The sequence below is a fragment of the Poecile atricapillus genome, chromosome 1 (assembly GCF_030490865.1).
Source record: "Poecile atricapillus isolate bPoeAtr1 chromosome 1, bPoeAtr1.hap1, whole genome shotgun sequence".
In the NCBI taxonomy this organism is placed as follows: Eukaryota; Metazoa; Chordata; class Aves; order Passeriformes; family Paridae; genus Poecile; species Poecile atricapillus.
In genome coordinates this window covers 91,093,044-91,160,931 of record NC_081249.1, presented here as the reverse complement: position 1 = coordinate 91,160,931, position 67,888 = coordinate 91,093,044, and the positions used below count along the sequence as shown (strand labels likewise).

At 46.4% G+C, this 67,888-nt stretch overlaps 1 protein-coding gene and 1 long non-coding RNA gene across 2 annotated transcripts; both read left to right on the top strand.

Annotated features, from left to right (window-relative positions):
• Positions 1-43: 43 nt before the first annotated feature.
• On the top strand, positions 44-3,108 carry LOC131588094 (uncharacterized). Its single transcript, XR_009279507.1, has 3 exons — positions 44-314; positions 1,032-1,206; positions 2,944-3,108. It is a non-coding gene; the product is annotated as an uncharacterized LOC131588094 (long non-coding RNA).
• Positions 3,109-14,810: 11,702 nt separating this feature from the next.
• Positions 14,811-41,958, top strand: ATP1A1 (ATPase Na+/K+ transporting subunit alpha 1). The gene is made up of 23 exons (XM_058829750.1): positions 14,811-15,055; positions 22,544-22,654; positions 23,866-23,925; positions 24,930-25,133; positions 25,485-25,598; positions 26,161-26,295; positions 26,452-26,569; positions 27,052-27,320; positions 28,335-28,533; positions 29,937-30,046; positions 31,474-31,608; positions 32,144-32,336; positions 32,802-32,977; positions 33,513-33,649; positions 34,937-35,087; positions 35,603-35,771; positions 36,375-36,529; positions 36,882-37,005; positions 37,785-37,930; positions 38,057-38,187; positions 38,761-38,862; positions 39,965-40,056; positions 40,501-41,958. Exons 1-23 carry the CDS (start codon positions 15,044-15,046, stop codon positions 40,527-40,529), a joined length of 3,072 nt encoding a protein of 1,023 aa, XP_058685733.1. The 5' UTR covers positions 14,811-15,043; the 3' UTR covers positions 40,530-41,958.
• Positions 41,959-67,888: the final 25,930 nt, after the last annotated feature.

Genomic DNA, 67,888 nt, shown 5'->3' with positions numbered 1-67,888 from the left:
CCGTAGCACAGCTGGAGAGACAGATGAGTGCAGAGACGTGGATTTCACAAGCCCTGTACAAGACTTGAGGCTCACACAGCTCTGGAGGATGGAGTTGAGCCCTGAGCACCTGGGGATGTGGCAGGCTGGCCAGAAGTTCTCTGAGGAAGGTGCTGATGCGAACACCTGCATGATGAATGAAGTACCAAGTGCCACAGCTCCTGGAGCAGCCACACAGTTGCGAGGTATCACATGCTCCTGGTGGATCCATGCCCTGTGCCAGCTCAGCCAGGAGTGGAAGGACACAGACCTCAGACAAGCAATATGCCTGGCAGGTATTGCTTTCTCCAAAGATCATCATCCCAGTCTGCTTGCCCGCACACCTTTTAAAACCACCAGGGGTGGCTTTTACCGCAGTGGTACAAAATGCAGCTGCACCAGTGCTGCTGTGTGCAGCCTGAGAGCCCTTTGCTTCCACAGGTCACCCTAGACACCCTGCAACCCTCCCTTTCTGTATGCAGCCTGAGGGCCCATCAATCCACCCCTCCTCTCTGCCTGGGCATGTCCTGTGCCTTCAGGCTGCAGTTAACGCCCTCCTCCCTGTCCCAAGAGATAAATGCACAGATGCACTGGAGCCAGGCAAAACCTCCAGGCATCTGAGATCCACACTGGCTGCTTGACAGGAGTGGCCTCCTCTGTGTATTACCTGGCACTCCAGATGTGTGAGTCTTCCCCCTGGACGCTAAACTTCAGAGGTCAAGCTGCTACCTGTGAGATTCAGCTCTTGCTGTCACTTCCTTGCACATCCCCTCTCAGGTTCTCAGTTACTATGACAGGTACACATAATATGGAAACTTATTTAATTTCCATTTATTTTTGTATTTATAATTATAAAATGTGAAAGGTCTGTTCTTCCATAATCTCTGATACAGCAGTACTGGCATCCTCTCAGTGGGATTTGCAACAGGATAGGCTGATGGACTGCACGTTTATTGGATCAATTTCAGCTTGCCTTCTTCATGGCTCTGCCACGGCTTCTCTCGTTACAACAGGTAGATGTGCTGAAACCCAGAGTAGTAAGGCACACCGTGACTTCTGCTGTCCTTGCTGGTGGGATAGGGAGAAGGAATGCCACCTGGAAAGGCTCCTCCACCTCTGCTCTCATAGAGAAGTCACACAGGCCTTGGTACTGAGACCTGCAACTCAATCTGTGGACATGACCTTTCGGTAAATCAAGCTGAGTGTCCCAAGCTTCTAATTCTTGTGCATTATTAATGTCTTGCTCAGGAATTAATGCGGGTCAGGCTCTGCTTATGGGCCCATGTGTGCATTTCAAGTGAAAGCTTATCCAGAGTTCAGAGATGGCAAAAGGCAGGATTTTGGCTCAGTCTTTTTTAAAAAAAGACTCTATGAAGTAATGACCCAGTGATAAGTATTCTCTTTGATTTTTTTCTATTCCCTCAACAGGAAAATTGTTCACTTAGGGCCACAGTGAGTTTTATGTAGGGGCCAGGATTCACACTTACGTTTGCACTATATATACTATATAAAGGCTTGGAGAGGTGAACAAGAATTTTAAGAGAAAGCAGCAAACTGGGCAGAGGGCTCAGAAAACATGACCTCCAATGAAGATGTGGTGGACTCCATTATGTTTTCCACTAGGCACAGCTGTAAAAGTTGTGATGCATTATTCTCCATGTCCACAGATGCAAGGCAGGCCTGACTTGATTTACAATAAAGGTGATTTATGGCAGGCATAGGGGCAATATTTTTAATTTTTTAAGGATTGCTAGTGTTCCAGTAAGTACTCACAGACAGTGCTGCTGGCCTAGCACCCATCGGTCTTTAAAAACCTGTCTCCACAGTTGGGGGAGGGTGAGGCATCAGAGCAACGGGGAGGCTTAGATCACCATGAGCTAATCGGTGAGGCAATTGGGCATGGCCCATGGCCTTTTTGGAAGAAGGCTTTTAGGAATGCATTCAATCAGCATCTCCTTCATCCAGCTGGGTGGGGCTGGGTGACATGAGCCAGAGATCTCAGGGCTAAACTGCAGGAGAAAATGTGCAGGGCACCTTGTATAGGAGTGCATGGTGCGGTGGGGAACTACAGTTTTCCACTTAGGATACAGCTGGAGTTTCCTAGGCTCCGTGATGAATCCTCATCAACTGGTACATGGTGTTTGAGACTGAAGTACGGCTAGAAGCAGGGCAATGCCTGTGGAGTTTACAGCTTGATCTCCTTCACAGTTCAGGCCTAAACCCTACCCTTTGGATCTTTCAGACTTTGGGTAGAAATCTAGTCTTGCAATCCAGCTGGTGTAAAGGTCTAGTAAGAGTGAGTAACATTGCAGCTACACAGTGCTAAGCACAAAATTAGGTGCAATACTTGGATTACCTTTTTTTTTATTACACTACAATGTTCCTTCAAGGCATTCCCTTTTATAAAGGCAAACCCAGTTCATACTCATTAACTCAGATGGACTGACAGCAAGGATCTTGGCTTTCCTGTCCCAACTACATCAGACAAACAAAAAATAATCCTGCATCAACAGAGACACAAGCACTGCATGCCAGCAGGAACCTGAGATGTAACCTGCATCCACTTGCATGGTTGTTTTCCATGCCTGCCTCCCCAGACCATTACATTTGCTAATGGAATTGAGTCTGCAAGACACATTTTGCAACCTACTGCCCTGTTTCTGAGCAGAGAAATGAGGCTCCACATGGCATAACAGGAGAGTGGAAATTTAGAGTTACCAGCACAAGATTGAATATCAGTCATGGCCAGGTCCCTCTGCAGTCCTGAAGACCTTCAGGTGAAGAAAAGGAGCTGACAACTTTTAACTGTATTCTAGCTTGCCACACCTGCCTCATGGCACCCTGCCTACTGGCACCCTCCCCATATCTCATCACACACCCTTCCTTGTCCTCTCTGATATTTTTTTTTTTCTTGCCATATTATAGGCTGATTTCAGGATTGCTAGATGTCCACAGAGCATGAAGGCACCTGTGTTTTGCTGTCAAGGACTCTGGAAGTGCTGTTAGAATCTAGCTGCCCCCCCCCCCACTGCTGCCTGTGTTAGCAATATTAACAAAAAGTTATTTCCAAAACTGAAGTGAAGAGCCAACTCCCTGATTGGAAGAGCAATAAAAAAATCTCACTCCTCTTTTACCCACGCAAATTTTTCTTTTCTTTTTTTTCCCCCCTCCTACTTCCCAGGGGGTTATGCCCTTTTATCACATGTCTGTTCTCTGTCTCCTGGGAGAGGTAAAAACCCCAACACGACAAATCCATCTTTCTTAGGGTGGAAGCTCTCCCAAAAGCCTCAGCACACTGGTGAAATCCTATACCTCAGAGAACCACCCACCTCACTCATGCTAAAACCATTTCTTGAAAGATCACATAAAACAATCCATTACGCAACTCTCAGAACATCAAATAACCCCCTTATTTATAGTATACACACTTGCAATAATAAACCTCCCTTTTGAACTGCATTGGTCAATATAGGTTTAAAAGGCTTTTCCTATTTCAGTCAACATCTCAATTTGTTGTTTAAGCATTCAGTGCTTTGGCTGGAGAGGAGCTAGTTGCGTGACTTCCTTTAGGACTAGGTGATTAGGTTTGCAAAAACTTCTCCAGTGTGGTTCTCTGGGAGGTGGTACTGCTCCAATATTTTTAATGCCAGCTTCTTGCTCTATACATTCAGCCTACGTCAGTTAGCCTATGCTTTGAGTCTGGAAGAATACCTGGAAAAAGTTGCCCCAAAAGTAAAGGAAGAGGATAAAGGCTATTTCTTCAAGCCACTAAGCAAGATTTAAAAAGTAGCTGTAGCTTCTTGTAAGATCTGAAAGGCCCTTTCTGCAATAGGTCCAGCCTATAAAGGCAAGCAGCAGAGCACCAACCACTTGCAAGCAATCCCCTCCATGCCCATCACAGCTCCTTTGGTCAGTCAGCAGAAATTATGTTTTCCTGTAGTGCCCTGGGCACTACATCAGCCCCCAGGCCATTCCCTCGGGCCCTGTCACTGGTCACCACAGAGAAAAGATTTAGTGCAGTGACCAAAACCAAACACAATATTCCATCCAGGTCAGCCCCCTGTTATTTCAGCTAGAGAAGAGCCAACCCCCTCTAGATCTTCCCCAGTCTTTTCCATCTCTTTATTGATGTTGACTTCCTCAGGGCAAGGAAATACTTTCTTTCACGGTTGGTACAACACTCAGCGAATGATTTGCATACTTTTATGGGCTGTGCGAGCCCTTGCCTGGAGATGCAGGAAAAGAGGATTGCATGGGTGTGACATGCATTAGCTCTTCAGAAGGTAGCTCGGGGAGGCTGTCTGGCGAGTTAGGCAATACCCTTGCCGAGGTTTGTGTGCATACTGTAAGGCTAATAAGCTTCAAAGAATGAAGGCAAAGCTGGCAGTGATTGTTACTGTTGTCTTCCTACTCATTGGGGCATAAATAAGAGACAGGAAGCTCCTTCTGTTTAGGTAGGAACTGGAAGCTTTCTCATCTGTCCATTGGGATAGGCTGGAGATTGCTCGAGCTGTTTTCTTCACCATCTCTTTGCAAAATATAGTTATTTATTTATTTATTTATTTATTTTCCTATGTATTTACATCAGTGATGTCTTAGTCTTAAAATTTTCAGGTGTAAGTGTTCCAGAAGAGCTATCCAAGCAAACCTCCCTTGTGGGAGTACTGCTTTTGCTGTCACAAGAGAGTTCTCTTGGTTTGGCTGATTTCGATAAGTGAAACAAAAATGATTATATATTGGCAAAAAGATGTTTAAGTGGATTCAACAGCATTGTACTAAGGTTCTTGCCATTATGGAAATTTCAACTTCTCTGCCAAAGGAAAAAAAAAGAAAAGATGAAGTAAAAAAAAAAAAAAAAAAAAAGCTGTTCTTTAACAATATTGTTATTCTGGCCCCCCAAAAAACCCTGTCACAGACATGCCTTATAATTAATTTTCCCAGATATTCACTGAACTCATGATTATCCTCTCCCACTAAACATTTCCAATTTAAGTGGAGACCAGGCTTGAAACAAGATAATGCATCCAGCAGTCCATCTGAACATTCATATATATATGAGAACAAGATCTGAACTCTGACACAGCCCTCAAACCAAAATAAATTCCTCAGGCTTTTTAGAAGTGAGAAAATTCATCTTTGAAAATGCTGGGTTTGGTCGGGGTTTTGGGTTGTTTGGGTTTTTTTGTTTTTTCTTTTATCTGCAAGAGAGGAATCTGCTGGATTTGAGCACTAGATCAGAAGATCTTGAGGCTTGAGGGTGGATCTCAATTACCCAGCCCAGGTCTATCACTAACCATAATGGGCTTTTTGCATTGTTTCTTGAGGACATGTCCATGCAGACAATAGCTATGTGCTGGCAAGCCGAGCTCTAAATGTATCTAAACACCACAAAATCATTAAAAAAACCACACCGGGGGATGGGGAACCGGGCTGCTGTACTGCGTGTACTTGGCAGATACCTGTGCACTGAGCAGAGCAGTGTCATGGGAGGAGCAAAGCACGTCCTCCTGGGACATGCTATTCCTCAGAGCTGCTCCCCCGCTCTGCCGTCTCCACTGTAATTGCCTCTTGGAGCGCTAGATGTTAACGCTACAGCCCCAGGGAATGCTGCTTTTTCGGCAGCCTGTGGGAAAGAACAAAGCGGACAAGAAGAGAGCGCCTGCAGCAAAGCACAGGGGTAGACATCTCGCACTTCATCAGGGGAAAACCCAAGCTCCAAGTCAGCAGATTGACCACAATTTCAGGTGCTGTTAACACAAAGTTAAGGTCCTGGTACACATATGTGTATCATGAAAGTAAAGCTGCATTTGCCCAGAAGCAGCCAGTGCCAGAAGGACATAGAAAAGAAGCATCAGTATTCTGGTGAAGAGTTGGTGATGTCCTGCTAAACAGAGGCTGGGCTTTCAGGTTTGCCTGGAACTCTGTGATCCTAATCAGAATATAGGCAGATCTTCCCCATGAACTTTCCAAAGAGCTGAGCCAAGACAAGTTTTTGTGCGATTCACTGCTCCTAACTTTAGTTTATTGAAAAGTTTAGGTCTTTGAACAGTGCAAAGTTAGTGGGGAAACATGGGGTCTTCCAGTGACACCTCACTCTAAGGATGCATACCAATAGAATCAGTTCTTTGGAGAGGTGCTCTCGAGTCAATTTGGAAATAGCACACATTCATCCCTGGCCCCTTTGTGCTGTGTTTCTCTCTCCTTCCTGTACTACGTAGATAATGACATGATGAGGCCTTTAGTATGGGATTACAACTGGAGAGTCAGTTTGCCAGCTGGGTAAATCCACGAGTGGCTAATGCAGTGCATCGGAGCAGCTGGAGAGCACAAGCCAGCTCCCAGAACGGTGTATCTCGTGCACTTCTTACTCATGGCAGATGGGCAGCATCCTGTCCTCAGCCTTGGGCAGCCACAGGAAAGGATGCATTATAATCCACATGATTTTCCCTGGCAATAATTTGTTCCCATGTGCGTGGTATGTGCCTCTATCAGCTGCCAGTTTGTACTTTGGCTAATTTGATCAAACACAGGACCAATTTTTCCTAATCTGGGTGTAATCCCTCAGACAGAACTATCACTGCCTCTGGTCTACATGCAGCTCTTATCTAGGGCAGCCAGAAGAGTGTGACAGCTGTATGATAGTCTGCCTGGTACAATGGGCAGCCCCAGGAGGAAAGGACTTGCCACCCTGCTCACCTCAGATGCATAGAAGGACTGCTGAGGTGCCTTGATGGTGCAGGGGAGTGCCTGGAGCAGCCTGAAAGTTACAGCATACCAGGATATGTCACTTGGAGTGGCCTTGGAGCCATCTCAGCACAGGGCTGTAAATCTCCTTGGCCTGCAAAGCACTCCAAGGCCAGAGAGGGTGGAGGAAGCAATGGAGCAGCATCCTCCCCAGAGCTTGCCCTTGGCACCTGGCTCTGCCCTGCCAACACAGAGTGTGTGACCTGCACACCCAGAGGAGATAGCACAGGTCCTTCTCTGGTTTTAGCCTGAGCCATCACTGCTCTGCAGAAACTTTTGGAAAGGCAGTGAGCTCCCTAGAACTCTGTTCTGCAGTGGGGCCGTGGCTGTGCTCAGCACATGGCCATGAAGGGGTGCTGGGTTGGCAATGCCCAGCCGTGCTCCCGGGAGTGTGTCATACACCAGTGCCCATGGCCCATTCTAACCCTCTCTTTGCAACACATGCTGAAGCTGATTAAAGTGTGAGAGCCTCTGTGTCCTCTGGTCTTTATGCAGAGTAAGCAGCAATAGAGACAACACTTGCTAGGACTTTGCTCTAATTTTTACAGATCTAGTGAACTTCATCCACAGTACAGGTGAAACTGCAGCTTTATGCAGGTTCTTTCTCAGATACTGCTAGTTGAGGCTACTTCTTAAGGTCTCTTCTTTGGATTCTGAACGTGTAGGCACAACATTTTTAAAATGACAGTTTTGTAAAAGACAGTGACCTTGTCAACTATGCCTGTCATCCGAGTTCTCTCACTCAGCAATTCTCTTCTTCTAATTAATTTTCTTATTTTTTTTCCATGGGGTAATATTACATTGTGTTGATAAGCAGCTCTTTTCTTTTGCCCCAGAACAGTGATGAGTGCAAACAGGGAGGTTTTAAATACCTTGAGGAGAAAGATTTTTTGCAAACAGGACTTGTTACAGAATTAAATTGTTACAGAATTAAAATTCTGTTGCAGATATGGAAGACTTGAAGCAAAAATCTATAGCTGGTCAGTGTTTTGCTTGCTCATGCCTATTTGAGTTGCTTTGGGCAGTAAGTACTGGGAATATAACACATCCTTGGGCTACAGCCCATCTTCACAGAACAATTTTGCTGCTGAATATGCACTTCTTAATAAGGGTAACTGCTCATCTCCAGACTGTAATGATACCAATGCACTCATGCCATGGACTGCAACCTAGTGTTCTGGCAGTTCTCTTGTTTTATTTACCCACCGCAAGAGCTGGAATGAATTGTATTTGTTGGTGAATCTTATTTTTGCTGGCTTTCCATCTCAGGCAGTGGAAGATTTTATGGAGCTATCTTGTCCATTTTAAAACCTTTTTTCAATCATCCTTTTCCCCAAGTTACACTGTCCTGAAATAGCCCTGTGTTTAAACATCAATCATGCAAATGTGTTTGGTGTTTCCCAGGGTTCAAAACTCCCTCTGCAAACACAGTGGGAGAACTACTGCGAGCCTGCACCTTCTAACCACCAACTTGGCTGGCTCTGGCTGGTGTAGGTGATATTCCTGCTCTTTCCTAGATTCTTGTGCATCTCAGTTAAGATGACAACCAATTTATCTGCACATAAATTCCAGGAGTAAGGAGTACTTCTGAGTGTCAGGGATTAGGAGCACACTCAGAATGTCCCAAACCCAGACTGGGGTGAGATTTGTGTGATTCACAGCCCCTTCTCCAGCTCTGTCACTTCTGCAGGACCCCAGGGGGATCCTACTTGAGGCCCTGCCTGTGTTCATCAGGAAGACAAGACCATTTCCTTAGTAATTCCAGGTGGGCAGGATGCTTTTCCTAATAGTGAAATATTTGGCCATTGTAAGCTATAGGAACTATAGCTGATTACAAGCAGACCTGAGGGCTCCTGTCTCCCACACTTGTGCTGGCAGTGCTGTTTGTGTGGATCTGGTGTAAGAGAAAATCTCCAAAGAAAAGGTTCCATGGGAAAAAAAAAAAATGGGGGAAGCTTTCTGCACGTTTGTTTCAGGTGGGACCGGTTCTCCAACCTGTCTCAGTGTTTGTCCATAGCACTTGAGCCCACATAGCTGCTGGGAGAGATGGGAAGTGCCAGGACAGCAAAAGGAAAGGCCAAGGGATTGTGGTGGTGAGACAAAGCTTTTGCCCTGTGAATGCTGATGGATGTTTTGGGGGCATCCAGGCAGTCTCAGACTCCTGATTACCCTCCCTCTTTCTTATTGAGGCATGTACCTGGGGGATACACCTTTCATCACTTTGGTTTCTTCTTTTCACATGGTGCTTTTTAGAAAATCACACTTCAGGCACTACTAAAATATCTGCTCTGTAGTATTTGCCTTATCACAATACTTGGTTTTGTTACTTTTGCAAAAATATTAATGGGGGCTGGATTCTTATAAAAGTGAACCTGCATAACGAGTGACTCTATTTCAGAGCCCAATACTATCAAACTTTTCTCTCTTATCCTGAGGCTGTACAGGAGAATTTCCCTGGCTCCAGGAAAGAAAACCTGCAACAAATCAGTGTTCAACAACCAGTGCCTTCCCAAAGCTCAAGCACTGCCATGACAGTTTGATAACCAGCTGAAAAATGTGTCTGGTGGAAGATATCCAGAGTGGGAGTCTGGGCCTTAAAAAACAGGGTCCTAATCCATAACAAATTATTGTGTGCAACACTTGTCCAGAGAGCCCACAGAGTGAGGTAAGGTTGCACCATGCTCTCTCTCCTTCCTTGAATAAAAAGTGCCTGCTCTAATGAGAAGCAAGTCCCTGATTCAGCAAAGCATTTAAGTGTTTTGATGAACTGGGGCCAAACTGAACATCTTGTGCAGAACTCAGTTGTCTAGTGAACAATATTGAATATTTTATTCATGGATGCAGACTTAAATGAAAATTAAAGACATGGCTATTTAAGGCCTTAGGTGCCCAAACTCATATTGTTCATTTTTTATTATCTTAAAGTAATCATTTGTACGGGAAAAGAAGCAGCCACCTCCAGAAAATCCATCCCTGTCATGCTGGGAAGAATATTCTCAGTTCTCCCCCAGCACCCTGACAATTTGATGGCTTATGCTGCTTGCTTAGAAACTTGTCACATCCAGGCTATTTCAGATCAACAAGTTCCAGCCATTATCCTCTCCTTTCCTACCAGGAACACCGAGCTTTAGTACCCTCACTGGCTGCATAAGGTGTGGGCAAGCGAGGCACAGCCTCCAGTAGACCAGATCAGGTATTAGAAGGGTCTTAATATTGTGCTATCGCCCTTACTTGGCCATCAGTCCCCGAGTCCCTGTCAGGCTGCTCTCCTCACCCCAACAGCTCAGGCTGTTCTGCTGAAAGGGTCTCTCCAACTCAGAGAACACCAGCCTTGGAAAATGAAGCAGCATGGCAGGTGAAAAACAAACCTCAGTCTGCGAAAGCTTTCACTGAGCAGTGTTTCACCTGAAATGCTGGATGCAGCAGCATGCTGTGGCTGAAGGCTGCACCACAGGCAGGGAGAGAGAGCAGAAACATCCTGACTTCAGGGTGCTTCTCCTTAGAAACATCATCTTTTTCTAATGAAAATTTTCAGTAGACCATTATCTATGCCTTTTGTATGTATGAAAATATTTCCATAGATAGTAAAATGCCAAAGAGAGCTGTTTCTAGTATGGCAACACGTACTTTATTTTTTTCTCCTTGTCCACCCTACAGCAACAATCTTCAACTCCCTTTTACTTATCAAGACACCCACTTGTCCTCTCAGTTAGGCAGAAAACAGTCAAAGTATGGATTAAAAATAAAAATTTGGCACTTTTCACCAGCTTGTCTATACTTAGATGCACCCACCTCCCTGCCATGGAATATAGGCAGATGCAAATGGGAAGAAAATTAAAAAAAAAAAAAGAAAAAAAAAAAAAAAAAAAAAGAAAAAAAAATAAGAGTACATGCAGACATTTTTGGCTAAACCTTATGCTCTCTTAGATTTATTCCCGTACAGCTACTAGTCCTCAAATGATTTCCAGAGCAGGCATAAGTTACATGGCACTCAGTTTATCTGCTCTGGAATGGCAAAGTGCACACACAGATACACACTGTGGTTCCAGGGAGTCTAGGGATTTCAAAGGTGCTTTATCTTCCAGATAACTCACTGGCAAAGAAGCATGAATTAATAACAGTGTTGGTAACTAAACTAAAATGACACGTTAGGAGTATAGGCGTCAAAAAAAGAAGCGTCATTTAATACATGTTACAGATTTGTTCAGAGCAAGATATTAATCCTTTATTCTGTTTTTTGATTGTGGATTCCTAAGCATTTTTCCTGGAAACCTTGAATTGTGTATTTGAATCTGCTGGCAATGGCTTTTTTTTCCTGTGCTCTCCCAGCATCACTCCCCTCCAAGTAGTCTTTGGGGATCTGTGAACCAGAAGTAAAATCCCATCTCCTAGCAGTCAGACAGGAACCACACTCCCCTACATCCCACACATTGATCTGATTCACTGCATGACTCTTGTAAGCCTCCATCCACCTCCTCTCTGGGAAAACACAAAAGATCCACAGTTTTTAAGTTCTCAGGCTGAGGCACTTTGAGCTTAGTACAGAGAAAGGCTGAGCGGCCAGAGTTCCCACTTACGGAAGTGCCAAGTGCTCAGGAATTTTGTACAGGCATAGCACTGAGGCACTTGAAATGACGGGAATGCTGTGTACTTGTGCCCTTTGCCTCTGCAGCCCGTGACACCATTGCTCTAAAGGAAGGTGAATCTATTTATATGCAGTGGTAGAGGCTGCAGCCCTCACTTTCACCAGGCCTTTGAGAAGCCTTTGTCATGTTTTTGCAACACTATTTGAATGACTTGGAAGGCTTCAGAAAAAATAGTAAATACTGTCAAAAATGCAAGATGTTGGAATCCCTCTGCCAGGGGGAGGGAAAAACGTGCCAGAAGCTTAGCCAAGCTTGACGGGGTATAGTGGATCTTGATCTTTGCTCACCCCATAGTTAGATATTGTTCCCCCCGCCCCCCTTTCAATGGAGTTACTGTCCTGTCTCTTAAAGCAATCTCATTAAAGGCAGGGGAGAAGACAGCAGAGGGTGTGAGACCTGTAATTACAGATGGAAGGTCAATAGAAATACCATTTCATATGCCTTGTCTTCTGTTTCCCCTCTCAAGGGGGATGGTCTTCAAAAAAGCATGAACCCCTTTTGACCACTTCTCTGAACCACACTGACAGAGAACTCATGGTGGAAATGTTACAGAAAGAAACGACAGATGAGAGATGGCATTCTTTCCTGTTCTGGGGACTATGTACTGCTGGGATCCTCGTTTTCCCTGCAAATGCAGCCCTAGGCTGCAGCAGCTGAGAAGGGGTAAAGATTTGCTTCTCTGTGTCAAGCTACATGTAGTCTATACTGGAAGCAGGAATATGTTTGAGGGCAAGCTGTCATATCTAGCAGCAGGAGCAAAGGGCTTTCAGACCCTTGGACTCTTAACTGGGAGCTGCTAAAGCTTTTCTGCATGCCAGCCTTCCCTCACTGTGACTGTTCTCCTGTTCTGAAAATGGCCATAATAAAACTCCCTGCTATAAAACAATCCCTGCTTCTCAAAGCAAAAAATGTGGCAGGAGGGCCCTGTGATGTCCACAGCAGCAAGCATTCTCATAATGCCCTGAACTGCTTAGTTAAGGCTCATTCTCCTTTCAATGCATCCCATGCTACCTACCCTTGGAATTCGACTGCTGTGCAGCAGCCCACAACCACACCACAGCTGCTGTCTGGGGGGAAAATGATGTATGGTTGCAGATCTGAAAAGTAACGATTCAAGATTTCTCCTGAGATGATCTGGAGTGGCACACACAAGCCAAAAAGCAGGAATTTTCAGGTGTCAAAGCCTGACTGGGATTTCACCTGCTGGCAGGAGTGAAGGTCCCTGTATGTTATCTCTGCTTCTCTCAGTCACCCTGCCAAGGTCTCAAAAGAGTTTGTAATTGCTTGTAGATACTGAAAACAGAGCTCTCCTGATTTTTCTTAAGCTAATCTCACTGATACCTATTATGGAAAGAGAACACAAGCATTTCCAATACAGAACATTACAATCCCTGCCTGGTTTGATGTAATAAAATTTCCTTTGATCTGTATGGATTTGTTCTCCATTTAAATCACTGACAGTGACACTGAGACACTAATCCAGGTTTACAGCAGCATGTAGCTGCATGCTACAGTTTCATATTATGCAGAAATGACAATGCATCAACCACCCCAAGGAAAAGATGGGTCAAACTGATAGTGTGCCAAAGCAACTACACTGCTTAGGTAGCACTTCAAGGGGGAATATAGTGCAGAAGTAGTCTGGAGGTCTTCTTTTAGTGTCCTATTGATGATGCTTCTTCACTGCCACATAGAAAGAAAGACAAGTTTAGTATGGTGTATTGCTGTTCAGGAGTAAAATGCTGTTAAGGAGTGAAAATGAAACTAATAGGTGATTTCAGGCACTGGAATTTTGACCCTAATACCTATCCCCTTCTCCCCACCCACAGGCAAGAGCCAAGCCTTTCCTGGGAAATTTCAGAAAATCTCAAGAGTAAGTAATGAAAGCTATCTGAGAGTTGTCCCAGGGTCAGGTTGGTGCAGCTTGAGAGGGAGACAGCTGTCCAGGTTATTTTCTAGGTAAACCAAAAGCTTTAGCCTCCCAGTCTGTCAACACTGTGCCAGATCTAATGACCATGAGAGGCTCCAAAATGGAGCTTATGCAGACAACTAAAAAGTGTCTCTGAAATGTTGGCCTGCTGTCTAAAGTTGCATCTGATCTTACTGCTGTTTTTTGCCTTCATGTTCCGTACGTTCTGTTGAGAAGCACTTCAGAACTGAGCAATCAAGATGCTTCTAAGTCCAGCTGGAGTTACGACGATGGAGCATCCCCCAGATCTGCAAACAGCAGATCCATCAGAAACCCTAAAAGCAGGTCTAGGGAGCAGTGACAGGGCCAAGCCCCACCACTGGTGTGATGTCTCTACACATGGTTGTTTAAACAAACACGATGGTTGCAGTGGCAGATCTCCCTCTAACAGACCGTGGTTCCATGGGCAGCTTGATGAGCTCTTTGTGCAGGATGTTTAAGGCTTGAATTCAGTTCTCTTATTCTGTGGAAGAGTTTCAAGCCATGCTAAGCAGAGAAATGCTGTACTGTGTTCCTCCTTCCTATGAAAGTTCACAGCTATTTTTGGTACCCTCAGCAGGTGGGTCCCAAAAACTCCTGAAACACTTTCTCATTTCCAAGTTTACACAGGGTTCCAGAGCTTCTACTAAGCTGTCGAGAATAAAAAAAGAGCATCAGCTCACTTTCTTTGCCAGAAATCTAGACAGAAGTAAAAGCAAAGTCAACAAACTTCTGCAAAAAAAAAAACAAAAACAAAAACACAAAAACCAAAGAAAGTGAACGAACATACAGTCGTAATTTCTACATCTGTGTTTCGAGAATTTGAAGCGTAAGGGAAGGATGACCATAGCCAAACTTGGTCCCCTAGCGAGGTTCCCCGAGCAGCAGAGGGCACAGAAAGCTGTCCCCTGACTCTCCACCGAGTCCTCAATCGCCAGAAGTAGTTTCCAGCAAGAGCACGCTCATCTCCCACGGAATGGAACGCGCTGCGGCTCCGGCAGGTTGGCAGCATGGCAGGAGCCATGCCCAGGAGAAAGCGTGTGGCTGGAAAAGGAGCACCGGGGGTCATGAGCCTGGCAGCGAGCGGCGGCAAAACCCGCGGGGAACCGGCACCTGCGGGCTCCGTGCGGCCACAGGGCCGAGCCCCGGCAGGGGCGGCGGGAAAGGCGCCCGGGGAGCCCCGGCCTGGCGGCGGCGCCGCAGACGAGACGGGCGCCGCGGAAGGGGCGCTCGCTCCGGCGAGGCGCGGCCGGGGGGAGCCCCAAGGTGAGCCCCCCGTCCCAAGATGCACCCGGGACGGCGGAAGGGCCCGGAGGCGCTGCTCCCTCCCTGCCCCGGCCGCAGCCGCTGCCCCCTCCCCCAAGCCCGCCCCCCGTTCACGCCCCTCGGCGCCGCGGGGCGTGGTGCCACAACGGGCTGGGCGTGGCGGGGAGCGAGGCTCTTTATGCGGCGGGAAGCCGGCGGCTGCCGGAGCTGCGCGCGGTTGCGGCATCAGAGAGGAACGACCCGGCCGGGGGCAGAGGGGGGCGAGGCGAAGATTCGAGGAGGAGGAGGAGGAGAAAGAGGAAGGCGAGCGCCGGCCGGGGTGCTCCTATTGTTCCGCACCTGCGCCGGCCGGGACACGTGGCGCCGCTGAGCCCCGCTCCTCGCCCCCCGCCACTTGACCCGCACGCAGTCGCCCGGCACCATGGGCAAGGGGGTGAGCGGCGGGGCCGGGCCGGGGCGGAAAGTGGGAAATTCAAGGAGCCGGACCGTGGCCGTTGCCCCTTTCCCTTCGACGGGGCTGCGCTTTGTGTGTGCCGGGCTGGGGCGGCCACGTCGGGTCGGTGCGAGGGCGGCCGCGGCCGTTGAGGAGCGGCGCCGGTGCCGCCGGCCCCAGCAACGTGCGAGGGCGGCCGCCGCCGCCGCCCGCGGGAAGGAAGAGCCGGGCCGAGGGCGTGGCGGAGCCCCGGGCGAGGAGTCGGCGTCCTAAAGCCCCCGGCTCCTCCTTGAGGCCGTGTCTCCCCGACGAGGGGCCTCCCGGGCGCCCGCAGCCCCCGGGGCCGGTGTTATCTGGTGGCCTTGCGGAGCTGCGGAGGGAGCGCGGCTGCTCCCCGGGCTCCTGAGAGTACTTTAGACTTTCCTGGAGACACGAGGGCCCGGCGTGGGGGAGCGGGAGAACGGGAGCCGTCAGCGGCATTAGGGCGGATTTGCCTGTTGGTAGCGCTGAGGGTGTGATGGGAGGTGGTGGCAGCAGGGAGGGGGACACCCCTGAGGTCTCCTGTTCATTGGGGTGATAAAGAACTCGCAGAGGGATGTGCAGCGGTTTCTGCCCTGTATGAGCGTTGTTTCTGCCTTATAGCCCATTATAGGGCTATAGGGAGGAGAAGTCCTTAATTCCGATTCACACTTATCTTTTAACTAAAGAAAAGTGAATGTGAAGGCTGTTGGAAGGAAACAGTAGTGGAAGGCTGCTGGGGGATATTGTGCGCAAGCATCCGTGTGTGGGGCAGAAACACCTCCTGGCTTGCTGATTTTAGGTCAGAAAACTAGAGACCAGATTCTGGGTTTTGTTGCTTGGATGTTTTTTTTTTTTCCCTTCGATTGCTTCCCTGTGTATTTTGTGTAGTTGGAGGTGTGTAGATTTGTGTTTACTTTTGGTTTAGACTCATTCCTGTAAAATTCCAAGATTTCTCTGCCTCCTGAGGAGAGGGTGACCGTGCAGCGGTGGTAGCGTGTTCCCTGCCAACAGGTGTTCTGTGCTTCCCAAGTGCTGTTCAAACATTGACTTGACTTTGCATTGTCCTCACCGGTGCAGTACAGCAGCAGCAATGTTGACATAACTGCATGAGTAGTAGGGAGAGCTGCAAGAACATGGCTGAATGGACAATTGCTTGGAAAAGGGGGATGAGGAGTGTGTAGGGTGGGCATTCAGCATTTGTTCTCTGTATGGGGTTTCTTTTTCTTTTCCTAAGGAAGTCCTTCTGTTGCTTGGCAGCCCAGCCTGTTGCATTTAAGTCCAGTAGGCAACAGGCAGTGTGAACAGTAAAAGTTCATCTAGGAGATAAAACACTGAGGAGAGATTTGGCAGTGTGGGCTTGTTTAAATCATCAGAGCAGCCTTTGAGCTGTGTGTGTATGTAGGACTGCAGCACACAAGGCTTTGGGGGCTTAGCCTGCCTTGGTGGGACTAATAGAAGGTACGAACATTTTCCAGTGTAGAAAGCTGTCTTCTTGCTCCACTTTAGATTTCACAGGTTGCATGGATAATAAAGCAATTAGCCTGAAACTGAAGCGCCGCCACAAGGGATAATTCAGCAGGGATAATACGGCTGCCTCATGCTTTCTGGTAGCAAGTCACAAGATCTGCTCGTTCAGCAGTGAGAATGCTTGCGTATAATTGGGGACCCCCTGAGAAACGGGCATGTGGGAGAGCGATGCAGTAGAAAAGGTGGAGTGTGGATGCAACACTGAGCAGCATGTGCCTGCCCTGAGTTAGGGTGCCCAAAAAGGAAACTTCTATCCCATGGGTGCATGGGATGGAAGAGGGGAAAAAAAGAGCCTAAGTGTGAGAAAACAAGTTTCTTCTCTCTGTGGCTGTGAGGAGAAGCTGAGTCTGTTTTACTTTAAATGGTAATGGGGCAAAGGGAGGGCTGTCAGCTGCTGCTATGCAGCCCAAAAAGCAGATTATCCATCTGTGGGGGGGGTTTGGGGAGGGTTGTAGTGGAGGAAAGCGCTCTGGATTTCATTCCTCTTCAGAGCTGACTGGAAGCTGTTTGTAGACAGCAGCACATTTCACTCCATCTCCCTCACTGTGCAGGCATAGCACGGAGTCGCTGGCATGTGCTTTGGGTCACTTCTAGAGGTCAGCTCTGCCTTAAAGGCCATGAGGAGGAGATGTCCTTGATTCATATCGTATCTTCTAACTAAAGAAAAGTGTGTGTGAAGGCCATTGAAAACAGTAGTGAAGACTGTTTGAAGCTGCATGCTGTGATCAAGCACCTGTGTGTGGAGCAGAAACACCTCTTGGCTAGCTTGGATTTCCATGAACCCCAGTTAAGGGTGTTTTTCCCGTCAGAAACTAGGAAGGTTTATTGCATAATGGAACCAGCTAAGGGGAAATCATGCAAGTCAAAGCAGTCCTTATCTGGTGCAATTAAAAAAATCTTGATGTATTACCTTCCCCCGCTTTTTTCTTCATTCTTTATTACTACGGCTATTTTATGACAGTTCGCTTTTTATTACTATGGCTGGAGGATAGTCCTTTTGCCCAAGAAAACCCTGGGCCTAGTCAATGCATGTTCCTGGAAAAAATGGGGGAGACAGGGGCCTCTGGCAACTGAGGTGAGCTGCACAATCCACTCAGATCCTGACCTGCTGAAAACTGCAGCTCATCCTTCACACAGACCTTTCTGAGGGGTAGCCTTCACCAGCTCATCTAGGGGAAAACAGGGTTCAGTTCGCTCATCTTGATGTGTTTGTCAACACTAGAGGTGTCTGGAGTTATGGTGACTACTTATTACAGGCCAAGAAGTGAGGAAGGTGACTCTTTGTAGTTGGCACAGCACCAAAAACCCCAGGATGGGCTGATCAGCTGTGCTGTGATGACATTTGGAAAGCCCTCACTGCTCCTGGGTCTTTGCACGACTGCAGAGCAGTAGATATGTTTATCCTAATACCCAGAGGGGGCTTAAGGTGTGTGGGTGGTCCTTGTTTTATCCTGATGATTAAAAGCCTGATTAGGTTTACATGTCTTCTCATGGGAGAAGAGCTTGTCCTTTCATAATTTGGGAAGCAGCAGTCTGTGCACAATTGGCAATTACTTGGTGTTGAGTAAGAACTGCCTTGTACTATTCTAGATGCTGAGAATCTGTTAATTTTGATGCAGCTTAAATTTCTGATTCAAGATAGGAGATTGAACACAGCTCTTGGGAGGGAGTAAGAGGGATCCAAAGAAACCATTCCATCTTTTGCTAGGATTACATAGGGTCATAGAACAGAGTTTCCAGTCCAATAGGCGGAGTTATTTTTATGACTCATCTGGTTAATATATTTACTGTCTCATAAGGCAGCAGGACAGTAACTTTTCTGTTTTCTCGGCACAATTGATTATAATGACATAAGCAGTAAACCAGACCAGGCCTCCAGAGACTGCATAATTTGTTTTGGCTCTTACTTGACATTTCTTGTTGGATTAGGTGATTTTAGAACAGGGTACTTCTGAGCTTGTCTGCTGATTTGTACCCCTCCTGTTTCCTGGTCAATCATAGCTTGTATTGAGAACATCAGCCATGAATGGCTCAATTAGTCCAGAGCGGAAAATCATCAGCTGTATCTGAAAGACAATAGGATTTTCTGGGGGTTGTATAAAACTTCTTATGCTGGTGTGTACAAATGTTGTGCTTAAGCCAGTGGAAAAAAAATAAATCTTGCATGGAAAAAAAAGAAGCTGCATTGTTTTTTTCTGAGGCAGTTTTGATGAGTCAGTTCTTGGGCTAAGTCAAGGAACAGGGGTGACATTTCTGATGAGACAGACCTTCCTTTGTGTTCAGGCCATGTGATTAAATCGTGATAAGATTTGGATGTGGAGTGCCACAGGCCTTCTTCTCTTTGTACAGCAGGAAAAGGGGGGAAGAGCAGGGAAATCCTACAGCACCGAGGTGGGATGAAAACCTCTTGCCCTGGCAGCCCAGCCAGCACAAGCCTTTGTTGAACAGATTGGGCTCATCTTGCAGGAAGGGAGGCAATGGCCCTGGAGGCACTGAACAGGGGCAGGACTTGGACTCTGATGTGTGTGTCAAGTTCAGATTTGAATGATGGAGCAGGAAGTTCAGATTCTACATTAAATGATCCTGTAACAAGAGCTGAAGCTGATTCTCCTGACTTTCCTACTTACCTTTTCAGTAAGGGTGGGATGTACTACTAAAGCAACCGAAAGGATTGTGTTTTTTAAGCCGAAGAATTGCTGAGCTCCTCTGTAAGATGGACTCCATTAAGATCCAAATACTTAGGTGCTTAAAGAAACAAGTAACTCTGTCCACTCTTTGTTCTGACTGCAGCTGATCACTGGGGTTTTTGGGTTTGTTTCTTTTTTGTTTTTTTTTTTAAAGCAACTCATGCTTGAACAAGGGCAATGAGCCTTTTCATGTTTGCCCACTTGTAGGATTGTTTCAGCTGCAGCTGAAAAAGCGTGAGCACTCCTGTATTCCTGGATTATTCACTGCCCCCAATGAGCTGAGTAACTATTTCTCACAGAAGCTTCAAAGAATCAGGAGGTTTTTATATCACCTGCAAGAGCTTACCAAACTGTTCTTGGGGAGAAGAGGTGAAGCTGAAGGTGATGGAGTGGTAGGCAGACAAGGTACTAGCTCCTTCACCTTCATTAGAAATCATTTCTCATCTCAAGCAGTAATCAGAGGGCATGTGTTTCGTGCAGGGCTGTGTTTGGACTTGTCTGCCATAGCTACAGCAGAAGTCAAAGTTGTTTCCTTCAGCCACTGAAGGAGAGAGATGCTTCATGGTGGCTTTTTTGTGAATTGCCCTGTGGCAAATTCCTGTGATGCTGGAATGTGAGGACCTTTACTGGTTTAAGTACTGTGGCTTTCACTTTTTTAAGAAGGGAAATGGGAGTTTAGGTGCAGGGAAGAGAATGTCAGGAATGCTGACAGTCTGTAGTTCTGTGTCCTTTTCCTGGATCAGTGGAGACAAATAGCTCGGCTCTGCTCCACTTATTAAAAACTGTTTCCATTACACAGCTCCGTAGTGGTGTGCAAAGCTTTCCTTTGCTGAGCAGGGGAAGGGGACACTTCTGTGCATGTGAAATGTGTGACTATGGCTGCAGTGTTGCACACAGGGCTTTCTCAGCACAGTAAAAACCCTTGTTTAGATGTGACTGACGGGTTCTTTCAGAAAAGTAATCATCTTTTTTGTGCGGTTTCACTTTTGGTTTCGGTTTTTACTTCTCTTGAAATAGTTAATAAAAATTTCCTGTGCTAGCTGCTCATCAGGACAGGTCTTGGATCCAAACAATAGTTCCTGTGTCCAGATAACTCTCAGGAATCCAGCTCTCAGGAGTCCAGTTCGTAGTTTGGGGTGCTCATGCAGAGAACAAGCAAGGCAATGCCTTTGAAACCTTTTCTTAATCTTGTTAAAGATTTGACTCTGGTGCCACTATGTGCTGATTCATCTTAAAGTTCTTCTCAGGGATCTTATTAGGTGAAAATCTCATCACATAAAACTTGGCAGAGTGTATGGATGTAACAGGTCCCACACAGAAGGGAGCAGAAGGTTGTCTTTCAAGTGATGTTTGTGTGCACTAAGTCATGATTTGTTTGTCCTTAAATGCTTGTTTTCCCCATTATGACTAGATCTAAATCTTCGCACAATTTCATGTACAATAAACGATAATAAAAATCTTACTGAATAAAGAGGCTTTAAGCAAATGATCTGCTTTGTGAAGTGTAAGCACAGAATGAATCTGCAAAAGTGAGCTGCTGCTTTGTATACCATTCTTGCTGCTCAAACTGCCATAAATTGAAAGCAGATTTGTGTTGCGTAAACTGGCCAACTAGTTTGCCAAACTGAGAATGAAAGTGTTGGAACTTAGCCCCCAGCATCGACCAGCCAGAGGTACCACCTCTTATTTATCTTCAGTTGATAGGCTGCTCCTCCTCACCAGAGGATGTGGAAGGCTGGGAGGGAGGAGGAGGAGTTAATGCCTTGAAGGAAACATACGTTTTCTCTCAGGAATTGGTTTCTTCTGCTCTTCATCACTTTTTTCAGCTTGAGCTGGGGCTTATCCATCAAGACTGCCTGAATAGTGTGTAGCTTGCTTTCCTCCTTGCTAGGCTTGCACAATGTCTGGCTCTAATCTGTGTATTGGGGATGATACTGAACAGACTTCTCTGTTCACTAGCTAGTTTTTATTATTTATTGTAGTGGCATAACTTTCATAGAGTCATGTAGGTTGGAAAAGACCATTAGAATAATTGAGTCCAACCGCTCACCCAGCATTGCCAAGTCCACCACTGCATCATCTCTCCAAGTGCCACATCTACACATCTTTTAAGTACTGCTGGGGATGATGACTCAACAAGTTTCTTGGGCATCCTGTTCCAGGGTTTGACAGCCCTTTCCTTGAAGAAATTTTTCCTAATAGCCAATCTAAACCTCTCCTGGCACAACTGGAAGTAATTTCTTTTGGGCTTGTCACTTCTTGGGAGAATAAACCAGCCCCCACCTGGCTATAGCCTCCTTTCAGGGAGTTGCAGAGAGCAACAAGGTCTCCCCTGAGCCTCCTTTTCTCCAGGCTAAACATCCCCAGCTCCCTCAGCTGCTCCTCATCAGACTTGTCCTACAGACCCTTGACCAGCTCTGTTGTCCTTCTCTGGACTTGCTCCAGCACCTCAATGTCCTTCTTGTAGTGAGTGGCCCAGAACTGGACGCAGGACTCAAGGTGTGGCCTCACCAGTGCCAAGCATAGGGGGACAGTCACTGCTGTGGTCCTGCTGGTGACACTATTTCTGACTCAGGCCAGGATGCTACTGGCCTTCTTGGCCACTTGGGCACATGTTGGCTCATGTACAGTCACTGTTGACCAGCACCCCCAGTTCCTTTTCCACCGGGCAGCTTTCCAGCCACTCTTCCCCCAGCTTGTAGCGCTGCATGGGGTTGTTGTGACCTAAGGGCAGGACTCAGCGCTTTGCCTTATTAAACCTTGTGTTGTTGGTCTCGGCCCGTCAATCCAGCCTGTCCAGATCTGTCTGCAGAGCCTTCCTGCCCTCCAGCAGATCAACCCTCCTGCCCAGCTCAGTCATTATCTGCAAACTGGCTGAGCGTGCACTCGATCCACTTGTCCAGATCATTGATAAAGATATCAAACAAGACTGGCCTCAGTACTGAGGCCTGGAGAATCCCACTGGTGGCCAGATGCCAGCTGGATGTAACTCTGTTCACCACCACTTTCTTGGTCCAGCCCTCTAGCTGTTTTTTTACCCAGCATACAGTGCACCTGTCCAAGCCACAAGCAGCCCATTTCTCCAAGAGAATGCTGTAGGAAACTGTGTCAAAGGCTTTAATAAAGTTTAGGTAGACAACTTTAATAAACTGTAATAATTTTGTCTGCCTGGCAGTCTTGTGTGTATAGTTCATGTCTACTGCTGTGGAATTTGACTAAGATGTTTCTAATAATGCTGTGTCTTCCCTTGCAGGCTGGAAGAGACAAGTATGAGCCCACCGCTACGTCAGAGCATGGCGGGAAGAAGGGGAAGAAGGGGAAGAAGGAGAGGGACATGGATGAGCTTAAAAAGGAAGTTGTGATGGTAAGAGTGTAAAGCACAGAAAGAGCAGCTTTAAAGAATGTTTGTTATGCCCAAAGGTCTGTGCCTAATCTGACTGAAAGAGAAATGAGCTGGTGTGCTGAGAGCATGGTGTGACAGAAGGCACTGATCTCCCTTCTCCTCTGTCCCCAAGCCAGACATGCTGTGTTTCAGCATCAAGATGAGTGCACAATAGACCCTGGCAACATCACTTCTCAGAAAGCCCTTGACACACAACTTAAGTCTGTGCTTTCCTGCATTACCCAGAGCACAGTATAGATGTATTTCCTCAGCCAGGCAAGCGCTCTCTGCATAGCAGCGTTACAGGCTTTATTGTGCTGTCATGTGAGTGGGACTGCTGTTTTCATTCCAGCTGAGGAGTTGATGCTGTACAGCTCCGTTTACTGCTGGCCTCTGCTCAGACTGACCTCAGTATTATTCCTTCTAATCATGTTTGAGGCTGTGGGGAGTGTCTCCCATCTCTGTCTGTGAAAGCTGGATGATGCTGTATCTGGCTGATCTAAGCATCATCTGGCTTAGATCTGCTGTCCTTGAAGGTGATGCAGATTTTGTTTCTGTTCTGTGGGTTTGAGACTGGGCTTCAACATTTTTGACTGCTCTGTTAGGCAGAGGAGATTCTAAAGACTGCTCAAAGATTACATTCTGTGTTCAGTAGTGATCTGTACTTCAAGCATCTGCTCTTCCAGTACAACTGTTTCAAATGAGGCACTGCTCTGAACCAACTCGATCCAACTGAAAAATAGCCTGGCTGTGGAAAGAAGCCTCTATGGGGAAAGAAACACTTCCCCCAAAGTAGTGCTTAATATAGCAGCACTACTTAAAAATGTGGGAAATCACAGGTTTAATCTTCTCTACATTCCTACCTACCTTCCAACTCCTTTTCTTTCCATTCCTCACTCAACCTCCCAAGAAAACCCACCCACTGAGGTCTCACAGAATCTGCTGGGGGTGTAAGGACTGCACTGAGAGAAAGTCAGACTTTCAGAAAAGCTTTCAAGTACCCAAATAGTCAAAAGAATGATAAAGATGAGATTGTGCTGAATTCCAGAGTCAGTTTGAGATTTTTCTTTGCAAAGAGGATGAATTAGTCCTGCTATCTCACCAATTGTTACAGATAAACCTGGGGTGGGGGTTGGAATTGCTGAGCTCTTTTCTCAAATTCTTTTCTCTCCCAACTATTTCTTGTCTTTCAGGATGACCACAAACTGAGCCTTGATGAACTTCATCGTAAATATGGAACAGACTTGAGTCGGGTAAGTAGGCGCTGTGTTCCTTCCCTCTTTGCCCTGATCTGAAAAGAAACAGCCTCAGCTCAGAGGATTTCACAAAGGGAGATCTCTGGGTGGTCTGATTTTGGTATGGGCTTTTTTTTGGTTTTTTATTTTGTGTGTGTATGTTTAATCTCCCTTCTTCCAGTTAAGTTTCTCAGGTTTTGGGAGAACTGTTGAATTCACAAGTACTTCTCTTTATTCTCAAGTTCAACTTGACTGCAATACTTTAGCGACTTTGCTTCTAACAAAGTCACTGTTATCTGCCTTTGAGTTGTTCAAGGTCAAGTTGATTCTTGGTGTTATTACACGCTTCTCTGGAAAAAAATGAAGACAAATGTTTATTATGTTGCAAATGTAGTCTAGAGAAGCTAGCACATGCCCAGAGACTTAATGATAGTAGCAGTTAAAATTTTGCCTTTTTTCAGTAAGAGGTGTGCAGATGTCCTAGGCTGCTTTAGAGTCCAGTGCAGAAGCACTGCAATGGTTTTACACTTTTGCTGTTATTTGCTTAATGCATTTCTTGCATGATTGCATATAGCATCAAGTCTGCTCTTGTTTAACAGTACAGAGATTTGCATTTTTGTGTCCATGACCTTGGCTTCTGAAAGCTGAACTTCCTGGAAGGTTGTTCCCACATGTCATCACCTTTATGGCCTCCAGCTTTCGCTTGTTCCATAATTTGATAAGGGTGGATGGCACTGTGCAGTTTCTCAGAGCTCAAAGTTTGTGGCCGTAGCCTTCTTGTCCTGCCCTTCCTTCTTCAGTGTTCACAGGCTCCTCAAGTAGCATTCAGCATCCTGTAGCTCCTGTGTTGGCATTCAGCTTTCACATCCTGCACTTGTGTTGTGGAGCCCTGGCAGCTTTGGACATCCCCATTACCTGTTAGCAGCTCTTTGTTGCTGCAGTAGAACCTGAACAAATTCTGACCTACCTTCTGCAGTTGGCCTTGCCACAATGCCTGAAAAAGGAACCTCTCTTGTTTGTAGGGTTTGACTTCTGCACGTGCAGCTGAGATCCTGGCTCGTGATGGCCCAAATGCCCTCACCCCCCCACCCACCACTCCTGAATGGATCAAGTTCTGTCGGCAGCTCTTTGGAGGATTCTCGCTCCTGCTGTGGATTGGTGCTATTCTGTGTTTTCTGGCTTACGGCATACAGAGTTTGATGGAGGAGGAGCCCAACAAGGATAATGTAAGTAAAAATGTCTGGTTTGCCTCCAAGGCAGGCCAAGCAGCCTGTTGGGCTCAAGGCAGATTAACTTCCTTTATGCATTCAGTCCAGAAGCTTTTCCCATAAGCACGGGAAATTCAGTGTGTGAGCTTAACGTGTTTTGGAGTGCTTCCACATAATGAAACAGGCAACTTCCTTTGTGTTGTGTTAACAACAACTAACTTGTGGACAGCCTTTGTGTTCAAAATGTACAGAGACTGCAAGTACCTTCATGCTTGTGGTGGGGCACTTAAATGCCAGGCAATTTATTTGGACAAACTGGAAGCCTTTGAGGCAGATTGTCCTCTGACTCGCTTTCTCTGCTCTTTGTAGCTGTACCTGGGTATTGTGTTGGCAGCTGTGGTTATCATTACTGGCTGTTTCTCTTATTACCAAGAAGCAAAAAGTTCCAAGATCATGGAGTCCTTCAAGAACTTGGTGCCTCAGGTATGGAATAAATAAGGCTTTCTTTAGAATAAATAAGACTCAAGATTTCCTTGCGGTCTGGCAAGTCACAGCTTGTTCAAAGGTATTAATGGTTTTAAACATCATCTCCAATTGCAAGGGCCTAGCTGTTATTGTGGGTTACTAGCTCTTAATTTTGAGGGCTCTGTGAGACTGCTCCAAGGAACTACACTAATAGGCCAAGGTAGTTCCTGAAAACCTGTGGATTCCAGCAGCTTGTTAACAATCATAGGACACCATCTCCATAGTCTGGGGAGTTCAGTAACTGGTGTGATGATAAGCACTAAAATTTTGATTCCTTCATGGACAATCTCCTAGATCATACCTAACTATCACATTGTCACCTTGGTAACAAGGAGCTTTAATATCAAGAAAAAAACCCAAACTTTATTTTCTTTAGTAACATATATATCAGATATAAACATCTTGGTACAAGTAGAAACCTTGTGGAAGCATAGAATAAGTATTTTAAGATTCTCAGATCTTTTGAGCCTTGTCTAAAGAATTGCTTTTTGACATAGATTGTTTCTTTACTATCTTTCAGCAAGCACTTGTAGTCAGAAATGGTGAGAAGATGAGCATAAATGCCGAAGGTGTTGTAGTTGGAGATCTAGTGGAGGTAAAAGGAGGAGACAGAATTCCAGCTGACCTTCGGATCATATCTGCACATGGTTGCAAGGTACAGTAGTGACAGGCTGTTGGGAAATTTCATTCTGAAGGAGGATGAATTAGTCTTCTATGCTGTGAATGGGGGCTGGAGTGGAGGAGAAGGATGGGGAAGTACCCAGCAGGCATCTGTCTACTTGTGTATGACAAAGTACTCTCTTTCATGTAGGTGGATAACTCCTCACTTACTGGTGAATCAGAGCCTCAAACCAGGTCTCCAGACTTCTCCCATGAGAACCCACTGGAGACCAGGAACATTGCCTTCTTTTCCACCAACTGTGTGGAAGGTACGTGTGTCTCCTACTTCCCTGCAGTACGAGCGACGATGCTGAGCTGTACAGATAAGCAGTGTGAATATGCCATGAGCCTACCTCTACCATGCACGAGCAGGGTGGAAGTTCCCGTGAAAGTCCTTGCCCATTCCAACTGCAGTACTGTAGAATGGGAAAAGACTCCACAGCACTACTGGGTATTTTGTTCTTGCTTATTTTAGAGGAGCAGCTATGTGGTGTCTTCTAGCCTGCCTGTTTTATTGCAAGTAAAAAGTGTTGAAGTGCAGAAAACATGATGTGAACCATGAGGTAGAGCTGTTCTACAGCTGCTGCAGAAAGCAGGGATCTCTGCAGGATCTCTGGCAGGACTTCTGTTGCAGCTCTGAATATGGGGGCAGGCAGTCTTTGTGCTGAAGCCCACCTGGAGCATCTTTTCTACACCTACAGGATATTAAGCTGTGGTTGCTTTTGTTTTCTGAAACCCATCTCTCTTCCAGGCACTGCCCGTGGCATTGTCATTAGCACTGGGGATCGCACTGTGATGGGCCGTATTGCCAGTTTGGCTTCTGGACTGGAAGGGGGCAAAACTCCAATTGCCATGGAGATTGAGCACTTTATCCACCTCATCACTGGAGTGGCTGTGTTCCTGGGTGTCTCATTCTTCATCCTTTCCCTCATCCTTGAGTACACATGGCTGGAGGCTGTTATCTTCCTCATTGGGATCATTGTTGCCAATGTCCCTGAAGGGCTGCTTGCAACGGTTACGGTGAGTGAAGTTGGAAAAAAGATTGAATTTACTACATATCTGGTCCTTAAGGAAGTGGAGTGCTTTATCTCAGTGTGCATTCAGAGAGGTTAACACTAAAATAATGAAGGTGAGTGAGTGGGGTTGGACTTTAAAAGTTCAGTGTATTTTAACTAATTGCCTGAATCAACATCAAGTTCTGCAGCAATTTATCTCAAAAAGATGGATCCCTAAGTTAGACCTGCACAGAGGCTTGGCATCATACAGCTGAAATGAGCAAGACTAGGAGTTCTAGTCCTGCCTTTTTCTGTGGCAAGAAGGGGTTTTCCTGCCGCAACCATCAGGGTTTCTAAATCCATATGCACACCAGCCCTTCCAACCCTTATGGGCTGGCAGAGCATCCAGCAAGCTTCACTCTAGCCCCAGCTTTTGGTCTGGGATCTGTCAGAAGCTTTTGTAAGTTTGGTGTCCTGAAGAGGTGTATCCAGGTGTTCTTAGGTGGATGTGTGGAAAGTGATAGTGGAAGGAGAAAATGCTTCTGTGCTGCCTTAGGAAGCAGAGTAGAAACCAAGCCAGGGAATGAACAGTTGGGAACTGGAACCAGATAAGAGCCTCTAGCAAGAAAGTGAGTTGGAGCTGCTCACTTCTACCCTAGCAACTTTCAAGCCCTATCACCAGAGCTAATTTGGGCCATCTCATATGTGGCTTGCCTTCACCTATTTTGAGAACTCCTATGATTAGGAGATGGCAGCTTTGACTGAGATGTTAGTCTGAGGCATGTTACTTCCTTCCTAATGCACTGAGAAGCCAGAGGCTGAAGTATTTTCTGGAGGTTTTGTAATGAGGAAAATGTCATTTAAACCTAGCACCTGGGCTGAAGTGCTGCTATTTATTTTTCACTGGCAGGGTGAGCAGAGTTAGGGAATGACTGCAGGGCATGGAAGCTGGTTGTCATTCCGTGTGCACATTGAGTTGGACAGCAGTGTTATTACTGCACAAATGCATCTGGCCTGACATCATCTTTCTTGTCCCCAGGTATGTCTGACACTAACAGCCAAGCGCATGGCTCGTAAGAACTGCTTGGTGAAGAACCTGGAGGCTGTGGAGACCCTGGGTTCCACATCCACCATCTGCTCTGACAAGACTGGCACTCTGACACAGAATCGCATGACAGTTGCCCACATGTGGTTTGACAATCAGATTCATGAGGCTGATACTACAGAGAACCAGAGTGGTAAGACTGCCTCGCTGTGCTTGAGGCATTTCTTTAAAAAATTGCTTTTTCTGGGCCTTCCTGGACACTGGTACTTTTGAGAAACCTGTGTTTGTAGCTCTCCAACTGATGTTCACAAGGCATGGACTTGTAATGTACAGTCTGGAATGAGCATAAAAAAAAATTGAAATGACATATAGAAAGCTTTGCACCGTACCATGATTCTGTTTAATCCTTAAACTCTGTATAACCTGCCTTTTGTGCAGAATTATTCCATTGGAATTTGAACCTCTTGAATATTCAGCCCTGTGTTTGTCCTGTACATAGAAATATTTGCAAAGTCCTGATTATCTTTGCTAAAATTTTTCTTGATGAAATTGCTCAATCTTAAGTCTGTTGAAAGTATGGACAGCAGAAGTGTTGGTGCTGATGATAATTACTTGAGGCTGGACGTAGACAGAAAGTTCCCACATGGGACTAGATGGTTACCTTTGGGGACAGGGGTTTTCTCAGAACATCCAGGTTGTGTTTGCATAGTGCCAGCAATGAATGTTACGACTTTAGCAGGATGTTTCTGCTAGCTGATAAGAATCTGGAATCTCAGTGTGCTGGGCAACTGAGAGAAATGCTTATCTCTCCAGAAATGTTCAATACAACCAAACTCAGGAGTTCCCTAGCTGTTATCTACCTTGTGAAATGTTGTGCTTGCAACACATTATTAGCATAAACATTTTTCCAGTGGTGCTGCTGTACTCTGCCCTGAACCAGTCTAAAACATTGTGCTTGTCTGCACCACTTAAAAAAACCACTTTATTTAACTCTAGTGCAAAGTAATGAGCTATAAATAGATTTTTGGAAGCCCTAGGCCTGGCAATGGTTGGCTTGGCTGCAGTGGAAATAAACCTAGAAGATTTCACTTCATGGAAAGTATGTTAGGTTATCGGTTAACTGTCTCTTCAATTCATCTCCTTCAAAGCCTACTTAAGAGCTTGAATAAGAGAGTATCTTTATTTAACCATTGTTCCTTTGGGAGCTATTTCATCCAGTTCCTGGGTTGATGGATAAAGTGAGACAACCTGGAGGTAGAATCCAGCATCCCTTACTCAAGCCCTCTGAATGAATGTTATCTGTCCAGAATTCCTTGGCCTTGTCAGCATGTCCTCTGTTGCTGCTGGATACAGCCATTACTGGAGTCTTGCAAACAGAGGTGTTCTCTTGCACTGCTGCTGTTCCACCCTCTGGTCTTAAAATAATCAGCTGCTCATCCAAGTATCTGGGAAGGGAGGAGGAACGAAAGAGATGTAGCGATGCTCTGAGTGTTTCTTGTTTCTGAGATAAAAGTTTCTTGCTCTTAAACCTGTGGGATTTTGAGCTTCTGTAACTTTTTTGAGGGGTGGCTTTTGACATTCTTCCTCTGCTGTCAGGTGCTTCCTTTGACAAGAGCTCAGCCACTTGGAGTGCTTTGTCCAGAATTGCAGGTCTCTGTAACCGTGCTGTGTTTCAGGCTGGCCAGGAAAATGTACCAATTCTCAAGGTGAGTTCCCCCCAAAAAAAAGTGTTGGTCTTGCTCCTCACCACCATCCTCTCATAATGGTAGTGAGGTAACATCCTATGGGTCACACAAACCTGTGAAGTAGAGGTAGCTGTCACTCTTAATCTTTTCTGCAGTCTAGCACTCTTAGAGGAAGTGTGCTGCAGGCAGGGGAGATGGGATTGAAAAGACATTTTTCCCACAGCAGAATCTCTGCCATCCACAGCCACCTACACTCAGTTTGGGGGGCCAGATATTTCAGGCAGGGCTAGGAAAGACCAGAAAGCTTTCCTAGGCATTTCCCAGTATCTGGCTGTTCCAGGAGTTGCTATCTCTGGCATTTGGATGCTTCAAAGCTGCAAACACCTGGTGCTGGGAGAAGTAAACATCAGAGCTGGGGGAGCAGTGGTTGTGGGATACTGTGGCAAGAGACAGTCTGCTCTCACTGGCAGTTCTCCTTAAGCTTTCAGTGGTTCAGTATTGGTGCAAATGCTGGCATAGCACCAGTTCACATTCCTCCTTCTGAACTGTGACCCAGCCAGGGCTGAAATTAACCATACAGTGCTTATAATCTGTCAAGTATTAGTCATGTTGCTTAGTAAACTTATTCCCCAGGGTGTTCTGAGGCAGTGGTAGTAGAGATGATGGAACAAGCTATTTTTCCCCAGCACTCCTCTGACTGTATCTTAAATCTGTAAAATGTGACCTGAAGTTATAAAGAGCTGGAGCTGTTCCTGTTTAAGAAAGGCTTGGGAGAGGGGAGTTTTGAGAAGTCTTTAGATACCAAAAAGTTGTACAGAAATGAAAATAAAATATAAATTTCTCACAAAGAGACCAGAAGGGCAAGAAATACTTGGTTTCAATTGCAGCCAAGGAAACTCTACCGGGACATTGAGCACATACAGATCTTCCTGTGCTGAGAATTCCCATCTCCCAGCTCTACCAGTGCCAACCTTTATGGGGAAGGGAGATGTGGACAGATCAAATTTCTCCCAGAGGCTTGATAAGATGGTGTTATATTGGAGTGGGAGAGCACATGAAAGTGTTTCTGTGTGCATGTCATCAGTCTTCATCTCACATTAGCTGTTCTTCATGGCAAGCAGCTTACTTGCTTACAAGCAGTTCTTCCCAGAGTTTACCCTCCAGCCTCACTTGGTCTGACTGTACCTGGTTATGTGACTTTCTCTAACCCTTTAAAAGGGCTTCTTGACTTTGTCACAAGAAGACTTCTGCTCTCTCAAGATGGGAAGCTTGGCTTTCTGAAATGCAGTATTTGTTGGTCCTAGGTAGAGTAGAATTAGTTATTCTTTGCTTTCATTTAGTGTTATATAGAAGCTGGGACAGGGCTGTGATAAATTCATTCTTAAAATCTATTTTAAACATAAGGTCGTCTGTGGTTGAATGTTTTGATAGTTATCTTCTTTCCTCAGCGAGCAGTGGCAGGAGATGCCTCTGAGTCTGCACTTCTGAAATGCATTGAATTGTGCTGTGGCTCTGTCAAGGAGATGAGAGAAAGGTATCCCAAAGTGGTGGAAATACCATTTAACTCTACCAACAAGTACCAGGTAAGCAAGTGTCCTCTTGAAAGGAGAGCTGCTGTGTGAAGTACTTGTATAAATTTGCACACAGTGTGCCTCAAAACTTGTTCTGGCACCCAAATCTTGTCTAGCCATTACTTGCTTGAAGACTGCTCTGTAAATCTATTTTAACAGACCACAGTTAAACGGTGTAGGAGCTGCACTGACATGAAGGTGTCAGCTGCTAACAGAGGATCAGACATGCTCTCCATCTGTGTGGCAGTAATGCACAGAGCATGGAGAAGCTCAAATCTGGGAATAGGAATGAACTGCTGGGAAGTCACCTTAACAGATGGCATTTGGATACAGAAAAGGTCATTGCAACACCTGCAGTTAAACGTTAATGCTGAAGAATGCACAGATTCCTTAGTTTGTAAACTTTTTTAAAAGTGTGGGTAAATGAAAGCTAAAGCAGAATATCACAAATGGCCCTGAGCTGCTATAGTTGCAAAACATTGATGTTGATTGCTCGTGTCCTTCACAGTACATGTTTATAGAACAGATTCATTTCTTCCACCCTTAGCTGTCTATCCACAAAAACGCAAATCCATCAGAATCCCGTTACTTGCTGGTGATGAAGGGAGCTCCAGAGAGGATCTTGGATCGCTGCAGCACCATTCTTATTCATGGGAAAGAGCAACCACTGGATGAGGAAATGAAAGATGCTTTTCAGAATGCCTACCTTGAGTTGGGAGGCCTCGGGGAGCGAGTGTTAGGTAAGGAAAAACAGCCTTATTACATCAGAAAAGATTTGTCCTTGGTGTTCCTGTGCAGTCCTCACAGATTAAGTGAAGGGTCACTCTGTTCCTGCAGTGTAACCATAGTATTAAGGTCACTTCAGCAGTTCATGTTGGGACAGTCCTGCCTTTATTCTGAAAGGCAGCCTGCAGGGTTTGGTCTCTCTCGGCAGCGAAGTCGCTTAGGTCAAAATGCAGCAAAGCATTTGGGACCTTTCATGGGATCACATGGGATTGGGTTTATTCCATGGCACAAGAACCAGGCTGTCTGGGCACCTAGCAACAGCTGGTAGTTATCAGAATAGGAGTGTGACTCCTGTCTCAACAGCTCTGACTAAGCTGTCCTGTTATTCTGGCGTAGCTGTTTGCAGAAGCAATAAGTGTTCACTCTCTCTGCCTCCTGATGAGTAGGAACAGAGTAAACGTGGGTTTGATGTGTTACAGGATTCTGCCACTTGGCTCTGCCTGATGATCAGTTCCCTGATGGCTTCCAGTTCGATACAGATGACCTGAACTTCCCTGTAGACAAACTCTGCTTTGTAGGACTGATGTCTATGATTGACCCACCTCGTGCTGCTGTGCCAGATGCTGTTGGCAAATGCAGAAGTGCTGGGATCAAGGTAATTTATTCCTGGGTTGACAATCACCTCACTTTCATACCTGTGGAAATAAAGGTCATCCTTGACCTCCTGTATTACTAATGTGAGTGGATGAAGTAATTGATCAGGATTTAATTACTACAGGCTTAGTTTCTAAGTTAAATACAAATGGTTGTGTGTTCATGAACTGAAAAATGACTGAAACGTCAAACTGCTAGGGCACTGGCAGGTGCTGAGAGCATGGTGTCCCCAGTCACATGATTTGGCTCAGGGTGAGTTCTGCATGTGCCACGGTACTGACTAAAATGAGAGGAAAGCACAGGCTGGAAACAGAACTGGCTCCATTACCTCAACATGAGCAATTTTTGATTCCATCCATCTCGATCTCTTGCATACTGTTAGCAGGTTACTGCCTGTACCTCAGACTTACTCTGTGCCAGGGCTCATGAGTAGAACAAAAGACATGTGGCCTTTTCAGCGTAAGGGGCCCTGCCTTTTGGACAGTGTTGCTCTGCAGTACAGGCAAGGCTTTCATGGCTTTCTGTTTGCATTTCAGGTTATCATGGTTACCGGAGACCATCCGATCACAGCCAAAGCCATTGCCAAGGGTGTCGGCATCATCTCTGAGGGCAATGAAACAGTAGAAGATATTGCTGCTCGACTCAACATTCCTGTCAGCCAGGTCAACCCTAGGTAATGTCTGCTGGGAAAGGCCAGAGCTGTTCAAAGAACTAAGTATTTGCCTCTCTCTTTGCCTTGGATAATCGCTCAGCATCTTCCCCCCAGATGTGAAAAGCTTGGCATTTGCTTAGCTCAGCATATTGCAGCTCTTCAGTGTGTATCATGAGTTTATGTGAAGAATATGTGACAAAATCGTCTTAAATGTGAATGTCTTGTGTGTGGGAAGTACTTAAGAGTAAGATTGTAGGAGAGCAAAGAGAGCAGGACTTCTGCCAGGTAGAGGAGTTTATACTAGTGCATAGCTACAAAAAGAATAAATGTAAAAAGGGAACTCCTTCCTCTTAAGGGTTAATGCTTGCATTCATAGCCTAGCTAGGACTGAGGCATCCTCAGAAAATGTGCTTTGGCATAAGCAGGCTGTTTGCAGAATGGCTGGGCAGTCTGCATTGCTTAGCTTGACCCAGCCTGTGTTTGGGCTGGAGGACAGCCATGTAGCTTATGAACTGTGAATAGAGACACCCTGTGAAATGAAATTGCTTGGATTTTTTTTTTTTGGTTGGGATTTTTTTTTTAAATTTAGATTTTGAAGGTAGCTTCAAAACCCAGCAATGCGGGCTGGGGTTGGCCAGGCCGTATGACTGAGCAGGTCAGCAGCTGGCTCTAAGGGTGGGGAAGGAATTTCCCTGTCTAAACTGGGTGATGTCAAGAGCTGTGTGGATAGTCTCCTAGACCTATAAGGGATGGTATGCTGGGCTGGAGAGATGGTATTTTGCTGCAGCATGTAGGGTACCAAACCAGTCTAAATATAACATTGCATGCTTTTGTGGCCAAAGGGTGTAAATTAGTTGGAACTGGCATGGTGTGAACACTCTCTGTGAAGAACCATGTGTCACCAGTCACATGGTCATCAGTCTATTGCAAAAAGGATTGCCTGTGGAAGACAGCAGCATCTCTAGAAACCTTGGAAGCTAATTACCTGAGCCAGCAATTCCCTTTTTTCAGAGAGGCCAAGATTTGTGGAAACAACTAGTCTTTGCCTTGATGCACTTTGGAAAGAATTAATCTGTTCATAAGTGGTTTTTTGTCTGTTGCTTGGTTTTGTTGTCTTTTTCTTGGTGTTCCCCATCTGCCTCTCAAATTTTGAGCATCAAACCTCTGTGCAGAGGCTGCCTGGGTTAGTATTTAGTCATAGCAGAAGTTGGTCTTTCCCAAGAGCACTGAAGAGCCTTATTTTCATGGGGCAAGTAGAGCTAATGAGAAACTTATTGTGAAGTAAAACAAACTTTCTCTTGTTTGCAGGGATGCCAAAGCTTGTGTGGTTCATGGCTCAGATTTGAAGGACATGACTAGCGAGCAATTGGATGACATCCTGCTTCACCATACAGAAATTGTCTTTGCCAGGACATCTCCTCAGCAGAAGCTTATCATTGTGGAAGGCTGTCAGCGACAGGTAAAGAGAGGGAGAATAAGGATGTCATATTAGAGAAATGCACAGACATAAATGTTTATGAATTAAGAGGCAGTCCTTTGTTGAAGTGTTAGGGCTGAATCTCCTCAGTGCCCTCATGTAAAGGGCCAGATTAAATCTGTGATGTCAGGCTGCTATACAATACATAAATATAAGGAAAACATTCAGTTTGTACTGATGCTTTCTTCTGATCCTAGGATGTTCATTTTAGTAAACTTAATTCCTAAATGCTCTGGATGTGCTTGGGAGGAGAGGAGGATCCAGCATGTTCAGGGGTTGTCCAGTGTCTCCTTTGGAGAGAGCAGCATGGTTCTCTGGATGAGCCTGATGAGAACAGGGGAAGGGGGAGGGGAGGGGAGGGCAAGGAGGAACTGAGATCTCTTTACAGCCAAGTGAAATAGTTTTTTGTACTTCAGCTGAAAGGTGGGAGAAAGTTCTTCTTCCCAAAACATCTTACATGATGATTTCAGTCTTGCTATTCCTCTCTTTGTGACTAGGGTGCCATTGTAGCCGTCACAGGTGATGGTGTGAATGATTCCCCAGCCCTGAAGAAGGCTGACATTGGTGTTGCTATGGGTATTGCTGGCTCAGATGTCTCCAAACAGGCAGCTGACATGATTCTGCTGGATGACAACTTTGCCTCCATTGTCACTGGGGTTGAAGAAGGTGAGTCTGTAAGCTGTGTGCAGTGGTGGTAAAGTAATATTGCTTCAGCATCCCCTCTGTAATAGAGGCACCTGCGAGGGCTCTTCTTTGAGTTTGCCTCCCTGAGAAGAGTTTTCAAGGAGGGCAGCACTTTTCATCCTCCCTTCAAAGTTTTATTCCTTTCCATGGATGTTTGACCCTTTATGATGGGTAGAAGTAGGAAGCAGCTGAGTAACAGCAGCTGCTTTGTGCTGTTGCCTGACACGTGACCTTACAGTCATCTTTGCCAGCTGAGTGTGACATTTTCCTCCCTGGTGGCGAAGTAGCTGTTAAACAGGAGGTGTACAACAGAGGGTCCTTCCAGGGGCTCTTGATGATGTCCAGAATCCAAGGCTTAGTATCCTACTGCTGTATGCAGTAAGCCTTGGTTTTTGTGACCAGAAGTGTCACTCTCCACAGGTGTTGCTGTGCCTGGTGCAGTCTCACCCTTACATACAAGAGAAACCCTTTCATTTGCTGCACTTGCATTTTGCCATTTGGTGTTAGCACTGAGGCTGCCTGTGAGCTGCTTGGCTGCCATCTGCTGATAAGTGAGAGTTACCCTGTTCTGTCTTCCTTGCCCAGGGCGTCTGATCTTTGATAACCTGAAGAAGTCTATTGCCTACACCTTGACCAGTAACATTCCTGAAATCACGCCGTTCCTGATCTTCATCATTGCAAACATACCCCTTCCTCTGGGAACAGTCACCATCCTCTGCATTGACTTGGGCACTGACATGGTGAATGTGGTTTTTTTGTCTCAAGAAAAAATGTGGATGTTCTTATGTACCCTAAAGAAAGGACAGGTGGAAGGAAAATGCTTAAATACAGTTTTCTCTAGTGTTCTGATTTAAAGTAAGCAATCATCTGATACTTCTTTCATTCACATTCATCTCATGGCTCTTGAGTTTGAGGATCTCTCAGCTCCCTGTAAGGACAAACTGGGGATAGGGAAGGGGGTAAGGTCCTTTTGGAATATCACAGCTAGGGCTTTTGGGGAGTGCTGTTTCTTGCACTGAATACACAGGACAGGGAGGACTCTATATGGTGGAGGATTGAAAACTCTTCTAACAGCAGTCCTGCCACCCTCAGGTCCCTGCTATCTCCCTGGCATATGAGCAAGCAGAGAGTGACATCATGAAGAGGCAGCCCAGAAATCCCAAAACAGACAAGCTGGTGAATGAACGGCTGATCAGCATGGCCTACGGGCAGATTGGTAAGCTGCTCTGTTTTCTCTGGCACCAATTTAAACCTGGTGGTAGCAGGGGTTGTACACAGTCTTGAGTCAGTGACTGCTCTGCTTATTTTGGTAGGGTTGAGGTTTGGGGTGTGTAAACCAGAACCTCAGGCTGTAAAGACCTTGCCATGATTCTTCCTCCATGGCTTATAGCGGTGGCTTGTGCAGCTTGATCCATTGAATCGCTTTCACAGTAATTTTGTTTAATTGCACAGTGCTGTAAAGGAACTGGCTGACAACCAGCTCTCCTCTGGTTCAAACTTGTTCAGCAAGAACATAGATCCCATTGTTTGTTTAATTAGAAGTAAAGGATTCTCTCCAGCATATCCCTAAACACACAGCATTAGGAGCCTTGATTAAAGGCAGCTACAGAGACGTGCCCAGTTCACAGGATGGGAGCTCATGCTTAATTGCAGCAGACCTTGGGAACCTTCTTGACTGTGTTTTGCAAGGGTTGAGGGTGGGCAAGGCATAATGAGAACACAAAGGGAGTTTTATCTTGTGTCCTTGAGTACAGTGCCATCACAGCACAGGGCAGAACAGAAGTAACTGTACAAAGTTGTGGCAGAAGCTGCTCAGCAAAAGGGTTGCAGCTGAGTTTGATGTTAGTGTGAACCATTTCTACAGCTGCTGCTTAGGACGCTGAGCCCCACAAGGAGTTTTTTTTAAGGTGGTTAGGGTTTCCTGCAAACTGTTGTTCTCTGTTAATAATTGCACAGTAGCTTCATCAGTTTTATTATCCTTTCTTCCCTGTTTAGGTATGATCCAGGCCCTTGGAGGTTTCTTCACCTATTTTGTAATCATGGCAGAGAATGGGTTCTGGCCTTCTGGCTTGCTAGGGATCAGAGTTCAGTGGGATGACCGATGGATTAATGATGTGGAAGACAGCTATGGGCAGCAATGGGTAAGTTTTGAAGTATAGCTTAGAGGCTGCCAGCCAAAATATGAATGCCTGCTGAATTTGATGTGAGTACCAGAGAGCAAAGGCAGCATGTCTGAATGAATGCTCTCTGCGTTGTCTGCTTCCTAGACCTATGAACAGAGGAAAATAGTGGAGTTCACTTGCCACACAGCCTTCTTTGTCAGCATCGTGGTCGTGCAGTGGGCAGACTTGATCATCTGTAAGACCCGAAGAAACTCTGTCTTCCAGCAAGGGATGAAGTAAGTCAGCCTGTCCCTGGAGGATTTAGAGTTGGACTCTGTGTTCTCCAGCACACAGCATTCTAGTCCTTCATCCCAGCAGTGTCTGGGTGTCTTGACAAAAGTCATGACCAGACTGCCTTGGTAGTTGTAAAAGATTGGGTGCTCTCTTCCTTGTCATACTTGATTGTAGACTTGCAGTTGTCACGCTGAGACAAAGAAATGGTGGCTTCTGTTGGCATTGTCTGTGGGAGCTAGCCCCACCCCAAAGGACACTGACACTCCAGCAGAGAGCCTTGGTCTCTTGATCTTGTACATCAAGAGATCTCATGGCATGAAGCCCAGCCATCTCCTGAATTTGTGATGAAAGCAGTTTCTGGTTGACTTGATCATGAGCTGTCTCTGAAGAGACTAAAATACCATCATGGGCAGCCCTACTGTCACCTTGGATGGATGGTCTGGTAGTCCCCACCTGATGAACTTCTGGGCTGGACTGCAGTGTGTTTCCATTCACTCCCATGTGGCAACTTGGTGTTTTTTAGGATGTCATCTCTGAAAGTACTTTTTCCGTGACTTCTTTCCTGTCTCTTCTAGGAACAAGATCTTAATATTTGGTCTCTTTGAGGAGACTGCTCTGGCTGCCTTCCTGTCCTACTGCCCTGGGATGGATGTTGCTCTAAGGATGTATCCTCTGAAGTAAGTTGCATCATGCTTTTTGTGTAACAGATTGTACCACAGAACAATGGTGCTCGAGTGGGGAGATGAATAAAAGTAATTGTGAACTAGTGGAGCATCAAACCTACTCTTAAGAGTTCAAGCTAGAGGGTGTCAGTGATCCTTTGCTGTCCAGTTGCACACCGGGGTTTTCTTCACTGTGTGTGGAATGTTTATGAGGAGCCTCCTGTTCTGTGCCTCACTAAAAATCAGTGATACAGCTTCAGTACCAGTGTGCTCTAGTGCAGCTGCCTCTTGCAGTTACTTGCATGGAGTATTTTTCTGCACCTCCAAAGCAAGCTAGTTGTACTGCTGTAAATCATAGGCCGGATGACTCTTAGGTATTAAAGAACTGCTGATGACGTCTTGTGCCTTTTTCCTACGTTCCTTGGAAAGAGAACAAGTAGAAAAGGCTTTTAAAAGCTGCTACGTAGATGCAGATGACCAGTTGATGCACAGTAACTTTCCTAATGGTTGGGAAGGTGCCAACATCTTAAGTGTTGCTCAACAGCATTGCAACATTTCATGGCAGGGTTTAGTCTTAAGCCAGAGGACTGTTCAAAGTTTAAGTGTCATGAAATCTTCATGGGAAAAAAAAAATAATTCCTGGTACATCTTGCATTCCATTCAAAGTGTTGGCTGGAGTTGGGTGCTGAAGTGTGAGTATTTCCTAACAAGAAAGCTGCCCAGTGCCTGCAGCAGCGGGATGTTAGTATGCATAAATCACAAGGGAAACAATACAGTTCCGGCAAGCAAGGCTCTGGGCACAAAGGTTATGTACTTAGAGGAAATATTGCTTGATTGGTAGGTGGGGAGGTGCTAGTACAGAGATGAGCAAAGGTGCTGTGACACACCCTGTATTGGAATTACTGTCCAAAAGTGGATTAATCTATTGCAGCAGAAAACCTGGTTTTCTGCTGCAAATTCTTGGCTTGGAGGGTTCTTGACTGAACCCCAGCCAGACTGAACTGGCAAGCTGGGTCATGCCAGCCTTCCTGTGCTTGAGTGTGCCATCAAGTCAGAGCTGTGCCTGGCAAAGAGCACCTCCACTGCCTGTGTTCTCACTGTCTGCTCTCCCAAACAGGCCAACCTGGTGGTTCTGTGCTTTCCCGTACTCCCTCCTCATATTTGTGTATGATGAAGTCAGAAAGCTCATTATCAGACGCAACCCTGGAGGTAAGAATATGCTGCTCATCTGGGTGTTTCCTTCCCCACCTCTTCATGCTGCTGAGCTCTCCAGAAGCCCCAGCAAAGCTTGAGGACCCCTAAGCACTATTTGGGGCTGTATTTTGCCTTGTTTTCCCCTTTCTCAACATTGTGTAGTTAGTTCAAATTAGGGACTTCTTGCTGTCTGTCCCTACATTCTCTCCCATTATATAAAAGTGCAGATACACTGAAGTAGATGGAAAAGAGTGATTAATGCTTGGGTGGTTCTTGAAAGCTGGAAGAGGTCCTGCAAGCTGGAGAACATCAATTTGGCAAGATTTTCCCATTGTGACAGGTCACTTATTAGCTCAGTTGCTACAGTGCAAGTTTTCAAGAACCTGAAAGGAGCTCTCATGAACCTCATATTTGGTTTCCCTTGAGACTAACTCTGCTTTCTCCCTCCTTTTCCTTTAGGCTGGGTGGAAAGAGAGACCTACTATTAAAAAGTACCTGTAAAACATTCCACGCACAGCCCATGCCACCTCTCCACCATCTCCCCTGTGTGCATACTTCATCTTCGCAAGAGCAGAACTGTGCCTGAGCAGAAGTGAGCTGAAACTAAAGGAAACATGAAGAAACATGGACTGGACGAGAAAGCAAGGGGGAGGTTGGGGTGGGGGGAGTGTCTGACCATCAGTCCAGGGGGATGAGAGTTTGAGTAGTTTTATGTGCCTTTATGTTTTTGTAAAAGGAAACTGAAGATTTTATATGTGGATTTTTACAAATAAAGATGGATTATAAGAGGATGCCCCCACATGGTCTTAGGTGGATGTTTTTCTTAAGGCAAAAACTGATTCAGGGCAGCCTCCCCACCCTGGCTCAGGGTGTGGTGGTGAGTGCACGGGTTTGTCCCTGGCTTCCTGTTTTTGTAATAGGGAAGCAGAGCTGCTTGACCCATAGACAACAGCGTGTGTAAAAAGCCCCAGTGCACATTACTCTAGCTCAGCGCTTAGTGTGACAAACTGCTTGCCAGCACTTGCATCTCACCGGCTAGGAGGCTCAGGAACCTTCCTGGCCTCCTGACTCTGCATCTTGGCTTCTTTAAGCAAATGGAGCATTGAGTGAAGAGCTGGCCTGCCTTCAGTGGTTCTTCACTGTGTTCTGAGTGAGAACAGGCTTCCACTGACTGGCACTTGGATCCAAGCAGCCTTGTTCTCAAAATTGTCACTGATTTTCCCACTTGCTTAGCCAAGCAAGGGATAGTTTCCTGGTATTCTCTGTGCATGGCACTTGCCCCATCCTCATGCTGGCTCATGCCTCCTGTGGAATGAGGGCAGGGGCTGATCATGGATTCTGCATCCTCCACTTTTGAGGAAAGCTTTGCTGTTGTCTGGGGTCTGAGCTGTCTCTGTGAGCTGACGTGATTCATGCTGCTTCCCTCTGAGTATCTAACCTTTTTCTGTATGCTTTGATTTACTGTTAATGCCTGTATGGCTCACTTCTGTGAGAACTCTGGCCTTTTGCATGTGGGCAGTCACCATGAAGTCCTAACTATTCATTGCTCCTAGTGCTGTTACGCTAAAGCAAGCTGGAGATGCTTCAAGCCCTGTTCCTGAACTACTGGTCTGCGCCCCTCTTAGATATGTGTCTACCTCTGCAAAGGATCGTAAAGCCACAGCACTGAAAGGCTCTGCAATTAAAACTCCATGTTGTCATTCCTCCTTCCTCATAACTTTTTGTTTTTTTAAGGTGGTGTTTTAAAGCTGGGTCACTTACCTCATGTAATGAACAATATAAATTCAGAAAGCACTAGGGAGGGGAAAAAATGAAGAGTTGAGGGTGGCAACTGTTTCAATTTGTCTTGGAGAGTCTACTGTGGAACCCCCAGTTGGAGATGATTAAAAATAATAATAAAGTCTTCCAATTGTTGGAGTCTGCCCATGCTAACAGTTGAATTAATGCAACTGGGCGTGAGGTGATCCCAGTTGGGAAGGGGAGATGATGAGTTGCGCTAAGGGAGGAAGAAAAAAAGGTGGGATGTATGTTACTAGATCTGCTGATGACCGAGAAGTGATGCAGAAATTACACTCAGTCCACTCAGGCGTAACACTTCCTTGGCTTGGGCATTGCACTTCCTTAAATGTTTTGGTCTGTGCCTGAGACCCACTGCAGGGAAGTTGCAAAATCAGTGTTGGTTGTCAATGCTAGCAAAAAAAAAAAATCCTGTTACATTCCCTGACATTTCAGCTTTAAACAGCCTTGGCAGTGGGCTTCTCACTAAGACTTAAAGATGTAGGTGAGGAGGGAGCCCTGAAGGGTCCAGCTGCTGCTCAGAACATTGAGGCCAGAGCTGAACCCCTGCCCTGTGGCTTCCTGTTGGGCTGTCCTTGTCCTGCACTCTAGTTGAGGCTCCTTTCCAGACAGGTCTAACTGGATCTTGCAGGAATGCTTTTTGGCTACAGTTGCTGCTCAGAGGTTCCACCTCACCTGGACATCTCACAGCAGTCCAGGAGCATTTCTTGCACTTCATGCTGTGACTCACCAGTTTAGTTGCCATTTTCCAAAAGAAAACTGAAGCAAAGTCTGGACAAGCACTGACTGATGTTAAAGGAAAGCTTCACCCTGCCGTGGCTCTGACCTCCTTGCCTGGGTAAGGGACTGAGGTAGCTGTGATGGGGGCAAATGGGGCTCCAGTGCTTGGGGAAGGGAGCAGGTAACCAGGACTGTGGTGGGAGAGAAAGCAGTGGAGGATGTTTTATATTGGCCCTAGATGCTGGTCAATATTCACATGCTAAGTAATGAGCAGTAGTTTGAGAGCAGTTAGAGTAGTTAGAACAGCACCTGCATTTACAGCAGCTTCCCTTTAGCACAGTGAGCTCTCATCACATGGCTGTGCTCACCCTGAGTTTTCTCCCACCCTCAAAGGGCAGGATGTGCTTATGATGGCAACATCACCTCCTTTAGCCAAAAGTGACATGGAAGATTTTGCATGAGATGCCCATGACTCACCATCCAGCAAAGGAACCTGAAATAGTATCAGTGCTTGAGTCAGTGGACGCCAGATGTCTGTGCCAGAATCATACATATCCTTTGCTGGAGGTGGGGGCCTGGGGCAGAAGGATGAGGGCAGGGCATAGGGCCAGCTGGGAATGGTACCCACCAGGATGTGGGAGCCTCAGCAGACCTCTACAGAGCAGTTACCTCACTAAGTGCTAGGCTCTTGCAGAGATGGTTTTTTTTTTTTTTTTTTTTCCCAGTAATCCTTCATTTTCACAAGATCTGCCAATTAGCAAGAAGAAAGGCACTAGTCCCTCCTGGGGACCTGCTCCCCAGCACCATTCCTCAAGGGATAAAGCACTTTTCTGGCAGACTTGAAAGCAGACTTGAGCCCCTCCACAGTGCTTGCTTGCCCCTGACTCCATGGCCTTGAAAACAGGAGGAGGGCGAGACATCTCCCTCCAACCTATTAGGCGTCTGAACCAGCTGATTAGCCAAAGTAGAAAGCAGATTAACCCCAATTAGGTGAAAATGTATAAACAATTATACTCAGTAAAGCTCTGTGGATAGGCTTCCCAGGAGTCTGGCTTTGAACATGTATCCCAGGGACCTTCCATAGCTTACAATCACAGCTTCTTACTCTATCAGCTCCTAAATTGTAGCAATGCTTGGAGCCCCTTCTGTGCTCTCCCACAGCTCACTGCTGCAGGCTTTCTCAGATCCTGCCTGCACTTGCTTCAGATGCTGCTTTGTTCCTCTACCTCTCCTCTCCTCTGCAGCCCTCTTTCTCTTTCCCCATCACTCCTCCGTGTGCAACCCCAAGGGCCTCTGATTTCCTCGGCTTTGCTGATGAAAAGTATGGCAGAAGGTCTGGATCTGTGGAAGTTTTTACTCCCTATATTGAAGGATAGAAATCCCTCTCATCACCTTCCTCTTTGCCCCCATGAGATGATGGAATGGTGGGGGAAGCAAAAAAAACATCCTCACTTTTGTGAACCTTTTAGCCCTCTGACTCTTCAGAAGGCTGGAGAGAAAATATGGATGATTTGCCCAGCTCTGATAACAGCAGCTGTAGAATCTTGCATTTATGTGCTTCCTCTCACTTTAGGAGGCCCCACGTTTTCCTGCACGGTACACAAAACTTTCCCTCTGCCCCTGGGAGGCTTATGCTGCTGTCCGGCAAGCAGCCAGTTCAAACAGCCCAGAGGGGAGATCTGATCAGGAAGGAGATACTAAAAAACCCTCCAGTGAAATGCCACCAGAACTTTCTAACTCTAGCTGGAAAATAGCTGTGCTTTCTAATCATGCCTGGGAAGGTTGGTGTCACCTCCCAGAGGTTTGTCTAGCCAGCACCCCCATGTCCTATGGATCCCTGATGGGCTGAAATAAGCCAGAAAGTCAGGGATGGTTAGAAAATCGTCAGCCATGAGGAGTGGGAAACCTCTCTACAGGCACAGCAGCTCAGCTTTTCCCTTTACTGTGGCAAAGGACATCAAACAGCTGGCAGAAGAAAACCCCACAGCTGTTTTTTAAATGTTAAAGGGTAAAAAAAGGGATTCTTGACAGCGTGTCACATTCATGGACTGGGACCCACAGCTGACAGGAATCAGGGCTAAAAATAGACATCAGTGCTAATGGGCTCGGAGCAGCCCTCGGCAAACGAGTCCCAAGGTGAATTATGAAATCTAATATGTGCTCTGTCCCTAACAAGTGTGGTTTCTATTGAGTCTTATTTACTTTGGTCTTCATTCCTGCTGGACATAGGATACAAGTGTTGGGTTTCACAACTAAATGATGGGGGGACAGCCAAGAAGTCAACAGGAGCACTGTTGTGGAGGATGAAGCTCCACACAGCTCAACAGCACTGGCCAAAGGAGTTCTGGTGGTGACCCTTGCCCAGACAAGCTGACCCAGCTCAGTTGTGACTCCCCTTGGTGACTTGGCTATCACATAACCTCTTGAAAGCCTTCATTCATACAACACCTGCCAGTCTATCCACACATATCTTTGGCGATAGGTATTGTGTGGTGACCATCTGATAGTTTTCATCCAACCAGTGCCCTCCTGTGCATCACCCATCCCTATAAATCTGGTCTGGCTGAGGCACGGTGACAGGGCTCCTTTTTGTTGAATAAACATTGTGTGGTGCTCTTGACAGGTTCATCCCCCTGTGTGGGAGAATGAGCAGCACCTGATCCAGAGGAAAAACAGAGCAGCACAGGCATGAAGCTTGGCTGTACTGGAACTATTGTCTCAAAAGCTCAAAACATATTTCAAACCAACAAGTTTATACTTATCTGGCCTGTGCATGGCATGGCTGAGGTGTGTTTGATCTGATGGCAGGAGGTTTACCACATCATCAAGCTACAACCTGAAATGGCTGAGAAAAGTCTTCCCACAGCTCTGTGCTGCCCCAGCAAAGCTGGGCCCATGGGCAAAGGAGAAGGGAAAGGGAGTGCTCAGAAGACAGCTGGGCTTTTTCTTTCCAGTTAGGATATTTTCTGCTGTTTTTTTAAAGTTGCATTAGTACAGCTAATCATCCAGGGACATTTTTCTGTTCCTTTTTAGTGTTTTTTTCCCTTCTACAAAATTCTTTCTAAAAGCAAATCTGTACAACAGCCAGTCTGAAACATGGCTGTCCCCAGCCTATCCTTATCACACGTGTTTGCCTGCATGCTCTTACTTCTCTGCTCTTCCAGTTCTTTTTTAAGAGGCAATTAATCCCCAGAGAGATTAAAATAGAAATGAAGGGAGATTTTCCTTGGAGTGAACGTTTCCGAGTGACCTTCCTTCTCCTCCACAGTGAAAATTGACCATCTTGGACAAATCACTCCCAAAGCAACAGATACCACTTGAAGGCTTCCGGCAAAGCCTTCTAATTACCACAGGCCAGGGGTCAGGAACAGCTCAGCTGCACTGCTGGCAGTCAGAGCAAGCTACTGGGAACAGCGTGATCACCTGGAAATAATGAAGGTATGATATGAAAGAAAACTTAATACTGGGATGACTACACTCAGGATCTGCTGGGGAAGGTCTATTTTGGTCACAGACAGAGCAGTCAAGGCACAGTCCTCACTACCTCACTACCTCCTCTGGAAGCAGTCAGATGGCTACAGTTTGCCAGAGCCTTCCTCTTTTTCATTCTGGATTTCAGTGTGTTTTTGTAATCAGCTGCCTGGACTCATCCACCCACATCTTCAAACCCCCACGGGTCATTACTGGAATCAAGGAACTTGCACTGGGGTCAGCAGGGTACCTTTTCATGCCATGGGTGACATCCCCAAATTACAACCAAATTTAGAAGAAGCACCCAGAACCTCTTCCTGCTCTCAGTGCCTTATCCTTGAGTTACCCCTTCATGAAGCTCTCTGCTCAGCACTGCATGCACGTGGTTGCTGGATTCTCAGCCAACATCCACGAGCCCCCCTCCCCAGACCACACACACGTGATATGCAACAACCATGTCAGGCCTTTTCTGTTGGTGTTGTCCTTAAGGATTGTCCTGTATTCACTCAGATTAGTGGGATATTAGCACCTGAACACAGGCAATCTGTAGATGTTTAAATACATGCCCACAGATGTCTTACCACTGCAGCTGTATAAATATAACTACACAAATACTCTTTTGCCTGACCACCTTTCAGGCTTGAATAGGCTTGTCCTGCTGTCTAGGGAGAGCTCAGCAACGTTATTGCTCCCAGGGTGTCACAGGGGCTTGAGCCTCAGCAGCTCAGCATCTCAGCTGTGCCTTAAGGGAGATCAGGGAGCTGGCTCTGGATACCCTCCAGCAGCAGTCTGGGAAGGGTGCAGCAGTCCCTAGGGACAGGGATTGCATTGTATGTCCAACAACTCAGGGAGAGACATGTATTCTACTCAGGGCTTCACAGAAATTAATTGCCAGCAGATCTGAGCAGCAGTTTAGGACATGCCTTGTTGGGCCATAAGTATGTGATTGTTCACAAGGGGTGGGGGAAGCAAAGCCTCCCAAGCCAGTCTTGAGAAAGACACCCTGCTACAGTCAAGTTTGAGAAAGGAAGGAGTAAAGAAAAGCCTTTTCTTTCACAGCTTCATGCCTATCAAATCTTGAGCAGGGAAAGGAAGGCCAGTCCCTCTTTGAATTTCAGGCTAACATTAGTGATTCCACCCTAAGAAGGCCTGTTCCACCTTACTGAGGAACAAAAGTGTCTTCACATGCCATGTGTGTGTTACTGCTCTTCACAAGTCTGTGGGATGAGCTTCTGCACCCACTGAGTGTGCTGGTGACACAGCTCTCCAGTCCCACAGAGGTGAGGGGTAGGTCTGATGAAAGGAGATATGGCATGGGCAAGAGAAGAAAAGCCCTTGAGCTTCTGTGCAGTGTGTCTCACCTCAGTCCATTGGTTCCCTTTGAAGCTGTTCCTCCTCCTGGTGCCTGTTCCTGACATCTCCTGTGTACCCTGGACAGTCATGGTGTAGGCTGAGGCTGTTCAACAGCCCACAGCTCATATCCCCTGTTTTGCCAAAATGAGTGAGGAAGGGGATTTTTGCTTTGCTTCGCTGTGAAGTACTTGGGAGCAGATAGATTTTTCCATAAATGGCAACCTTTTTCTGCTCTGTGGGGAAAGCTATGTCACCCACTCTGCACAGGAGTACAGATCCAGCCAAATTAGAGGTATTCCTCTGTACACACATCATTCCCAGCTCCCCAGACCTCCCATCACCAACCAAGGTCATTCATTGGTAACGCAGGTCAGGGGGTGAGAGGCAGGAAGGGAAGGGGTTCTTAGAAGAAGATCAAATCTCAAAACATCATATTTGCATTCATTAGGAGGCAGTAAAGAAGCTAGGCAAGCAAGGCAATTAGAGTTAAGGGTGAGCAACACACTGTTCCCAGACCAATGTCCTGCCTGCTGGTAAAAGTGGGGGTGCAGTGCAATGCATTCTTGACATTTTGTTCTCCCAGCTGATGCCAGCTCAGTTCTTATCAGATATCTCCACGGCCAATGATTTTTCACAGTGGATAACACAACTGAGCTGCATAGGAAATAATCATAAACTTCTGTCCAGGCAGCTGAGCAGAATGTTCCCTTCCTGGCCTTTAAATATTTGTGGCTTTACCTTTTCCACTCTTCCTCACTTAATCTCTTTCCTGCCCTGCACATTCAAGGCTCTGACCCACCCTGTGTTACATGAAGGTAATGAACTTCAGACCAGATCTTTCCTCCACTCCTTGGATCCAGTCTGACCTCCTCTTCCTCAAACAACACAGACTTCTCTTTATATTTAGCACGCTCTTTTGTGGTTCCCTGCTGGTCAAACCAACTTTAAATTGCAGGGACAGTACAGCCAGCATTCAGACTTGGAGCTGGGGCAGAAAGGCACAGCCAGAAGGCTGCCATCAGCAATCAGCATGGCAACAGGAGAGGCCTTATTTTCCTCCTGACTCCCCAATTCTCCAGAGCAAAAGGATGCCCCCATCCACCCTCTCTACTGAGAAAAGCTATCTCCATGCTCAAGGATGCTCCCAGCTTGACAGTTTCATTGAGAAAAAAATTCCACAGTCTTGGCGGTGCTGGTCGAGGTGGAGGTGCATGCGCTGCCCACCACCACCATTTCAGACTCAGCGTGGAGATCATCATGCAGCCAGCAGTGCCACCTCTGACAGGAATCTGACCTTGAGCATGCTGGCCTGACCTCCCAGCAGAAGTGGCACCTGAAGTTCCCTCTCGGGTGGATTTTGGCCGAGGCTCAAGGATGCTTTTGCTCTATTTTTCCTTTATGCTGAACTTCTTGGGCTTGGTGTCACCGCACTGTGCAAGAGACCCTCCTTGTTCTTCTCTGTGTTCAACTCTCCGCTAAAGCAATGGGGAGCTCAGTTATTTGTTAGAGCCAGGGGAGCTGAGGATGCAATCCAACTGCTTCCCTTTAGATTCTGCACTCCATTCACACAAGGAAGCTTTCCAGTAAGCACTCACACCGTGGTGATAATGGTGACAAAAGCATGCTCCTGTCTAGGTTAACTCGTGATGGTACTGTTAACTCAAACAAGGTACTGCTCTGCCCTCCACACATGCATACCACAGCTCGAGACTTTTTCAGAGCTTCCTGAGATGAGTCCTACAGATTAGGCAACAAGGAGCATGTTAATTTTGGCCAGGCAGCAGCTGGCTTCAGCTTAGCTTGGGCTGCTCTGCCCTTGGCTATGTGCCCCAGGGCTCCCTTTTTGCAGTGCCCTAGCTCCCAGGGCACAGAGCACACCCCTCTGGGGCTGTCAGTGATTCTGGGGCTGTTCAGAGCCTCAGGCTCTTTGAAAGAGATGTCTGTGTGCCATGCATGCGTGCATACATATGCAAATATACACAGACATACGTATTTCTCTGTAATCTGTGTCTGTATTTACACACATGATGTTACACTGTCACATCATTTTTGCCCTGCACTGGAAAGTTTCTTGACACTGTGATAGCAGGGTTTCTGGGAGATGAGCTGTGTAGCAAGTTTCTGAGCCAGTTTAGGCCCTTTTTGGGGTCTTTTTCAGAATAAGCAGGATAATTTCCCATTTTGTCCATTCCTCCATTTTACTGGCAATGATAGGCATCAGCAGCCATCAAACTGAATCTCCTCTGTGCTGTATGCTCTACCACAGCCCCACTGAACTGGAGTCAGCCTCATGCACAATCATATTAGGGCATCAGCTGTGTCCAGCCACATTCAGATTTTTGTGGCTTGTGTGGCTTGTGCAGGGCCCACAGGTCTGTATGCAGTCATCCTTTGTCCACGCAATCTGCTCTGCAGGTCCTAGCTCCCTTTCTTGCAGTGCTGTGAATTCCCAGCTCTGCAAACAGTTTCAGGATACCGTTCACCCAGGCACAGCCATGTTTTTGGGGGGATGCACTGTGTTGCTTGGCACAGCCAGCGTTAGTTCTGGCTCAGCAGCAGTCCTTGTTTTCAGTTCCAGCCATGGGCTGGTCTCCTCTAAGGGAGCTGGCTATGGTTCTCTTTTCCTTTCTCCTCCCCTAAAACTACCAAACCTATCAAGCATATCAGAGCCAGCCAGTATAAGAAATTGGACTATTTCTCAAGATCTTTTTATTTGCTCACACTTTGTGCAGGCACCGAGTGAAACAGTCTTTGACCTTCCTCTGCTGCTTCCCATAGCTCCTCTAGAGCTTTAAGACCTCCAGCCTTCTGCTCTGATATTTTCTTGGTATGTCTGGCATTGTGTGACCATCAGAGATTACTCAATAATTGTTATTAATTTTCAGGACAGAGGTATGCCTGTGGTCAATAAGGAGGCACCTCTGTGTTTTTTACATGCAAACTCTGCCCCTTCTCTGTCCCAAGAAATCCTCCCCAGCACCTCTAACTGATGGGAACTTTTCCAAACAAAAGCCTGTAAGCACAGGAGTGCCAGTTCCCAGCCCAGGACTATATCTGCCAGATGAAATCGTAGGCAACCAAGTCACATTCCCACAATTCTTCCCTACCTGACCAGAACAAAGATTTTTTTCCTGGCTTCAGTCTGGACACTGGTCTATCCTTGAATTGATGAACAAGAGAGATCCTTAAGAGGTTTCCCAGCTCAAGCTGTACACATCCCAGCTCATCTATCTGTGGCCAATCTCTAGAAATTCATAGAGTCAGCCAGAACTGCCCTGATTTTACAGGAATGTGCACCAATGGGAAGCAGTTAAGTGAGTGGCTTGCAGACAGAGACAAAGCTCAAGCCAACAGCATGCCTTCCTCTGGACCACGCAGAGGGCAGGCACAGCTGTGATGGAGAGGAAACTTCAGAGAATGATCTTCACACCTGGATAGCAGCTCAAGAGGAAAGGGAAGCTGTAGCTCAGCACCTGTGCATCAGGTGTGCACTGCCACAGGTGCCACAAGGACACTGGCAGTCGCATGACCCTGTGACCTGTCCCCTCTCCATCACTCCACCAGCTGCCTGGGGTCCTGTGAGTAGGAGCCACAGGATTAGGACAGGGAAAGTCACTCTTTTGCCCAGGGTGGATGGGTGGCAAGGGTGGGGACAGCTCACCTCAGCTAGCTCCTGCACATGGAGCTCCTGGCTGGCTCTTGTTCCAGGACTTATCCAATGGCAGCACAAGGTCACCAGCCAGCAACCAAGTGTTGCTCCACAGCCTGGCTTCCTTGCTCGTGTTCCCTGCCAAGACCAGCCCCCAGCAGGGACTGCCTGTGGCCTCTCTCCCAACCCTAGAGGAAACACTGGAAAACCCTGATCCAGTGTCTACCCAAGATCCTGGCAGCCTGAAAGAGCAAGGTGCACTGTCCCACTCATTCGGGTGGGCGTGGTACAGCTGATGCACACCAGTGGTGGTTTACTTTGTTTGTTTCTCTGAGAGCTGTGTTGGCAAAAACATTTGATCTCTCTAGCAATACAAATACGCAGCTGTTTCCTCCAAAATAGGAGGTAAATAGAAGGGAGAGGAGTGAAAGTGTGTGTGTATTTGTGGTGCTTGTGCTACAGAGAAAAAGGGAGAGGAAATGAGGCTTAGTGCAAAATACAGGAAGTGGAAGAAAAATGGCACAAAGCAAACGCTGCATCCATTGAACGGGACTTGAATTGGTATCTTGGCTGCTGTTTGACTAACTTATGGTATCACTAAATCCCATTCTCCTCACAGGGAAAGAAACCCTGCAACTGTGCATTGTCAGTGTGACGGAAGAAACAGCGGCAGCTGATGCTGGTTGGGTCAGTATTACTCTTGGGCTCACAGACCAGCCTTTGTTCCCGGTGCAGTGACAAAGGGCTCCCTTCTTTCCTTTATCTCCCGCAAGTTGTTCATAGGCGTGTTGGAGCGGTGCATGTTTTAAGACTATATCAGCTATGGCTGACATGCCTTGGCCAGCTCCCATCAGGACCTCGGCCACCCCTGCCCCATGGGAGGTGTCCCTCTCGTGCCCCAGAGCCCTTCATGGAAGGTGCAGCCAAAGGCTTGTTTCCTTATCACTTGGTGGAGTTTGTTGGTACTAAACATGACCACAAGCCCTGAGCCAGCAGGTCCACAGGAACACACAGAGTGCTCCTATCACTTTCTTGCTCACCTCTCTGGTTACCTTCAGCACTCCTAACACTTGTTCCCTGGGCACTCTGCTCCCCTATCTTTCTTGGCAGATGAACACTGGGGAAAGGGAGCTGGTGTTGGTGGTTAAAGGTTAAAGGTTAGCTGGCGTTCATCAAGGTGACCTCATTCTCCCTGCACATGGCAGAAGAGACTTTAGAAGGCTTGGCCAGTGCCTGAAAAGGAACAAGTTCTGGCTGTTGGTGTAACCCCAGCCTATGGTACATGCTTTTTCTAGAAGAGGTAGCCTCCCAGCCAGTGATTTTTGGCAAGTTGCTGTGCCCAACATCTGGCAGAAGGAAGGATGCAAGGCATTGTCCTGGGTGGCAGAACTCTCCTAGACAAAGAACTCAGCTTCTTTTTAAGGAAAACATACTTCCCACATTCAGCCACCTCTCCTCTGGCTCTCTGCCACCCCTCTGCCAGGGTGTGAAGGTCTCCCCTCCCAGCATCTGCCTGTTGCAAAGGAAGAGCATGCACAGTGGTGCAATATCTGAAGACCAGAGATGTGATCTTGCACTTGCAAGACCATTTGATATGATCCCAGCACTCCCTATCTGTGCACTCTGAACAGTTCTAGGCTGAGCTATTAGGATATCCTTGTCAGCATAAGGATTTCATCCTCATTACCTTTCTCATGTCCTTGGTACAGAGGGTTGAACCTGCACAGAGACATACAGAGATACAAAATAGGATGCATGCCCAGATGCACGCAGGTCCTGACATACAAAAAGAAACATTTAGAGTCAGATACACAGACACTCACTTGTGAAGTGATTCTGTGATCTTGCATGGACAAGCACAACAGTAGATGGAGATAATGACGCAAGCAGAGATCTTCTAGTGCTCTACAAGAAATCTGAAGTGTCATTGTCCCCTAAGGGAACCTGGAAAAAGCAGTTTAGTGCATTAGTTTAGAAGCTGATGTTTCAGTGTCTCCCTTTCAGAAAACAGGGAAATAATTTTCAGCATCTGAGAGCATCAAAGAGCAGCACATGGAGAAGTCAACATAGGAGCCACTGCTTCAGTTGTAGTTTTGGTGCAAGAAAAGGCCTCAGCAGGAACACCACATGCTGCTGCCACCATGTCTGCACACAGGTCACACCACTGGGAGATGCCTGCACTCAAGTGATTCCAAATCTTTTTTTGGAAGTTGTGCTTCCAGGTCATGTTTGTACAAGGCAGGTCAACCACAAGGAACAGTTCCTTGAACAAAAGAAGAACATTTCTGAGTGGAAGCTGAACAGGTGGAGTTGACCACATCAGTCACAACAAAGGGCATGTGACCAATGTTCTCCTCTATCCTTATGCTTCCTGGGAGCTTATTTTTCCCCTTAGGGCTTTGTCTGATGCCAGGCAACACAACTCTGTTGTGAGGTCTCCACAGGCAGCCCAGAAACACAGCTCAGACTCTCCTCTGGGGTTTGGATCCTGAAGTGTTGTTTTTTGACAGTAGGGATGAGCCAGGTGACTCTGTATATAGGTAGTATAAATTCAGGATAAAAATGAAAAGGGAATATGAAAGATGTTTAGGGGTGCAAGACATCCTGTTTAACCCATATGTGTTTATTTCCTTTACCCCTGTGTAATACTGGCTGGATGAGCTGTGGTAACATCCCCACCTGTATCAGGGAGTGCACAGTGGTGAAAGCTGTGCCAAATATGCACATTTTTGGGAAAGTCAGCACAGAAGCTTCTGTATGCTAGCCACCTATGCATTCAAATCCTGGGAGCAATGAGACCAGGGACTGTACTTCATAGCTCTTGGGAAGCTGGGCAAAAAAATGTGACCTTGAATCCATGATGTTTGGAGAGGAGGCAGGGATTGACCTGCATCAGGAATTATGAGTTGCCTACAGCTTGGCTTAGCTAACATTTCCCACAACAGAGCAGAGGGAGGCACTTAAGCTTGTTTGAGATCGTTTGAGGAAGCGAGAGCATGTCTTCAGAGCTGTTTTTTATGGCATACATCTGAAAACAGTTTACATGTGGCTAGAAAGGAAGTGTCTTTGTTATTGTGGTTCAAATGACCTCTTAGTATCTAGCCTCTATTTTAAGCAGGTGATGCATGTACATTCTCATGCCAGTACACTTCAGCCTTTTAGCTGAAATAGTAGTTCCCTTTCATTGGGATTTACCCATCTGATGTATTAATAGGCAGCAATCATATGCCCTCTTAACATTCCTTTTGCTAGGCTAAAAAAAGGAAAGACCATCTAGACTTCTACCATTACCTCTTTTTGTCCAGATCACTCTAGTGCCATTCTTTCCACTTGTTAGAAATTTCTCTCTCCTTTTCCAGCTCTTTTGGAAGGTATTTTCCTCTTTCTCTGTATCAGTGATGCTTCTTTGTTTTGTCTCCTCAGCTAACATTTACATTTTTTCTCCAAGGTCATCAGTGAATGATGAAATTAGTTGGTGCCAAAACCAGGCAAAAGGAATTTCACTAGCAATTGCCCACAGCTTTATGTTTCAGGATCTCTTCACTGAGCAATTTGTTACCCTCTTTTGAGTTCAAGTGTGTATCCCTTCACTCCCCTGCTTTCACAACTTCTCAATCACCCTCTGTGAAACTCACATGTATATTTCATATACCACATAATCAGTGTTTTAAAAAATATTTATTCTCCTATGAAAATATAAAAAGAATAAAAAACCCCCACATTTCATACAGCCACATCGAATTTTGTCTCATTATCTTTGCATTTCCATATCTTTGATTATTCCTATTTTGTTCTAGGATAAAAAGAAAAGCTGTTCTAAACTCTTGGGTCTGTAAGTAACTGCCTCCCTTTTTTTGTTCCTTAATTAAGTTTAGGTTAAATTATTGATACTAGGCAACTGTCTGGTCCCCATCCAACCTCCATCTGCACAGGTTGATTGTATATCAGTGCTATTGGATTTACCACTTGATCTGTCTCCAGGAACCTTCTGATCTGAACAAACCTTGCAAATTTTGCCTTGACCTCTGATGAGATTGTTTGTTTTTCCAGAAACTTTTAACCATCAACTTGTAATCCGCTTCTTCTGCACCATCTTTTCAGCAAAATGAAGCAAAACTTCTGGTTTCTGAAGCATGCCTTGATCTTATCTGCACTGCACAGAGGTCTGATGCCTTGCCTGTTCTTTTTACCTCCACAAAGAACTTAATTCAGCAGCTCTGCCAGGTATATCTCACCTGGATTTCTGCTGACTGACGTGTCTTTTTCTCTAAACTTTGTGACCTCTGCAATGTAAATTTCTTTGCTGACCACTCCCATTTTTCACTGTGGAATTTTTTTCTCCAGTCAGCCACATTTTCTATACAGTCTCCTCCTGCTCTTTGTTTGGGAAAGTAAGTTAGCTATTGCCATAGTGAGCCTGAATGCCTTCCACATATAAATACTTAAGAATTTTAACTCAAATTGCTTCATCATTTCAGTCTTATAACTTCTCTGACCATTAATGTTTGGAGGCTGAAAAATCTTAGCTGTGGCCCCATGATATTTACTCTTCCATTTAATTGAAACAGAATCAGCCTGTGCACAGTCAAGGTTAAAAGTTATCTTCTGCCACATTGTTCTGCAATGTCTCACTGGCTGTCAAGACCAGGTCAAACATAACAGCAGCTGTGGTTAGTTTGCTGCCTCTTTAGTGAAGAAATGTCAGGCAGTGCATCCTAGAAATCCAAGGCCCAGCCTATGTCAGTAGCACTTATTTCTCCATGTATGAAGTTAAAACTTGTAGTAATGGCAATTCCTGGTTCTGCATATCATTCTAAAAACCTAAGAGACCATCATCAATACCCAGACACAACCTTGGACAACAGCAGCAGAACTACAGCTGTCTTTCCTCAAGGTGATTTGAACCCAAACAAAATCTGTTTTGTCACCTCTGCTCCTGCTTTTGCTTTCACACTCAACAATATCATGCACAGGCAATACTACCACACGCTCCACTGGTCTTTGCTCTTCTGAGCAGCACAAAATTTTCAGTCCCAGAGGTCCAGCCATGCTAGCTGTCCATCCAGCCCCTGAAAGTCCTGGCATACTCAGTCTGCATATTGCTCATGAGGTCCTTGTCTTAGCATTCAGGCACTTCCGTTGTTTCTCCTGGTTTCCCATATACTTTGGTTATATAATCTTGGATAGAGTATTAGTTTCCTGCTCAAATTAGTATTACACTCCTGCTGTCATATGTTCCTTAAGTCATCATTGCATCTTAATATCTATGCTCTTCCCTTCAACTAAACATCAAAAGCCAGGATGGAAACCACACAGGTCCCAACTAAAAAGCCTGGACAAAATGCCAAGCTCTCCTCCTTATGTCTTAGTCCAAAGCCTGTACCGGGTGTCTCGCTCCTAGCAGGCTGTGCTTTTCCACATGCACACTTGAGCTGCCAAGGAGGGTCCTCTTTCTCTGGATGACTTCAAAGAGAAAACATACTCCTGGCAGGAGTTCCCAAAGAATCTGTAATGTCTGGGCCATGGATTTGCCCTTCTCTTAGGACATGGTTCACCGAGGTATGTAAAGTGCCTTGAGCAGTATCTGCAGTCATCCTTCTTCCATTTCAGTGGGAATCCAGGTCCCTCATTTGTCTCAACATGAAAGGAATCACCGGGTTATTCTCTTTTCCTGACAAATGTCTTTTCAATTCCAGATCCCCTTTGTAACAGGATTTGTCTTAAAGTGTTCCCACTCACATAGATCTATTTTTCCTGATGCTCCTGCTGGTCTCTATAACTTCATTTTGTCTCTTCCCCTTGCCCTTTGCAGTGCTTCCTGCAGCCCCTTCTTTCCAAGTTTTTGAACTCATGCTTCCCTGGCATCTGACCTCAAGCCATCCCTATATCTTTTAATTTTCTTCTAGGTTCAGTTTTGCTCTCCTTCTTGCTGCTGTTCCAGAAGCTTTTTCTTGAACTAATGAATCAGTTGCAGGGAATAACTTGTATGGAGGAACTTGCATGTGCCTGATTAAGTGCTCTGTTTGCTCAGAAGGTATGGTAGAGATAACTTGAGTGCATTCCTCTCTACACTGAAAACCTGAAATCCCGAAAAGAGATCAGAGATTTCAGCAGCACAGAAATTGTAATCCTAATTTAGATTTACCCAGATCCCACCTCTGAAGTGGCCTGCTGATTTAAAGCAGCAAAGTAGGCTGTAGCAGTACAAGGCCAGAACATACAACAGCCTTTACTTCAAGGCAGCAATTATAAGTTTGAATTGAGAATCTATTTCTCCAGGAGGAAGGCAGCTACTACTGCTTGCATTGTACATCACAGGGACAGAGGTTAAATAACCCGCTTCTTGTTGCTGACAGAAGCCAGCTCCAGACACCTCTGTTGCCTGCCCCTTGGCACCAGGTGAGAGCTGCCAGGAAGGTGGGGAGCTCAGTGAATGTGCCTCCATTGTAGGTATCTCAGCCTAACTGCTGCATTAGACAACACAGGTGGAGGCAGAAATGATGGGCATATCTTCAGCATTGTCATCCAAGTGTTTGAGCCTCCCATCAGAGCCACAGTCCTGCCCTCAGCTTGGGTACAGCCCTGTTCAGCACAGCACCATTGGGTAGCATTCCTTAGGTGGTAAGTGTGTGTTTCCTCCACAAAGTTTCCATCCCAGAGAGATAGGGTTGTGTTGTTTAAGGTGAGTGACATGATGCTCCCTCTCGCTGGGCCAAGGAGCAAATTGTCACAGCACAGCAAAGGACATTGTTGTCACGGGACCATCTCCCCTCGCCTCCTGCCGACCTTGCTCAAGGTCATGCTGCATGGCAGCAACAGGAATAGAGCTTGTGAATTCCAGCTCCTTATCCTACTTGACCCAGAGCCAGGCTCAGCTGGGAAAAAGCAATATCCGTCCAAGCGCGGCAGCGGTGCCCGGGTGTTGTTGCGCAGTTCGGAACAGGTTAACACTCGTGCTGAAACCCCCACCGTGCACACAATAGGCAGTGAGAGGTGCCAGCTCTGGAAGCTGGAGACCTGGGGACACGCTGTGCTGGAAGCGCTGGGGCCCCATCCAGCTGCACCAGCACTCACTCCCTCACCCGTGGGACTGCGAGTTCCTCCCTGGGAAAGCAGCAACGCCCAGCTGACTGCACTCCAGCCCTGGCAGGAAAACGCCGATTTTACGGACAATGCCCAGATGGGGTGATTAAGCCTGTTCAGCAATGCATGGTCCCACGGGTGAGCGGTGTGCACACCTCGGAGTACACCTGCACTCCGGGATGCTTTTTGTGCTTCTTTTTCACTGTGTCCTGTGCATTAGGGATGCTTCTTCCTAGAGAGGCAAGGGAGTAGCAGCGTGTTTCCTCCATTATCCACCAAGCAGCTTCAGCTCTGGCCCCAGAGGCCTCCTGGAGGAAGATGTGGGTATGCTTACCCTCAGCAAGAGCTATCAAATCTGTTAGCGTGGACCTTGGAGAACCTGAAGGATTTGGGCATCCAACCACTAGGGAGTCAAATGTGCTGCTTTGACTTCAGTGGAAAAGGTCACGCATCACAGGCTACTGCCAGCTAATGAGAAATGAGTCTGGACAATTAATCAATACACAATCTCCTCCGCTAATCATATTGATGGAAGATGAGCTCCATCCCCCAGGAAGGGCAAAGGCCATTGAGCTAAGCCATTTAGCAGCATTTATTTATATCCGTGGTAGTTCAATAATTTGAGTCTTACCCAATAGCATCAGGCCCCTGAGGGCTGGGTAGTATTGTCCAGCTGGAAAAAACCACAACACAACAGGTATCGCACAACAGAAAAATAGCCTTTTAATGGAAATGAACACCTTTAAGGGAAAATACATTCCTTTTCTCTACATTTCAACCACACATGTACATACAAAAGAAATTCTGAAATATTGCATGTAAATGGCCATAAAAATATTTCCTAGGGGGAATACTTAAAAGATACTTGTCAAAGATACTTGTTAAAATACTTGTCAGGGTATCAGGACATATATTACTCTCAGTTGCACCAGAATGCCTTTCTGTAGAAGCCTACCTATTCTTCTAAAATATAATCTGTCCCCCACTCATTCATCCTAAAACCATGCCTTTCCTCTGGCAGGCACAACCCATTTTGTAAGAATGTTGGCTTCTTAGGAAAGGTGAGTTCTCACTTGTGTAACTAAAGCCTGTGTTGAAACACACACACACACCAAGGGACAAAGATGATGTCATGGCACAGCTGTTTCTGCGACACAGCTGGCTTCCCGGCCTCCCGATACAAATCCTGCTCTTTCTGAGCTGCAGCAAAGCAGGAGGTAAAGCTGTCAGTTGGAAGTTGCAGATTGTCCCTGCCTGGTGTGTGGTGCTTAGGCTGTCCCTGCAAAAGCTAACAGAGCCTTTCCGCTGCGCTACGTAAACTGTGGAGAAAGGCACTGGTGCTCCCAAAGAAGCTGTTTACTTACACAGTTGCCTGCTGGTACTTATTTACAGAGTACTACTGACAGCCACCAAATCTGCTTGTATAGCTCTGGAGACAGTTCAAACTCTCTGTTCCCAGACAAGTGATTAATGGTGTATGGAGAGAAGTTGGGACTGAGGATAAAACCGAGCTTTCAAAACAAGAGCCTCTGATCTCAAACTGAACAAACATTTCCCCTTGCCTGTGTCAGCTAGTTTGATTTCCAACAAAAGAGCAGATTGCTTGGGAAACCACAGTCATGCCAATGAATTACTTTCCTAGTAGCCAGAGAGAACTCTCTCAAGCACCCTGTCCGGCTCTCTCAAATCAGGTTGAAGGCAGAGCTCCCTCTGCAAGCAGCTAGTGCAAATGAAGTTCAGAGGTGGGTGTCCCAGCTCAGACCTTGTAAGGAACAAGACAAAACTCTTCAGAGCCCCACCTCCTTACTAACCCTTACTTATAAATAGCCATAGGGCCAATTTGTGCTCAGAAGATGTACTCAATCCTGCCTGCAGCAGATCCAAACATGAAGGCATCAAGGGAACAGTTAACTTCCTCTTTGAAAGGATTACAGAAGCCAGAGCAGTATTTTCTCACTGTTTGAAAGCATCTCTGAACAGGAAAGAATTAATGGCATTGGCAAAGAGGTGCTCCACGCAAACAGGTCTGTGGCAGCAACACAGAGCTGCGAGAGCAGCAGCCCAAGGCACAGTGTCTGCATGGCCTGGTCAGACAAGGTCAGCTTTCCCCGGTGCCCCATCCACAGAATGTATGAAATGTGCTGGGTGATTTTTAGCGGCTCTGAAAGGTCGTGGGTTTCAGCCTGCATGTACAGAACACACGTGCAAGTATGGACTCATGCGTGTGCACACACGCACACCGTCATTCACGTGCTCACGCTGCGGAAAGCGCATCCAGCCCAAAGCTGTTGCCTCAGGCTCTGCCAGTAACTGATGGGATCTTGCTGAAAAGTGCTCTAAAGCACAGGTTTAACTCTGTGTGAGCCTCTTCCAGCTGAGCCCACAGAGAACGCCGCTATTGTGAGGGCCAGAGCCCTCCTGCCATGCCAGCACACGCAAAGGCTGACGTTTCATAAGCTGCCTGCCATCGGGAGGACAAAGTCCCGTTGAGTGGGCACTGGCTCTGCCTTCCCTTGCAGATAGCAAGGGATCAGCTGAACTCGAGTTTGGCAGCCTCCCATGGTATGGCACAAGGCTAGCCAAGCATGTGAGGCAAAGCCATTATCAGTGTCCTGCTCCTAACAAAGTGAAGACATTCTCTTTCATCTCAAACTAATATTTGTCCCTGTTCTTTCCAAGCAGAGGAAAAAAGACGTGCGCTGTGCCAGATCCCTTGCTGTGATACATATCTCCTAATCTCTGGCTTGTATGGTTACAGGGAGGCTGCCGGCATGGGAAAACACTTAAACATCCGAATCCAGGATAACATCCTGAAATCAAGGTGTAAAGCAGAAACAATAAATAAAGGTTCTTTGGGAAGGAGGGAAGACAAAATTACTTAATTCCATGTGTTTTCCCACTGCAATGGCTAAGGAAGCTAAGGTTTACAGAGGGCAAGTGAAGAAGGCTGGTCCAGTCCCTTTTAGGAGACAGAAGGTGCTGACTGCCCAAATTCCATATCCTGCTATCTCCTCAGCTGACTTTATCACCAGAAGAAAGAAAGATGAAGTTCTAGGATTTTTCTCAGCACTTTAGTCCTTATTTAGGGCACAGACTAAGACAGCCTCATGAGTTAGCCAAGATACTGAGCACTGAAAGTGCTCAGAAAGAAAGAAGTTCTGCAGAGACTAACCCTAATTCTGCATGACCTTTGTGTATTTTCTTTATAACTTGAACCTATCTATGAACTAGATTCACTTGCATTTCTACTTAAAAATAGTCCAGCTGTAAACACTGACTTAGAGCTAAGCTGAACCTAAGTGATGTGACATGAGACACCCTGCTCCTGCTAAGATGCTGAATATTTTACACAGAGCTGTTCTGGGAAGCTGCTTGCATGTCTATTGGCCGTGATGCAGTGGAGATGCTGAGAGTCCACAAAGCGCTGTGAGGTCCTCGTCCTAGGCAGGCAAAACAGGATGCCTGGTTACAGAGGGATGTCTGTTCCTCTGCAAAGGTTAGACCAAGACTCTAACAAGTGGGGAGGCAGGGGAGAGACACAGCTCAGGGCATCATTGGGAACTAGTTCAGAACAATCTGAGGATGACCAGACTGCTCTCATATCTTCAATTTTGAGAGGTCTCAAGAAATCCCAACGGAGAAGGCACTAGAGAGGATTTTGCTGTGTGCTTGCAGCTCCCTGGGTCAGTCAATTTTGGAAATAGAGGACTAACATTAATTTAGCACATTTTTCAGTTAGCTATTGTCCAGAACCAGCTGATGACACCTGACCTCTGAACCACTCAGAGAGGCAGAGAGGAAAAAGAGAGGAAAGCTCCTGTATGGCTCATGCCAGCAGTAAACATACAGAAGTGGAAAGCAGGTGGATTACAGATACCAAGAGGTAGGCTTCAAATCAGTCTCTTTTGCACCTATGTCTCCCCAGTACTGGAGCTATTTCACATCCAGCCAATTCAGAGCACAGGCAAGGTATGCTTTGCCCCCACTCTCTGTGGAAGGATGTGCCCTTGCTTGCTTCAGGAGGGAATGAAGGAGTGCAGTGAGCCTGAAGCAGGCCAGACTTTCAGCTGTACCTTTTATTCATGTCCAGGCTTTCCCCAGTCTTTGCAGATATGGGCCCCTTCATACCATCTCCCTGTGTTACTCTCTGGAGGAGGGGATGGGGAGCAGAGTGAAGGAGAGCTGGTATTAAAACGGACCACACAGCCCTGGAGCACAAGGTGTCCTTTAGTCACCAGCTTTCCTTTCCCTTAGCAGCCCACTGAATTTTTGCAGGTTACTATAGACCTCTGACACAGCACCTGCACCCAGGAAGCAAAGGCAGTGCTTGGCTGAGTGACTCTGGAGGTGTGGGCAGGTGCCTCGTCAAAGGGATACATCAGGAACGCAGAGATGCATCAGGAATGCAGAGAAGCATCAGGAATGCAGATACCCAGAACCATGCAGGGGATGAGGCCCAACATCACAGCCAAGAGGTTACAGGGCAGTCTGGGCAGGTGTGTGCAGCCTGTGGGGTCACGGGTGAGGGAGGTGACCACAGCACAGCCCTGCTGCGGGGTGTGATACATGACAGGGAGTGGGACAGGCCCTCACATCCAGCTGTGGCACATCTCACATCAGCAGGCCTGCAAAACACAGCTAGCCAGCTTTGAAGCACATGCACATTTCTTGACTACTCAGTCTATTCCAGGCACTCCTGCATCCAGGGGACAAGGGTCACTGCAGTCCTTTCACAGGGTGCCAGTGAAGCAGTAGGGAAAGAGCCAAGGTAAACCCTTGAAGAAAAGCAAGAGCCACCACAAACACAACTGACTGAGCCCAGCAGGAGCAGGCGTGTGCTCTGTGTTGTCCCTTCAAACAACATTCAGAGAAGTAGTATTAAAAGCCAGTGGCTGCCTCCCACGAGGCAGGAGTCCTGGCTGTCATGGCCAACCCTGCCAGTCACTTTGCTTTTGGGCTTTGCCTAAGCCACATGACCTCTATGTTTCTCTTTCTCTGCTATTACAGCATGTGGCAAAGCAGAGGGACTCCTTCCAAAACCTTTGCCCTCTTTGAGGGGGCAGCAAAGGACCAACTCAGCTTGGCACCAGCCAGCAAACACAGGGATAGCAAAACGCCTGCATCAAGTATAGAGGCTGCCTTCAGAAGTGCTTGGAGCAGTGATCCTCAGGAATTAAATCCCCAGGGAAACAGCCACTCTTGCCCATCTATTTACTTCCAACCACAGGGCTCTGCCTCCACAGGGCCACTATGGTGAAAGGCAGAGACTTGAGCATCTGTCTCTACATGGTACCTGGACATTAGGGGCACAAGCCAAACATCTAAGATACACCTGAGTCCCATGGCCTGACTCACCCCCTGCCAGTATTTCAGTTCCTATTCCTCAGCCAGGGGCCTTCTGCAGCCAGTGGACCCTCATCTGCTGGGGTCTCAGCCCATGCACCCCTTTTACCACAGCACATGTCCTTCATGGGCCTCCCATGTTTGCCAGGCTGAGCAGCCACAGGGGAGAGACCCTTTCCCCTCTGTGTGAGAGAAAAGGCTTCAGAAAGCCTTCACAGCAGTGACACCAGACCAGCTCTCTTCTATCCCCTCCCAGAGCTGAGATGATGGGCTATTTCAGCTAAGGGGACCCTTCCCTGGGTGGCTGGCATCTGGGGATCTCACATCTAAGTCTTCATATTTTCCTGTGTGTCAGTCAAGTGAAACTAATCACAGATGCTTTTTAAAGTAGTAGATGCTATCTCACCAGAGACTGTCTCCTTAATTGTGTTGCTGGTTGACAGCCTGCCAGGGCCTCTGCACCTCGTCCAGGAGTTAATATTTTATCTAGAAGTTCAAGGGAAGCTCACTGGAAATTGTGCTAGCCTTGAAATGCCAAAGGTAACTTGCAAATATTTCCTTCCGGACCCTGAAATGTTGCTAGTAGAAACGTATTTTCTGAAAGAAGATGGCTCCAGACCTAGGCTAACAGCTGGGGAGATTATTCATGGAAATCAGTGCCCTGAGGCTCTGTATCACTTTCATCTGTCTTTCCAAAACCCCCCACCTTTATGGAGACCAAATGCACCACTCTTCCAGGGAGGTGAAATGAGAGCAGCTCTCCAGCAGAGGAAAATGTGCTCATCCTGAAAAGGTTTCTTTGTTCTCATTGCACGGGATCATTTTTCTACTGTGCAGCAGATTTATGTGAGGAACAGCAGTGGCACAGGGCATAATGACTCCATTTTGTTTAATAATTAACTCACATGGTCTCCGGGTGCCACGCGTTCCAGCAGACGCTGCAAGGCAGTCAGGCTGTGCCAGGGAGAGAGCAAAGCAGCAGGTGGGCAATAAGGAATAACCCATTTCTCCTCCTGCTCACTGATGTTGTACCCTGAGAACTTCTGGGGTCTTCTTACCTGAAGTGTGCTGTCCCAACAGCTCTTAGAGCTCTGCAGGCTCAGAGGATCTTACCAAAACAACTGATACTGCAGTGAATTTTTTTGATGGGGAACATGTAGCAACTATTTCAAAGAGCAAAGCCAAACTACGCAGCAAGAGTGAATGGAAGCCAAAATTCATCTCATTGCATTTTTCAGCTGCCATCAAGAAGTTCTGTCTTTCAAGCCATCACTGTTCAGTTTTCAAATGGCCAGGAAATGCTTTACAGTGAAAAGATACATGCTTCAGGAGAATTTGCTGGAAACTTTTCACCAAACTTTTCTCAAATTTATTGCCAGTTCCTCAGAATCAGATAATTTTTGGAGAAAATATGTTTTCAAAGAACTTGCCAGTTTGAAATACTGCTGAGGGAATCCCTTTTCTAGGTATCATAACATTTAGACATTTTCTTAAAGAAAAAAATTTCACTACAGATATAAAATACTTGGTTATTAAAAGCCAGAAGGCTAGATTTATTTCACTAATCTTAAAATGGTCTTAAAAAGACCATTTTAAGATTAGTGAAATAAAATATTTCAAAAAGGCCTCCTTTCCCCTAGCAAAATATAAATTATTTGAAAGGTTAGAGATTTTAACTTTTTCTCCAAATATAAGATAGACCTCTTTCCACAATATCTCAAACCTTTGGGAAACGAGAAATCTATTTCGTGCTCAGCTTGGCTTTTAGGAAAGCAGAAAATAAAGTAGAACAGAATTTGGCTGGGAAAAAACCCACAAAAATCTCAACCAGAATCCTTTCCTTAAGTGAAAACAACCCTAAGATTATGAGAGACACTTGCAGTCAAAGCTGAGGCAGCTGTAGTTTTAGCAGCACTTCCCTTCCTGACCAAACGCCTGAGATGCCATCAAGTCCACATTGCCTGGGACCTGAATTCTGTTCCTATATCTCTGTCTATTTTAAGGCATATCCCATACATGGTCCTTTCAGCTCCTCACAGTCAGGAATGTGGCTCTTCCTGGAAACCACCTGCTCAGGGAGACAGCTGGGCTTTTACTGAGGGTGAGATCTACGCTGCAGCCCCTCCCGGGTGGGTTGAGGTGTCTTCCTCACGGGGTTTCACATCCTCAGTGCTCGGGACAGAGTAGCAAATGTGGGAGGCACTTTGGTTTACACAATTACAACTTATTACCAGCCCTCAGGCATCAGATCATGGTTCAGGTACAACCTGACACCCACATTCTCCCCATCTGCCTGACACGAGCTTCCTTTGCAGGCCTCCTCTGCCCTCTGCACTCATCAGGCCGTGAGTCCTGCTGATAGCTGGGGCCAGGTGACTGCTGCTCCATGTCCTGTGGAGGCTGCCAGCCAAGCTTTGTCACCCTGCCTCTCCAGTGGTCTGAAATGACCTTCAAGAGACTGGCTGCAAGGTGAAAGTACACTAGCAGGTTGAAGCTGGTCATTCAACATCCAGGGATTAGAGCAAATCGGCAAACAAAGCTGGTTTGATTTGTCTGCAAGACATCCTTGTCTAAAAGTCAGGTCTGTAAGCCCCAAAGCAGAAACTAAGAAGAGCCAAGGGCCAAGGTAACCCAAGTTCAGAGGACTGGAGGACTCTCTACTGGGCTGCCTGGAACAAGGATAAGAGGAGGTGAGAATAGGGAGAATAGTGTTGCAGACCATGTCTAACTGGGTACTAAAGTGTGAATGCCAGTCAATGCCCTATCTTCTCTCCTACAGTCAGTCCCACGGAAATTCTGTATGATGGCATCATCCTTGGTTCAAAGAGGGAGAAAAAAAGTCCAAACCACCTTGGTAATGGACAAGTTCCAGAAGAGATCCTTGAAAATCCTCCCCCAGCTGAATGTTCTAGTAACGTTCTAGTGGTTCCTGAGAGCCTTAATACAGATTTTATCTGCCCTGTGACTGCTGAATTGTATCATGTTCTTTTATTTACCTGCTGAGTACCTCAAGAACAGACTGCACATTGGCACCCCAAGATCATCAGGTGGTTGCTTAATTTCTTCAGAGGAGGGTTGAGTAGTCTGGGAAGAGGAAAGTATGGAGGATCTCAAAAGACCTCCACTGCTTTTTGGTTTAGCAGCACCACATGCCTCCTGCAATGCCAGGTCTGTAAAGGTGGTGCCCAAGCTCAGGGCATAGTGAAGAATTATAGCTAAAGTTCTCCCTCTTCAGTCCTTGAACATGCAAAGGGTGGCTCCACAATTCCTTCCAGGGCCATCCAGCTCAATGATGTGTGACTAACACTTTCATTGACCAAAGACCAACCACTTCCCTCATGTGACCTTACATAACTGTTCATCTATTTCGTTAATGAATGGAGCTTGAGAAAATTTCCATTGCCCAAGGCCCTTAGGGGAAAATGCGTGAGCACCGTATCCACCTTTTGTGTGCCGATGTGAGATTTTCCTATGGATTAACTGAGTACAGTAGCATTATTTTTTGGTTGCTGTCATTGGTGACTGAAATGGTAAGCTGTCAGGTGCCAAGGGGGTGGGAAAAAAAAAAAGAGTCTCTGCCTGAGCCAGAGGAAACAGGAGACTCCCCCTGCCAGGAGGAGCAACAGGGATGTCATTGCGTCACCGGTGTGGTCAGGGACTGTACCTACTCCCAGGCAAAAGCTGCTCTGTTTACTCAGCCCTGAGCAGAGCCAAAACACCTCCCAGCTTCTCCTCACTCCCTGCACAGATCCAGCAGTGCCAACATGCTGGTATCCTGGGGGCCAGACCCAGTCCTGGGCCTGGAAAACAGCTCTCTCTGGCCTGCCATGGTCATGATGGAGCAGTCTGATGCTGGGTCGCAGCAGAGAGGGGTGATATGCTCCTCTCAGCTATATTGGCACATCAGAGGTACCCACCCCAGCATTTACAGCAGGTAGAAAAGGGAAGGAATATGGGAATACCCTAGTATTTCTAAAAGCCCCTACCAATGCTTCAGATTTTACCATTTTTACTACTTCACTGTGGTGCTGCCCAAGACAGAAATTATTTCTATCGTAAAAGTCCTTCTGCCAGTGGAAGACTGGGTAGGGGAGAGCTCAACACCTCAATGTCATGCAAAGGTGCTTGCAAGTGCTAGAGGCACACTATTTTCAGAAATAAGATTCATGTTGTTCTCTGAGGATGTACTTTGGAACCAAGGAATATTTTGGATGTGCAGTCTGGCTCCCCATGGTGTGGGCTATAAATCTCATGGTTTAGGAACGTTGCTGAAGCTAAGAAGATAGCTAGGTTGAACAAGACATGACTGGACAACTATGATGGATGGAAGTGGCAGCACTGAAATAATGGAGGATGCTCCTTTTTCAGTTTATGGGGAGAAAATGCAAATGTTGTTCAGGCTTCTGTAATGCCTGGTCCATGTGCAATGAT

What these genes read in the sequence shown, in the direction of transcription:
- ATP1A1 (XM_058829750.1), top strand. An exon ending in TATCTGCACATGGTTGCAAG is followed by an intron (nt 26,296 to 26,451) that starts GTACAGTAGTGA and finishes TCTTTCATGTAG; the next exon opens with GTGGATAACTCCTCACTTAC. An exon ending in GTCTTCCAGCAAGGGATGAA is followed by an intron (nt 38,188 to 38,760) that starts GTAAGTCAGCCT and finishes TGTCTCTTCTAG; the next exon opens with GAACAAGATCTTAATATTTG.